This window comes from Pleurodeles waltl, chromosome 6 (assembly GCF_031143425.1).
Source record: "Pleurodeles waltl isolate 20211129_DDA chromosome 6, aPleWal1.hap1.20221129, whole genome shotgun sequence".
NCBI lineage: Eukaryota > Metazoa > Chordata > Amphibia > Caudata > Salamandridae > Pleurodeles > Pleurodeles waltl.
In genome coordinates this window covers 1522934037-1523006125 of record NC_090445.1, presented here as the reverse complement: position 1 = coordinate 1523006125, position 72089 = coordinate 1522934037, and positions in this window count along the sequence as shown.

Genomic DNA, 72089 nt, shown 5'->3' with positions numbered 1-72089 from the left:
GATACAATGAATGACTGAAATGGTTCGTTCTTAGACCTGTTGGGAAAGAAAAATCAAGCACAGGAAGACGGCTGTGTGCACTTCATGAATGAAACATTTGGGATTTCCAGAGGTAGACGGATTAACCAATAAAGAAAAACCTTAGTCTAAACAATGTATGAAATTAGGAGCACTAGATTAAGGTACACAAAAACCTTGAGAGATATCCCTGTGAATAGATGGCGATAACCCTTGTTTCTTGAGCCCAATTTAGAGGTTAGTGACGCCTTATATCAGTAGGAGCACAAACCCTGTGTGCGATTCCTATTTCATAATTTCCCTACATGGTAAATTAATGGGTGGGTGCTAGTATGACTGAAGAAGTTAAAGTTTTTCAGATTATGTTTGTACGAGAGAGTATACATGGCAGGAGTTCTTTTGTTGCACTTGAGGGACGTATAGAGAATAAGGTTGTATTTAGTCCAGTATCAATAAAATCACAGGTGATGTGAGGAAAGCTTGCAATTTGTCTAAACATTGAAAACTGGCATGCTAGTATTCCAACCCATCCTTCTGACTGGGTCTAATCTCAGGTAACACAATGGGCAAAAGAATAATGGGCTAGAATGCCTCACCGAGCGATTGTCAGGTGTTAGACTTATTGCAAGCATTCCTCCCATCACTTTTTGTGTTTGATTTATTCAATCCAATAACCGGTACCTCTTCTATCAAGAGTTGATTTCATGCCTGTCTTTGATTCTCTGCAGCACTTCGCTGCCTTTCTGGCTGTTTGTACTATACAAATATCACATACATATATACACACATTTAATAACGGAGAGTTTGTGCTTGAATACACCGAATGAGGCCTTACATAATTTTATGCCCTTGAGAAACAAAGGAAATGTGCATAACTGTAAACTGATTTTGGACATGGATATATATAGATGTATATATATATATATATATATATATATTTATATATATATATATATATATATAAATACATATATAAAATACAACTGAGGCTACTTGTTTTAGGAAGTATGACTTTAAGGAGGAAGTTGAATATGCCAAATAAAGTTTGTTTTCAAAAGATAAAATAAATGTTTATTTAATATTTGGATGTTTAAATTATTTATTGTCGATCCAAGCACAATTTTCGTTGAAACCGTTACTTTGCTTTCTCTCTATGCCTCTGCATAATCTTCTTCAGGCTTTACCCTTGTGAATGAAAGAGTCCGTCTGTAAGCTACTGACACTACACCTGTAATCAGCCGAAGAACTTAATGCCATTTTGTATGAAGCATTACCCTTAAGCATATGCTACTATTTATATTCTTTTGATGTAAGACAATTTGTTGTGCGAAGTTCTAAGCACAAGTGTTTTAAAAGGGGTGTCTCAACCTGACTTAACCGCATTTTAGATTTAAACTGTAATTTGGTGTATTTTGTTCATAACTTCTAAAAGTATGTTGAGTTTGCTAAACACAATGGGGCAAATTCAAGGTAGGTTTAACGGAGTGAATCTAATCACATGTAGACCTACTCCTAAACCTAGGTGTAAATCTATACTCTCTTGCTATTCACCAATTCTGAGTGGAGATTTACACCTAGGTATAGACTTCCACACATGAGGGAGCGGAGCTTCTCACAGCCTGTTTTACAACCTTAATATTACTATTATTCGTAACTTTCTGGCTGTTTCGGGAGATCACAAGCAGGGCAGAGATTTTGGTATAGGAAAATATAAAGAAAATAAGTAAAGTTTATAATTTTTAAATAAAATGATTTACTGCAAATTTTCAATTTAAATTATTAACAAAAAAATAATAATAACGTAGAACTAGTAAAATAAAGAGTTATAATATATTACCTCAAAGGTAATTTTTTTTTAATTTTACAATAATTTGATCCCCTTCGCTGCCAGGCCTTTTCCCCCTCAGGTGCCAAGCCTTTTTTTGGCTATTTGGGGCAGTTCGCGCTTAGGCCCTCATAACATTTTGTCCACATAAGCTACCCACGTCAAATTTGCGTACTTTTTTCTAACATCCTAGGGATTCTAGAGGCACCCAAACTTGTGGGTTCCCCTGAAGGAGACGAAGAAATTAGCAAAAATACAACGAAAAATGTATTTAAAAAAAAAAAAATGGGAAAAAAGGGCTGCAGAAGAAGGCTTGTGTTTTATGCCCAGAAAATGGCATCAACAAAGGATTTGCGGTGCTAAAATCACAATCTTCCCAGTTTTCAGGAACAGGCAGACTTGAATCACAAAACCCAATTTTTTCAACACAATTTTGGCATTTTACTGGGACATACCCCATTTTTACTATTTTTTGTGCTTTCAGCCTCCTTCCAGTTAGTGACAGAAATAGGTGTGAAACCAATGCTGAACCCGAGAAAGCTTAACATTTCTGGAAATGAGACAATTCTGAATGCAGCAAGGGGTAATTTGTGTAGATCCCACAAGTGTTTCCTACAAAAAATAAAAATAAATAAAATTGAGGTAAAAAACAGCCATTTTTCTCCACGTTTTACCCTAACTTTCTTCTGTGATTTTTGAAAGCAATATACCTTTACGTCTGCTGGACTCTTCCGGTTGCGGTGATAGGTTTTGTAGGTTCATTAAGAACCCTAGGAACCCAGAGCCAATAAATGAGCTGCACCTTGCAATGGGTTTTGATTCTATACCGGGTATACAGCAATTTATTTGCTGAAATATAAAAAGTGAAAAATAGGTATCAAGAAAACCTTTGTATTTCCAAAATGGAAACACGATAAGGTGATGAGAAGCAGAGGTTATTTGCACATCTCTGCATGTTGGGGTGCCCATACTAGCATGTGAATTACAGGGCATTTCTCAAATAGACGTCTTTTTTACACACTGTCTTACATTTAGAAGGAAAAAAATGTGGAGAAAGACAAGGGGCAATAACACTTGTTTTGCTATTCTGTGTTCCCACAAGTCTCCCGATACAAATGGTACCTCACTTGCGTGGGTAGTCCTTAATGCTCGCGAAAGGAAGCACAATATGGACACATCACATTTTTACATTGAAATCTGACATGTTTGCCTAGCTGTGGATTTTGGCCTCTAGCTCAGCCGGCACCGAGGGAAACATACCAAGCCTGTGCATTTTTGAAACCTAGACACCTAGGGGAATCCAAGATGGGGTGACTTGTGGGGCTCTCACCAGGTTCTGTTACCAGATTCCTTTGCAAACCTCAAAATTTGGCCCAAAAAAATACTTTTTCTTCTCATTTCGGTGACAGAAAGTTCTGGAATCTGAGAGGAGCCACAAATTTCTTGCACCCTGCATTCCCCCAAGTCTCCCGATAAAAATGGTGCCTCACTTGTGTGGGTAGGCCTAGCGCCTGAACAGGAAATGCCCCATAACACAACGTGGACACATCACATTTTCCCAAAGAAAACAGAGCTGTTTTTTGCAAAGTGCTTAGCTGTGGATTTTGGCCTCTAGCTCAGCGGGCACCTACGAAAACCTAGCTAACCTGCGCATTTTTTAAAACTAGACACCAAGGGGAATCCAAGATGGGGTGACTTGTGGGGCTCTCACCAGGTTCTGTTACCCAGAATCCTTTCCAAACCTCAAAATTTGGCCAAAAAACACTTTTTCCTCTCATTTCGGTGACAGAAAGTTCTGGAATCTGAGAGGAGCAAATAATGTCCTCTCACCCATCGTTCTCCCAAGACTCCCGATAAAAATGGTACCTCACTTGTGTGGTTGGTCCTAGTGCTCGTGAAAGGAAATGCCCCAAAACACTATCTGGACACATCAATATGATCAAATTCAAATCTATCTGTTTTTGCGGGGGGCACCTGTGGTTTTGGTCCTGGGCTCAGCAGCCATCTAGAGAAACCTACCAAACCCAGACATTTCTGAAAAATAGACACCCCAAGGAGTCCAGGGAGGTGTGACTTGCGTGGATCCCCCAATGTTTTCTTACTCAGAATCCTCAACAAATCTCAAATTTAGCTAACAAAAAATCACTTTTTTCCCACATTTCTATTTGGGATCACCGCACCAGGACAAATTTCCTACCACTCAACGTTCCCCACAGTCTCCTGGTAAAAATGATACCTCACTTGTGTAGGTGGGCCAAGTGCCTGTGACAGGGAAGAGCCAAAAACATGTCAAAATTGAGGGGGAACCAAAGCGGGTCCAAAAGGGCAGTTTGAAAAAAATCATTTTTAGGTTGACAAGTGCAGCAGAATCTTTATCAGTATAGATGAGACAATGTTGGGTGGTAGGTATTTTGTGGATTCCTGCAGATTCCGGAAGGTTCCATCACAAAAATGTGGGAAAAATGTGTGATTGCCAGCAAAGTTGGAGGTTTGCAGGGCATTGCGGGTAAGAAAATGGTGCAGGGTGCATGTGAAGCACACCACCCTGGAATCAACAAGATGTTTAGTTTTCAGATGTGTGTCGGTCTTGTGGATTTTTCTACATGGCAGTGTCCCAAAGTCAAAAAAGTGCAACCCTCACCATTCCAAGTGGGACGATTTTGAGAGTTTCCAAGCTCTCATGACCCAAATGTAAAACCAAAACCCAAAATAATCAAATGTTATCTTGCTTGCCGTGGGATAAGATGTTTTAGTGTGTGGGGGGAACGCTGAAAGACTGTTACCCCCTTCAGTTGTGGGGGGGCATAACCTGGCCCATACTGGTTGGTAGCCACCACCTTCACTATTGTGTTTTTTTTTTTTTTAATACCATGGCATCTAGTGGGGGTAATTGCCGCATCTGCCCACTGATGGGCAGAACAACTTTGGCCCCATTTATTTGGCCATACCCCCACCCTCTTATTTTGAAGAAAAAAAATCTTCCCTGATCTCTGGTGGGCTTTCTGCCCCCGTTGGGGGCAGATTGGCCTTCCAAAAATAGGCTGATCTGCCCCCAAGGGGGGCAGATCTGGCCAATAGTAATGTGACCCTTGCCCAAGGGGCTGCTACCCCAAACAAAACACACACATACACCAATCCCTGGTGTCTAGTGGTTTCTGCCCCCTTGGGTGCAGATTGGCCTAACAAAAATAGGCCGATCTGCCCCTAAGGGGGGCAGAAATTGCCTAAAAACAATTTGCCCCCCAGGGGAGCGACCCTTGCCTTAGGGGTTGCTCCCCATACATAAAAACATAAAGTAAATTAAAAAAATATATATATATATATCTATATATATCCCTGGTGTCTAGAGGTTTCTGCCCCCCCCCCGAGGCAGATCGGCCTAATTATATTAGGCCGATCTGCCTCCAGGAGGGCATAAAAGGCCTAAACATATTTTGCTCCCCCCCCCCCCCGGGGAGCTGCCCTTTCCCAAGGGGCCTCCCCTTATGCGTTAGTATAGTAAAAAAAAATGGTGTCTAGTGGCTTCTGCTCCCGGAGGTGGCAGAAATGGCCTAAAAATAATTTCCCCCCCGTGGAGCGACCCTTGCCTAGGGAGTCGCTCCCCACTTATATAAACAATTTTTTATTCCTTGTGTCTAGGGGTTTTCTGCCACCCTTGGGGGCAGATTGGACTAATTATATTGGGCCGACCTGCCCCCAGGGGGGGTAGAAATGGCCTAAAAATAATTTGCCCCCACCCCAGGGAGTGGCCCTTGCCCAAGGGGCCGCTCCCCTTATGTGTCAGTATAATAAAATTAAAAAACTCCCTGGTGTCTAGTGGTTTCTGCTTCCCCGGAGGCAGATCTGGCCCCCAGGGAGCAACCCTTGCCTAAGGGGTCGCTCCCTACACATAAAAGAAAAAAAAACCTAAAAAATTATCCTGGTGTCTAGGGGTTTTCTGCCCCCCCGGGGGAAGATCAGCCTAATTATATTAGGCCGATCTGCCCCGAGGTGGGCAGAAATGGCCTAAACGTTATTTGGCCCAATGCTGAGAAAGACATGGAAGGAGAGGAAAGGCCTTTCCTCTCCTTTCATGCCTTTCTCGGCCCCTCCAGTGATCGGAAGAGAAATGCAAAAGCATTTTTCTTTCGATCCCACGCGGAGGGGTAGGGCTCTGATGAGGTCAGTGTGTGATTGCGCACGCTGATGTCATCAGACGCCAGGAAGGTGGGGGGGAATTAGGCTGAGATGTGCCGCCAAGGACGTAACCAATACATCTGTAGTGTACAAAGGGTTAAATATCTTAATTTAACTTTTAATCATTAATTTTAGACAACTTAAAAATAAAATCACCCACTTCCAATATCAATTTATTTCCTTTAATTTGTAATAAGCATGATTAAATGGTAGGTTTTTAATTAATTTGAAATATTTTTATACATTATATTGTTTTTAATTTATGTTTAGTTCTTAGAATGAGCTATTTATAACATTTACAAAAAAAATTAATCAAAAATTATACATACCGTTGCTCACAAAAATTTAAATTTAGAATTTGTTTCGTTAATGTAATATTAATTCTGATGGGATGTTAGTTGAATTCCCTCCTTCTGTGGGAGTGTGCTGTAATATCCATGGTTGACCATGCATGTTGCTAGAATTACTTCAAGGCTGGGCAGGAGTACATTTAAGTGCGTTTTGACACGACGAGGGCTGTTGGAAATTTACAAGTATATTTTGTGACCTGCAATGGTGGTATTGTTTAGTGGGTGCGTGGTAGCATTAGCATGATCCTTATCTAGAGACCTCCTTAAATATCCTTTGGTCTCTGATTTCGTACAAATCCATCACCATTTTCACACCACTAACCCTTTTCCCCTCACAAATTTACTACTAAGGCCTTAAGATCTTAGCTCTGTAAAACAAATATATAGCAGTTCAAAGTAAACTCTCCTGCATAAAATAAACAAATGAAATAAAACATATGCATTTTTAAAAACAGATGTTGCCAATTATCATACTGCAAACACATGGAAAATTATGTTTGAAGAAAAACCTCACCTCTGTGCTTTAGTAAATTGCAACGCCTTAGATGTGATGCTAGTAAAAACAAATACAATGCTAAGGAATAATTTATGTCAATACCCTAGTTCATATACAATAGATGGTCTACATGAAGAAATACACATGAACAAAACAACTATCGTTTTTTTTAATCTTACTTTTTACATTTGATCCTTCCAGTACACACTATGGAAACCATGAAATCATGACAGTTTATGGTCTAAATAAGTTGGCTTACTAGTATTGATTTATGTTTTTTGTGGCACTATACATTCTCCTCTTCCAACAACCACATAATTTATCAAGCAATACAAAGATAAATGTTTAATGTTCCTATCATGTCAGCACCCTGTTTAAAATATAGTACATTAAATTATATTTATCTGTGTTAGCAACTGTTGTGTTATTAAATAGTTGTGCATTTAAGAGGCTCTTAATGTCAGCATTGTCAGATATTGTGATGTCATCAGGATTAAGGTAATAACTTTAGAACTCAATTTCCTCACCATATAGATTGACAACAGTCCTTTATAGAAGGGAAAAGGTTCTCTCCTCTAAAAACATGCCATTGTTCCAGGCCTTCAAAATAGAAATGTGATGAGATTTTATATGTCAATGTTTCTTTTTTCCAAACCATCTCAGTTTGGACTTGTAAGGAATCAACAAGTTTGTCTGTCTGATTCACTTCAAAATTGAGACATTACTGAACGTAATTCCTCTCATTGCTCAAGAAGATTACGTGGTAACACTAGAGCTGTAAGGAAGCTTCTATCCATATACTGATACATCAGGCATATCAATATCTTAGGTTTGCAGTGAAAGAAAAATATTTCAATTAAGAGGTTCCCCTTCGGACTTTCTGCAGCACCAAATGTATTCACAAAGATACTGGCTCCTGTAGTAGTTTTTCTGCATTTAGAGGGAATTCAAATATTCACTTAATTGGATTGGTCAATTTTTACCTCCACTTTTTTAAGGACAATCTTGTCACTCAAAAAAGTCTGCTGCGACTGATAGAACTGGGTTTTCGGCTAAAATGGAAAAAAGTGAAGATAATCCCTTCAAATAATTCAAAGGAGCTCTATTCTGAACCAACTTGGGATCTGTCTTCCTGTGGGAAGACATGTGAATTGCACTAGAGATGCAACTAAAAAAATGTACTAGCTCATCCAGCGCATCTGAAAGACATTGGTTGAGGGTTCAGGTTCTTATAGTGGGCACAACTGCAGAAGTCCCCTAGGCTTGAGGACATGTGAAACCAAACCATCTCCTGTTTTATCGGATTTTGTAGTCTCAGAATTACAAGACCTTAGTCCCTGTAACAGCATCTGCTTCCAAATTCAGCTCATTTACAGAAGGGTGTATCCACAAATCCCTCAGATCCAGGTACAACCACAGATGCAGGTCTCTGGGGATGGGGATAACTAAGTCATGAATTACAAGGAATGAAGTCTCTTCTGGCGCATCTTCATTCTTCACATAAAAGGAAGCTCTAGCAATCCTAGAATCTCTTCTATAATTTGTCACTTTGCTTTAGAACAAAGAAGTGGTAGTAATGACAGACAACCAGGGATGCAGTACCTACACTAATAAGGAAGAAACTACAGAATGTCCTCTTTTAGATCAAGTGGCAAGGAGGATTGGTCTTTGAGCACAAGATCATCTTTTTTATTTCGGCAGTAAACACCTTGTCAATAACTTGTCCAAGGGATCTATTTTTTAGTTGACCTCCCATTCCTTTTATCCTCAGGGTGCTGATGAAGATGCTGTAGGAGGTAGCAATATTGATACTAACTGCCCCCTATGGGCCTCACAGACTTTGGCTTCCCAGATATTCTCAAGCTCTATATCCTCGGCTTCATCTCACACCTTGGAAGCTGAATGCATTGGTTTACAATTGCAGAGCTGTTCTTCAGAGGTCGCTAAAGTCATTGAGCAGTCTTGGAATTCATCAGCGACCAACAATAAACATTTGAACTCTTTCTAAAAAATGGTGTCAAGGAAAGGGTGTTTCTCTCGTATCTTGTAACCCTTTGTTATTCTTCATTTGATTGAAGAAAGTTTGCTTAAGGGTTTGGAGGCTGCTTGTCTTAATATTCAGTGGGCAGCACTTAGAGGGTTTAGGGAAACCTGATATCGCTGCTGATGTGGCTATACTTGCAAGCCACATTCTTAAAACGTTTGAGAACTAAAGTCCTGATTTGTTCACACTCTCATCTCTTCTTGGGATGGGCCTTCAGTGTTAAAGGAGTTACAAGAGCCTGATCTCGACTTCCTGGATCTGTTCCGTTGTCTTGACTTCCTGCTAAAATTTCTTTTTAGTAGCTATCACATCTGACTGTAGGTTAGAAGAACTAAGGATTTTTGTTCTTGTGATGCTTTATTTGTTTCTTTTACAGGTTCTTCTAAAATAAATACCTGTATTTCCTTGGGTCTTAAAAAAACTTGAAAGTATTAAGTGAGATTCAGCTAGAGACATTGCACATCAAACCCAATCTAAGTTAGCAAGCCGGTGCTATACTTTTTGCCGCAAAACGGCATTTGTGCAGTTTTGCGGCAAAAAGTATCAATCTGGGCCATAGTATTCTCCACTTTCTAGGAGGCACTTGGCATACATGTGATTCCTCGAAAACCCGTTTTAAAATTTGTGGCTCTGTCACTTACTGATCTCATGTTAATGACTGTGAAAAAATGCATTAGCTCAGAATGGAAATCCGCAGAACGTTTATTATTCCGCACCTGGAAGCCATGGTATATCTATCTAACATACACTCCCCAACCCATACACTGACTACAAGAGAAATCATGTTGTGTAACACACATCTAGTAAATTAGATGACTATCTTCAGAAGATAGATCTTCTGTAGATTCTCAGCTCCATTGATAAGCTCTAACACTTTTGACACTCCCAACTCTGTAGCCCAATCTGTTGCCTGTCCTGACCCGGTCATGCATCAAACGTTAGTGTCCTAGTAAGCTATTAAGCCTACTCTGCTCAGCTCTTTCTCTACTCCCATCCACTTCTATGCCCTGGACATGCCTAGTCTTATCAATATTTATTATTACGCTGACTCTTGCTGTTATTGACCTCAATTCTTAAATTACACCAGTAAAATGAACGCTAAATGTAATGTATTTCCACTTTTGGAGCACATGATTATACCATGTCATCATGAAGTCTTACCCATTCTTACTCGGCTGATCAGCTCTATACATCAATTAATAATGGCTTTGCTTTTATTATAAGGGCTCCCTTGGAGCCTTGCGAACTTTTATCTCAAGAATCCGTTTATCTTGTTTGCGGGTGTTTTCTTTGTTAGTTTACTTCTGAATAACTTTCCAAAAACAAAATACAACTTCTTTGGACGAAAGAAAATAGTTGTCAAAAATGGGATTGCAATATTTTGACCAATATATCATAGATTTCCCTACTCTTGAAATCGCCAAAACTACCAAAGGAATCTGATTTACGGTCAAAATTATGCACCCTTCTTTCCAGCAACCGAATATGGATCAAATAGTTCTTTTCCACTGTTTCCACTGAAGATTCGCTCTCCATCTTGACTGGGAATTAAAAGAGACTGAGACACGTTTGCCACAACCATGTGACCGGTGAACCAAATACAACAAGCTATAATAACAATTTTCAACTACATGACAAAATTAAATAAAAACACTCATAAGCAGTGTCTACTCCAAGCAAGCAGCTAAAACCAACCAAAAACCAGCGGCTGTGATATATCAGGATACAATGCAGGAAAAACTCCTTTCAATTGTCACACCCAGAGAAATTATAAATGCTTTTTCTATATTTACATAATGCATATTTACCAACTACTTTTGATGCCCATAATCACCAGTTTTATTTGCCATCGTCACATTGAATTCTTTATAAAATACGTCTTTCAACTTCAACTTTATATTATTTAGGATACTGTTTTAAAACTTTCCGACTCGTGGCTTTGCTAAAGTAACACCTGGTCAATTAAATGCCTGTGATGTTGCGTGACATTCCACCTCTGTTGAAATTAGAATGTCCCCTGCATGGTGTACTGTTGTGTTCCCCTGCCCTGAGTACGCCAATGAGTGCATCTTGCATCCCGGTTTTTGATTCTGGCCAGTGAATTCCTGGACATGTCCTATGACATCAAAGGACAGCTCAAATGTCCCATCATTGACAGACAGTAGACTACCATCCCTGTTGTTATGTTAGGACGTAGAGAGGTGGTGGCATACCATACTTTGTGAATCCATAGTTGTGGCCAGACCATTATATCTGTGTCACTGATGGGGAGGTCTACTAGACAACTCGTTTAAAATCCCTTCTACATGGTTACCTGACTCCTAGAGCTAACATAAACAGTGTATGATGTGCCTATTTGTCTTTATATCTTGCCTGGTAAATGCATAGTCTGTGTGAAGCAGAGCAATGGAGGCCTGGGGATCCACTTTTGATACATGTGGACTGATTTTCTCCACAAGATGGAGATGATGTTCTTTTCCCAGGCAGCAGAAATGAATTGCTGAAATTCCTGCACCTTTAAGTAGTAAATCTAGATATGAAGTGAGGGAAGAAAAGAAATTTAATATTCCGGTGGTCCGTTTGGGCCAGGGGCTGCTAATTAGATATCCTAAAACACTGTTATTTGGTCAAAGGCAGGGGTAAAGGGTGGTAATGCAGACTGTACTGCAGACTTTCTCCAAGTCAATGAAGTAAAAAGTTCAGCAGGGCTCAGGTTTGAGGCCTACATTGTTGAATGTATAAATAGCTTATTTAGCTCAACGTATTCAGCCGTTTGGCCTAAAAATGGTGTCAAATACTGATGACACTCAACTTCTGTTCCTCCTTCTTGGGGGAAAACTGCAAACTTCAGAACACATAAATATTTCTGGATAAAAGTTGTGGAGTGGATGAAAAGCAGTTGCCTAACCTGAATTCAGCTAAGACAGAACTACTGCTCTTCTGCTGCTCTCCCTCAATTTGGTCCAGTGCATGGTGGCGACAGTCTTCCTTCTATTCATGTGGAGGAGGTCTGGAATCTAGGGGTCAAATTTGGTAAGGAGCTGTCATTTGCTCCACAAAGTGAAAGAGTTACAGGTGTCTGTTCTGCCCTCCTAAAAAGTCTAAAATTATTTTTAAAGCAAGTTCCTGAATCCACAAGGAAAACCGTGGTTCATGCTATTATTACCTCACAGCTCAATTTAGCCATCATCCTTTATCTCAGTCTCCCAGAATAGCTTTATCTCGGTCTCCCAGAATAGCTTCTGAGTTGGCTACATCTGATATAAAATGCTGCAGCTAGGCTTTTGTTAGGAATTCCCAGGCAGGAATCTGTCTCAGAACATTTGAGACTTTTACATTGGTTTTCAATACGACTGGTATTCAATATAAATGTGCTTTCATCACTTTAAGAGCGATCCACAGCAGCAGTCCACATTATTTGACAGAAGCAAAGTGTACCATCCCACCAGATATCTCTGATCTGCAAACAAGTTTCTACTAGCAACCCCAAGAATTTGATTTGTTCGTTTAGGTGTCCGATTCTTTTCGTCTTGGGCCCCAGGGCTCTGGAATACCTTGCCGTTACAAATTTGAGAATCACCGAACAAATTAATCCTTAAGAAACATCTGAAAACCTAGCTGCTTCAGTCAGTTTAGTCAGCGCTGTTTATGAATCCTCCTTCAAATCTGGTAGTGCCTGGACATGTTAGACACAGCTGTGCACTTTATAATATTTCATTCATTCGTTCCTTCATTCATTTATAGTGCAAGATGACAGGTGAGGGCAACGTTTATAAAGATAAAGATAAATCTTACAGTTTGAATGATGACAGTCGGGTGCAGAAATTTCACACCTCTTTTTGTCTCTGCTGTATGAAGCAACTCTCTATGCAAAAGCTGTGTCTGGAGAGCAGCCTGGAGAAGACACTTGAAAGGATAGCCATCACAAACCGGTTCTGAAACTGCAGACAGTGGGTACACATCCCCAGTGTGCTACCAAAACTTAATGTTCCAGCTCCAATTTCTCTGTGACCAAGGAAGGGAATGCTCTGCAGAGTACTGCAGTACAGCCAGAGATAGTGTCTGCCTGACGGTCAACTTTGTGGAAGTGGGGGATATCACCTGATTCTACCCTTGCTGTACAATGAACTGTGTGCCTGAACAGAATCGCCTAGAAATCCGCATGCATGCCAAAAGAGCGAGCGAGTCTGCCAACCCTGCAGAAGGAGTGACTGATGAGGAACATGGGGTGCAGGATGACCCCCAATTTGATGGAGCTTCCAGAATAGGAGGAATGCAGAGACCAAGTTGTGTACCTCGGTGTCAGTACCCTACGGTCACCCCAACAACAGTTCCTGGGGGGAATCATGATGACTAGACTTGTCACAAAACTCTGCCAGGACTATGAGAAAGAGTCCAGCAAAGCCTGTACTAAGCCATAGTGCCCAGAAGAACCAAAATGTACTTACCCGTAGCGCACAGAAAAGGCATGGCCAGTTCTAAGCCGCTGTGCCCAGGTGAAACATGGCCTGATCTAAGCTCCATTACCCAGAAGAAGTTAGGTCACCGTGCACCTTATTGCCCAGAAGGGATCAAAAGTGCAAGGCCACACCATCAGTTATGATCAGTTTCTGCATGGTTGCTAAGAGATGATCCTTCAGCACCTGCTCACATTTTCAATGGGTGATCCTGTCTTCTGCAAAGAACACCACCACTGTGTGCAAGACTATCACTTACAGTCCTCCGAAAGTTGCAGTAGCAGCCCTGAGGAGCACGTAGTCAACAAGGAGACCCTGACAGAGCTGCTAGTTTGTGCACCTTGCCTCCCAGAAGCAGGAAGGAGTGGGCACCAAGAGATGAACCCGGACGGCTGGTGGAACAGATTGACCCATCAAGAGGGCCAAGAATTGAGAAACTTGACTGTAAGAGACTGAACACAACTTAAAATAGGTCAGTGATTTGCATTTGAGTCATAATAATGCCATTGTCCTAATCCCAGGGAAGAACTAACTAGACCATAGGACTGGAAGAACCAGGGAGAGATAGAGGGTTGAGGCATAGCCCGATCAGAGCACACAGAACACAAATTTACCTTGCATACATTATGTGTATGCAAGGTACCTTGCATACATTATGTGTAACATATATAGTTTTAGTATGTATTAAATTACTTTTCTGTCTTGAAAGTAAAGCATTGTATCTGACAGTCAGTTAATGTTACTGTGTGATTGTTGAGTCCTGTGTTTGCACACCCCCACTCTACCTCCCTGAGACGCCTGCTCAACATCCCTACCACTAAGAGTCAAGTACACAAGGGGTCGTACTTGTGTATAGATCCATTATAGGAAAAACCTCTGAAATCAAAAGGCAAATGACATCAATCCCAGTCATTGAGATCCAGTAGCTTGTTTGCCCCCTAGTCCCCTAAACAGGGTCTGACAACGTATTTCTTCTTTCTCCACATGGTGGCGCTAGTCTATCAGATGAATGCTTGATGACGTCACTCAGCATTGCTTCGCACAGTAAAGATTACAAAAGCTGCATAGCTGAGTGCGACAAATACTCTCCCATCTGACATGGTCCTACACTGAGAAGGACAATACCAGAGTCGGCAGTCACCCAAGCATTCCTAGGGCATGGATTGCTATGGATTTGGACCCCGAACCGTCAGCGCAGGGAGTGCGGACGCTTACCTGTGTGTGGCAAGGGCCCCGGTTTACTAGGTCTCACTGACCACGGATCCTGTGGCAGCTGTGGCCGGATCGGCTCCAGCAGTCTGGCAGTGAGGACGTGCCTGGTGCGGTGGGCAGTGAAGGTTCGGCTGCGAGGAGAGAAGGACTTTGCCAACCCTGAGGCAGCTACTACCTCACATAAGTGAGAAGGTGAGCTGCAACGTGGTGAGCCTGGGCCAGCATGTGGTGTTTGGGAGTGCCCTCCCGGGTCGAATTATTGACCCTAGCCCCACAGGACAGCCAGGCCGAGAGTGGGGACAGCAATTTTTTGTGGGTGCCAACCTCATCGGACGAGGAGCAGACCCAGCACTTATCAGAGTGCAAAGGGCCTCAGGCTTGGTAGGATGAAAAATGGAGTGAGCGCATTTCTGCTGTGGGGCCCTCCCTTCCTATATACCACCAGCAAGTAAAGAGGACCTGCAATAAGAGAATGGCTTAACCTACCTGATAAGGCCCATACGTTGTGGAGGGTGAACTCTCAGCACTACAGGTACATAGGTGACATGGGCATCGCCCAGTCCTGAGAACGAGCCCACCGACATGAGCTGCTGAGCACAGTGAGATATTACAGAGGTACTCACACATTTGGTGCTTGGGATTAAGGCGACCGAAGGTGGACTATGGAGATTGGTGGAGGCTGCTTGGGCATGAGGTTCTGCATCCTGGTTCCCAATGAGGGATCTGTTGTGCTTCCAAATGGGTCCCACAACAGACAATCCTGTGGAAGTGGTCGACCAAGGCGCTCTCAGTAGGACAGAGGAGCAACTATGGTGCACAATAAGGGACGGAAGGTACCGGCCCCACATAGTCTTGAGAAATATGCCTTACCCACTGCAGAGATGAGAGAAGGAAGGCCGCTGGCTGACCAAACTAGAGGACAGTCAAATGGGATGCCTGAGCACCCCATGAGAGATCTCCTATTGGCTGTAAGAAACACTAAAACAGTGCTGGGGCAGAAAATCGATATGGTGGCAGTGGACCTTACCCTACTGTAAAAGGACCTTTAGAAGATGGCAACCAGAATGGGAGCAGTAGAGAGGATGGTGGAGGATCATGAAAGGGTCATCCGTCAATTGCAGGATAAGGTGCAACACCTATGAGAGACCACTTTCCAATTCTATGTATGGGCAGAAGATGTAGAAGTCCAGTTGAGTAGAAAAAACCTCCAGTTGGAGTACCAGAGAAAGTGCAGGGCACATATGTGGAAGACTTTGTTGAGAAGTTGTTCAGATCATATCTTCAACTGCTGCAGCGGTTACCTCACTTTGCAGTGGAGAGAGCACATAGGGTTCCTGAGGAGTCACTGTGTCCGGGGGCACGGGCACAATTTAGCATTGCAAAACTCTAGAACTATAGAGATTGCAAGGCATCCTACGAGCCTCCACAGCAAGTGCCCCTCTTCATGTAAACAATACCATGGTCATGGTATTTTCTGATTTCACTCAGAGGGTTCAGGCCCAGCGCAGAACTTTTGACAAGTCGAAGGCCGAATTGCAAAAAAGGGGTCTACAGTATATGCAAAATTTCCAGCAAAATTAACTGTACTGTCTGAGGGGAAATCCTGGTTTTTCCACACATGAGCGAGGTGTGGGACTGGCTGGAAGTATGGAGACCAGTGGCCAAAGGGATGCAGAGGCACCGGGGCCCCCCTGCCGAGACAAGCAGGGAGACAACAGGTCCCGGACACAGATATCCTGGATGGACAGCTACAGACAAACGGGGTAAAGGCCCGGGAGGATGACCAGCAGATGGGCATGTAAGACTCTAAGCCAGCTGGGAACAAAGGGGAGGACTCGTTGCATCTGGGGGAACACGTTGGAGGCACACAGCCCTAGCACACTTACTTACATGAAGGTGGGTGGGGTGCACAACGTTCTTGTTAGATTAGGGTGTAGGTATGGGATTAGGAAGACAGACATATCAAGCATTGGGGATGTGGCTAGTTTTGAATCCACCACATGAGGTAGTAGGGTGGGTGGAGTTGGGAGTAAGGGGGAGTTCAAATGAACACCAGAGGAGAGACTGACAGCGGCATGAGGTAGTGAGGAATCGGCTTAGGTGGGGTGACAACCATGACAGATAGACCGGTTAACGGATTGAAAGAGGGCAGCCCTCTGGGATTATCCATTCTGTCCTGGAACAAGAATGGGTTGGGACACAAAGTCAAATAAGGGATGGCGCATAGCACCGACACATTCCGGATATTCTGTTCCTGCAGGAAACACACCTGAAGGGGAACAATTGCACATTTTTAGGTAAGGGCCGTTATAAAACTGTAGCCCACTCATGGTTTACATCAGACCCAAGGGGCGGGGTATCCTTATGCATAGATGTCTTCTATTGATGATAATGAAACATTGGACAGACTCAGATGGCTTTTGTGCAGCGCTTTTGAGGAAATGGAATGGGGAACTGATCCTGCTAGTGTCCTGGTATGTCCCCCCAGGTTCGCAGAACCGTGCATTGGAGAGGATGGAGCGATGGGTGGTCCAGGCACCGCCTGCAGTGCTGTTGATTGGTGGGGACCTCAACCTGACAATGGATGTCGACTTAGATTAACGGCCATGGACAGTAAGGGAAGGGCAGCTCGTAGCTTATACACTTTCACTTATGCATTGGGGCTTCAAAATTTGTGGAGGGATAGATACCCAGATGAGGGGCAATTCTCTTACCCTTCCCTTCAACACCATGGCAGGTTTGAGACTGTACTATTTCCTGGCCCCACACACACAAGCACATAGATATGGGACATTAAGGGGCATATTTATACTCCGTTTGCACTGACTTAGCGTCGAAATAAATGACGCTAATTCAGTGCAAACCTAACTCCATATTTATACTTTGGTGCTAGATCCGTCTAGTGCCAAAATAATGGAGTTAACATAATTTTCTGGATGTGGAAATCTACCTCGTGTCAATGAGATGTAAGGTAGGCTTTCCCGTGCAGAAAATGACGATATGCCCTTAAACAAACCATATTTATCCCCCTGTGCTAAATTCAAGCACAGGGGCCTTAAATAATGGTGTGGGCAGGCATTAGGGGACCTGTGGGCACCAGAGGGACACCACAGGATGGAGGACCCATCCCAGGTAGGTCCCGGTAAATATAATTGTTTTTCTTTTTTTCCCCGACTCAGGGGCCCCCTGCATGGCACTGGCCCCAATGGCTATGCCCAGGGGACATTTGTGGTGGCCATTGGGGTGGTGGACATGACTCCTGTCTTTACTAAGACAGGAGCCATGCAATGGGGGTTGTGCGCCAGGAAATTGTGTTTTTTGCCTCTAAACAGTGTAGGGCCATAATTCAGCAAACAACCTCCGGTTCCCTCTACGCCACCCCCACCCAGTTATGGTCATTTACAATGACGCTAACCGGGCATTACCGCCAACTAGCGCCATTCCATAATTATGGCACCCGACCATTGTCCAGGAATGGCACTAGCTGGCGCCTAAGTTCCTGCAGAGGGGAATTTCGGACCACTCACCACTGCATACAGGCCTACTATCCCAAGTCATTACGGGTCACCTGTCAGCGGCAGGGACACACAAGAGTGGAGGACACAACAAAGAATCATTTTGCAAGAAAAAAGGGCTCTATGGCATCTGACGAGCCAGTGACAAGGGGTACTTGATTTCTGGAATTTCAGAGATTAAGACAGAGGCTGCGAAAATATTAAAAGACATTGAGCACAACCTATTCTGCAGAGAGGAGGCTGGCCAGACGCTGGAGTTTGCACATTGCCTCTCAACCTTGAAGGAACAGTACAGACAGGTAGAGTAGGTAAGTAGGTAGGAGGAGTCAAGGACACAGCTGAAGGCCACACAACACAGGCTATCTGAAGTGGATAATAAGGCAGGAATACTCCTGGCATAATTGGCCCACCATGAGGCGACTCAGCGATGGTTGTTGGAGGTGGTCACGATGGAGGGACACATGGTTGATACAGCCCCTGCAATAAGCAGAAGAATTCATGGACCATTTAGAAGCCCTGTATTCCCTCAAGTGGTGCTATCACTAGGATGATTTCATAGGGTTTGTGGGTGGTCTCCCGGTCCGAGTCTTGCCGACAGATGATAGAGATACATTGAACATGGAGTTAGAGACTGTAGAAATCAATGAGGCCTTAAGAAACCCCAAGGGAGGAGGACTTCAGGCCCGAACGGTCTCCCGCAGAAATGTTTAAATGTGTGGGGAGCCAAGTGGGTGAACCGCTCCAGAAAATTTTTCAGGGGGCTCTGAAGTCTGGATCTTTGCCCCAGGATGCCCATATGGCCTATATTGCTCCAATATATAAATCCAGGAAGGATCCAGTGGATTCTGCCTCTTATCAACCCATCTCTCTCCTAAATATTGAGGCTAAATTATTGGCAAGAGTTCTGGCTGTCCGTCTGTATAAAGTATCCAATACATTGATACACAGGGACCAATCAAGATTCATGCCACTTTGAGCCACAAGACATAACCTACAACACCTCTTTGGGGTTCTTAAGATGGAGAGCTGTTTGAGGGAATTGGTGGTGCTCTTATCACTGGATGCCGAAAAGGGCATTTGACTCCCTGAAGTGGCCTTTTCTTCTGACAATACTGGAAAGATGAGTTTGGGAGGGTGAAGTCCTTCCTGGCCTGCGTCCGTTTACTATATATGGCCCCTATGGCTAGGGTGAGTGTTAATGGGACACGGTCTAGGGAGTTTCAGCTGGGGAGGGGCACCCCTGCTGCTCACGCTGGCCATGGAGCCACTTTCAGAGTGGGTTTGGGAGGACACAGTGCTGCAGGGTTTATGGTGGGACTCTGACTGGGAGGACCTCAACTGTTAGAGATTCATAGGGGCATATTTATACTTTTTGGTGCAAAACTGCACTAACGCAGTTTTGCATCAATCAATCAATCATTTGTAAAGCACGCTACTCACCCGCTAGGGTCTCAAGATGCTGAAGGGGGGGGAGATTGCTACTGCTTGAATAACCAGGTCTTGAGGCGTTTCCTGAAGGTCAGGAGGTCCTGGATCTGTCGTAGGTGGACGGCGAGGGAGTTCCAGGTCTTGGCGGTGAGGTGGGAAAAGGATCTGCTGCCACTGTAGTTCGGTGGATGCGAGGGACGTTGGCGAGGGCGAGGTTGGTGGAGCGGAATTGGCGGATGGGAGTGTGGAAGGTGAGTTGCTCGTTGAGGTAGGCAGGGCCAGCGTTGTGGAAAGCTTTGTGGGCATGGATGAGGAGCTTGAAGGTGATCCTCTTGTTGACGGGGAGCCAGTGTAGGTCTCTGAGGTGGGCTGAGATGTGGTTGCGGCGTGGGATGTCGAGGATGAGGCGTGCAGAGGCGTTCTGTATACGTTGCAGTTTCTTCTGGAGCTTGGCAGTGGTTCCAGCGTAGAGAGCGTTGCCTGCTGACGAGGGCGTGGGTGACCGTCCTTCTGGTTTCGGTGAGGATCCATCTGAAGATTTTGCAGAGGGTGTGGAGGGTGTGAAGCAGGAAGATAAGACGGCGTTGACTTGCTGGGTTATGGTGAGCAATGAGTCTAGGATGAAACCTAGATTGCGGGCGTGGTTGGTGCCCGTTGGTGCGGTTCCTAGGGTAGCTGGCCACCAGGAGTCGTCCCAGGCGGAGCGGTTGGAACCGAGGATGAGGATCTCTGTCTCGTCCGAGTTCAGTTTAAGGCGGCTCTTCTCCATCCAGTTGGCAATGGTATGTAGTCCGTCATGGAGGTTGGTTTTGGGGGTGGCGGGGTCCTTGGTGAGTGAGAGGATCAGCTGGGTGTTGTCGGCGTAGGAGACGATGTTGAGGTTGTGGGATCAGAGGATGTTGGCGAGCGGTGCCATGTAGATGTTAAAAAGAGTTGGGCTGAGAGAAGATCCTTGGGGAAAGATGCAGATGGTCTTGGTAGCTTCAGAAACGGAGGGAGGGAGGCGGACTCTCTGGGTTCTACCGGAGAGGAAGGAGGTGATCCAGTCCAGGGCCTTCTGGTGGATCCCTGCATCGTAGAGGCGAGTGCAGAGGGGGTGGTGACAGACGGTGTCAAAGGCAGCCGAGAAGTCCAGGAGGATGAGGGCAGCGGTTTTGCCTTTGTCAAGCATGGTCCTTATGTCGGCGGTTGCAGCGAAGAGGGCTGTCTCTGTGCTGTAGTTCCTAAAGAATCCAGATTGGGAGATGTCCAGAGTGTTGTTGTCCTCCAGGAAGAGGGTCAGTTGGCTATTGACGATCTTCTCGATGACCTTCGCTGGGAATGGAAGGAGTGAGATGAGCCGGTAGTTCTTGAGATCTCCGGGGTCTGCTTTGGGTTTCTTCAGCAGGGCGTTGTAGGAGGCTGGACAGGCTTGTAGTGAGTACCAAGGGGTACTTGCACCTTGCACCAGGCCCAGTTATCCCTTATTAGTGTATAGGGTGTCTAGCAGCTTAGGCTGATAGATAATGGTAGCTTAGCAGAGCAGCTTAGGCTGAACTAGGAGACGTGTGAAGCTACTACAGTACCACTTAGTGTCATATGCACAATATCATAAGAAAACACAATACACAGTTATACTAAAAATAAAGGTACTTTATTTTTATGACAATATGCCAAAGTATCTTAGAGTGTACCCTCAGTGAGAGGATAGGAAATATACACAAGATATATATACACAATAGCAAAAATATGCAGTATAGTCTTAGAAAACAGTGCAAACAATGTATAGTTACAATAGGATGCAATGGGGACACATAGGGATAGGGGCAACACAAACCATATACTCCAAAAGTGGAATGCGAACCACGAATGGACCCCAAACCTATGTGACCTTGTAGAGGGTCGCTGGGACTATTAGAAAATAGTGAGAGTTAGAAAAATGACCCTCCCCAAGACCCTGAAAAGTGAGTGCAAAGTGCACTAAAGTTCCCCTAAGGACAAAGAAGTCGTGTTAGAGGAATAATGCAGGAAAGACACAAACCAACAATGCAACAACGATGGATTTCCAATCTAGGGTACCTGTGGAACAAGGGGACCAAGTCCAAAAGTCACAAACAAGTCGGAGATGGGCATATGCCCAGGAAATGCCAGCTGTGGGTGCAAAGAAGCTTCTACTGGACAGAAGAAGCTGAGGTTTCTGCAGGAAAGAAAAGGGCTAGAGACTTCCCCTTTGGTGGACGGATTCATCTCGCCGTGGAGAGTCGTGCAGAAGTGTTTTCCCACCGAAAGAACGCCAACACGCCTTGCTAGCTGCAAATCGTGCGGTTAGCGTTTTTGGACGCTGCTGTGGCCCAGGAGGGACCAGGAGGTCGCAAATTGGACCAGGAGGTAGAGGGGACGTCGAGCAAGACAAGGAGCCCTCTTAGCAGCAGGTAGCACCCAGAGAAGTGCCAGAAACAGGCACTACGATGATGCATGAAACGGTGCTCACCCGAAGTTACACAAAGGAGTCCCACGTTGCCGGAGAACAACTTAGGAGGTTGTGCAATGCAGGTTAGAGTGCCGTGGACCCAGGCTGGACTGTGCACAAAGGATTTCCGCCGGAAGTGCACGGAGGCCGGAGTAGCTGCAAAAGTCACGGTTCCCAGCAATGCAGTCTAGCGAGGTGAGGCAAGGACTTACCTCCACCAAACTTGGACTGAAGAGTCACTGGACTGTGGGGGCCACTTGGACAGAGTTGCTGGATTCGAGGGACCTCGCTCGTCGTGCTGAGAGGAGACCCAAGGGACCGGTAATGCAGCTTTTTGGTGCCTGCGGTTGCAGGGGGAAGATTCCGTCGACCCACGGGAGATTTCTTCGGAGCTTCTAGTGCAGAGAGGAGGCAGACTACCCCCACAGCATGCACCACCAGGAAAACAGTCGAGAAGGCGGCAGGATCAGCGTTACAGAGTTGCAGTAGTCGTCTTTGCTACTTTGTTGCAGTGTTGCAGGCTTCCAGCGCGGTCAGCAGTCGATTCCTTGGCAGAAGGTGAAGAGAGAGATGCAGAGGAACTCGGATGAGCTCTTGCATTCGTTATCTAAAGTTTCCCCAGAGACAGAGACCCTAAATAGCCAGAAAAGAGGGTTTGGCTACCTAGGAGAGAGGATAGGCTAGCAACACCTGAAGGAGCCTATCAGAAGGAGTCTCTGACGTCACCTGGTGGCACTGGCCACTCAGAGCAGTCCAGTGTGCCAGCAGCACCTCTGTTTCCAAGATGGCAGAGGTCTGGAGCACACTGGAGGAGCTCTGGACACCTCCCAGGGGAGGTGCAGGTCAGGGGAGTGGTCACTCCCCTTTCCTTTGTCCAGTTTCGCGCCAGAGCAGGGCTAAGGGGTCCCCTGAACCGGTGTAGACTGGCTTATGCAGAATTGGGCACCTTTGTGCCCAAGAAAGCATTTCCAGAGGCTGGGGGAGGCTACTCCTCCCCTGCCTTCACACCATTTTCCAAAGGGAGAGGGTGTAATACCCTCTCTCAGAGGAAGTCCTTTGTTCTGCCATCCTGGGCCAGGCCTGGCTGGACCCCAGGAGGGCAGATGCCTGTCTGAGGGGTTGGCAGCAGCAGCAGCTGCAGTGAAACCCCGGGAAAGGCAGTTTGGCAGTACCAGGGTCTGTGCTACAGACCACTGGGATCATGGGATTGTGCCAACTATGCCAGGATGGTATAGAGGGGCAATTCCATGATCATAGACATATTACATGGCCATATTCGGAGTTACCATTGTGAAGCTACATATAGGTAGTGACCTATATGTAGTGCACGCGTGTAATGGTGTCCCCGCACTCACAAAGTCCGGGGAATTGGCCCTGAACAATGTGGGGGCACCTTGGCTAGTGCCAGGGTGCCCACACACTAAGTAACTTAGCACCCAACCTTTACCAGGTAAAGGTTAGACATATAGGTGACTTATAAGTTACTTAAGTGCAGTGTAAAATGGCTGTGAAATAACGTGGATGTTATTTCACTCAGGCTGCAGTGGCAGGCCTGTGTAAGAATTGTCAGAGCTCCCTATGGGTGGCAAAAGAAATGCTGCAGCCCATAGGGATCTCCTGGAACCCCAATACCCTGGGTACCTCAGTACCATATACGAGGGAATTATAAGGGTGTTCCAGTAAGCCAATGTAAATTGGTAAAATTGGTCACTAGCCTGTTAGTGACAATTTGTAAAGAAAGAGCATAACCACTGAGGTTCTGGTTAGCGGAGCCTCAGTGATACAGTTAGGCATCACACAGGGAACACATACCTTTAGGTCACAAACTTATGAGCACTGGGGTCCTGACTAGCAGGGTCCCAGTGACACATAACAAACATACTGAAAACATAGGGTTTTCACTATGAGCACTGGGCCCTGGCAAGCAGGATACCAGTGAGACAGTGAAAACACCCTGACATACACTCACAAACAGGCCCAAAGTGGGGGCAACAAGGCTAGAAAGAGGCTACTTTCTAACAGGCATTGACTTCGGCGTGTTTCCAACTCTCCGGGAAGGTGGCGGTCTCGAAGGTACTGTTGATGGTCATACGGAGTTGGGGTACGATGATGGGGCTTGCTTTTTTGAAGACTTGGTGGGGACAGGGGTCGGAGGGTGGTCCGGAGTGGATGGTGCTCATGGTTTTGATGGTGTCCTCATCGTTGATGTGGGTCCAGGCGAGCAGGAGGTTGGTGTGGTTGGGTGCGTTGGGGTTAGTGGTGTCCGCGGTGGTCGTGGGGGGTCGAGGAGTTGAAGCTGTCATGGATGACCATGATCTTGCAGTGGAAAAAGGTGGCGAGGGAGTCGCAGAGGTCTTGAGAAGGAGGGGGGTCAATAGAGCAGGACCTAGGGTTGGCAAGTTCTTTGACGATGCTGAAGAGCTCTTTGCTGTCGTGAGCGTTGTTGTCGATGCAATCCTTGTAGAAGGATCTCTTGGTGGTCCGGATGAGCTGGTGGTGCTTGCGGATGGCTATCTTGAGGGCGGCGTGATTGCTCTCTGTTTGTTCGTGGCACCACTTCTTCTCGATTTTCCGGCACTCCCGCTTGGAGGCATGAAGGTCGGTGGTGAACCAGATGGCCTTAGTGCTGGTGCGGTTGTTGGAGGATTTCCTGGGCGGAGCGAGGGTGTTGGCGCAGTCGTCTATCCATTGTCTGAGGTTGAGGGCGGCTGTGTTAGGGGTCGATGGTGCTAGGTGGCGGGGCGAGGGTGGAGATCAGCTGGTCTTCCGTGATCTTGTTCCAGCTGCGCCAGGGGATCTGTTGTGGGCGGTGGTGAGTGGCGGGTTTCAGGAACGTGAAGTGGACGCAGCGGTGGTCGGTCCAGTGGAGTTCAGTGGTATGGCTGAAGGTGACGTGGTTGCTGGCAGAGAAGACGGGGTCGAGCGTGTGGCCGGCGGAGTGGGTGGGCGTCGTGACAAGTTGTTTGAAACAGAGGTTGGCGAGGTTGGCGATCAGGGCGGTGGAGTTGCGGTCCTCGGCGTTATCGAGGTGAAAATTCAAGTCGCCAATAGAATGTAGTCTGTAGAGGCAAGGGCCTGGGTGCTGATTATGTCGGCGATGGAGTTACTGAACTGGGGGGCAGGGGGCCTGTAGACAAGGGTTCCTCTGAGGGTGGTGTTGGCGTTGATGTGAATCTGGAAGAGTAAGTGTTCGGCTGCATCAAGGGCGTCATCGGTGTTGGTCAAGATTCTGATGGTGTTCTTGTGGACTATGGCGATCCTTCCCCCCTGGTCTGTTGGTGCGGTCTCTGCTGGTGATCTTATAGCCTTCAGGGATGGCTATGGTGATGCCGGGTTCAGAGAAGGGGTTCATCCAGGTTTTGGTGAGGAAGGTGACGTCTGGGGAAGATGAGGTGAGTAGGTCCCGGAGTTCGACGACGTGCTTGTGGACAGAGCGGGTGTTCAGGAGGATGCATCTGAGGTGGTTGTGTGTGGTTCTGGCGTGGTGCTTGGCGGCTTGGGAGCAGGTGAAGCTGCAGATCCGACAGGAGAAGGGTCCGTGGGTTTGCCTCGGGGTGGCTTGGAAGCAGGCGTTGGAGCGGCCTGTGTTGAGGGCGTGCAGTTCGTCGGCATTGTAGCAGGTCGGGCGGCATGTGGAATGCGCGGGCCAGGGGGTCTGTCGCTGGGTGTGGTCCAGGCGCAGACGGGCTTGCCTCTGGTGAGCCAGCGGCCGACATTAAGAAGGGGAGGTGGGTGGGAGGAGCAGCTGGGAGGCAGGAGCGATGGGCGAATGGGGGTGCGAGAGGGGCAGGGCCGCGGGGGACGCAGCAGCGGGAAAGGGAAATGAGAGAGCAGCAGAAAAAGCTGAGAACACGTGAAAGTAAGTGAAAAAAAAGCAAAAAGGCACAACAACAAGGGGAAAGAGGCACAAAGCAGTATAAGGCACAAAAAACAAAGACAAATTACAGGACAGACACACAATACTTACGGCAACCCTAGACACCAGGGATGAGGCGCAGGCGGGTGCCTGCGGGTGGTGGAGGGCCTCGATCTAGCAGCAGCAGCGAGTGCGGGGTGGAGGGCACGGAGACAGTCAGGAGGAGCTGTGCGGCGTGGGAAGTGAAACCCTGAAAATCAGGTCAGGGGTCACTCTATCAAAATGTTTTGCACCGACTTGCACCATTCTTGAGCACCAGCCAGGCACCACATTTATGCAATGGTGCAAGCTGGCGCAAAATGTTGGCTAGCGTACAAAATAATTACGTTAGCCGGGTGGGGGTGGCGGTATGGGAGAAGGAGGTTTTGCACTAAAAAATGACGTTAGGCAGGTTAGAATGAAAAAAAAAATGAATAACCAGCCTAGCGTCATTTTCTGATGCGAAACCATCCATACTACATGACTCCTGTCTTAGAAAAGGCAGGAGTCATGCCCACCACCTCAATGGCCAGCACACGGGACCAGGGTTCCCTGGGCATGGCCACTGCACCCAGTGTCATGTAGGGGGGGCCATTTCAGGGCCCCCAGTGGTACTTTAAAAAAAAAAAAAAAAAAAAGAACTACTTACCTGTACTTACATATACTTACCTGGATGGGGTCCCCCATCCTCCGCTGTCCCTCTGGTGTGGGTGTACCTGGGGCCTGGAGAGGGCACCTGTGAGCTTATTCCATGGTGTTCCACCATGGAAATAGGCCCACAGGTCCTCTAACGCCTGCCCTGACCCAGGCGTTAAATAATGGTGCAAAGCAGGCTCTGCACCATTATTTGACCCCTCTCCCCCCCTCCCTCCGTGCGTGATTTTAGCACAGGGGGGATAAATATGGGGCTAAGGCCATAGAGTAATTTTTTGCACTGGAACGCCTACCTTGCATCTCATTGACACAAGGTAGGTTTCCATGTCCAAAAATGACTAACTCCATAACTTTTGGCGCTAGACAGGTTTAGCACCAAAGTATAAACATGGAGTTCGTTTTGCACCAAATTTGCGTAAAAAAATGACAGTATAAATATGCCCCTTAATCTCTTTGTGAGATTTCGGGCATATCAATTGTCACAAATGAGAGGCATTCTTCCCTACAGGGTGGCGCCCACCAGAGAACTTGAACTGCCCCATACCGTGGGTTGACACAGTTTTAAGTACCTAGGCATGTTCATCCCTAAAGACGCTGGCATTTTCTATGCTCGGAATCTAGGGAATATCCTGGGCCAATATCAGGAGGACATAGCTAGATGGTGAGAGCTGCCGTTGTCCCTGATGAAATCATTTATTTGCCCCAATTTCTTTATATTCTGCAGAATACCCATTGTGTGGTTCCTCAATACCTTTTTCCAGGCAGTACAGTCACAAGGACACTGCTGTGGGAAGGAGGTTCCTCCAGAATAGCATTGGAGACCTTAATGCGTGGGCTCTATGATAGGGGCATAGGCCTTAGGAATTGGAGGCTTTACTACTGGGCGGCGCAGCTGCTCATCATTACTGAATGGTCCTTTGTGGACTGGCATGCTCCAGCCTTTACAGCAGACAGGAGAATGCTACCAGATAGGGGGTACTTGAGGGCTCTATACAGAAAAAGGGAGAGATTAATAGGGATGGAAATCATAGAACAGTGGTGCGAACCTGGCAGATGGTGACCAAAGCGATAGGATTGGCGGGGAAAGTTACCATTGAAACACCATTGTGGGATGCTGCCTCACTGGCGGAGGTGCGTGACTTGGGGGTTACCGGCAGTGGGATCTGTCAGAGATTCAGTTATTTGCAGGTTGCACATGCATTGACTAAATGTCTTGGTCATCTGGACACAATAGAGGAAGAATTTACCATAGAATTTAGAGTGCTGGTGGCACCACTCCACCGTCACACAATATTTTTGAACTATGCCACTCTGGTCAGGAACTGCAGGGCACCACTACATAAGCTGAAGGCCAGTTGGGAGAGAGACATGGGTCACTTAGAAGACAGGGACTGTGAGGTTGCCTCCAAGTACCCAAGGGAAGTGGTGATACAAGCAGGTTTCCACCTGGTAGAGCGCAAAATACTGCACAGGGTGTACTATACAAAGACACGGTTCTGTGCCATGGGTAGGATCCCTGATGACAGATGCCAGAGGGTGTGTGGAATGACGGGGACTTTGGTACAAACCCTGTGAGAATGTCAGAAATTGGGACCTTATTGGCAGACGATTCAGAAGCATATGGAGCAAGTCCTTTTAAGTCCGGTGGTCCTCTCTGCTCAGCTAGTGTCTGGTATATGAGGAGAACAAACATTACAGAGATACTAGCTCCTGTTCAGTAATGTTGTGCTGATGGTAGCCAGGAGGGACATTGTACAGGCATGGAGGTTTGACACTGTGCAGAGTGCAACTCAGGGGCTCAGAATATGATCTGGTGCATGTTGGCAGAACAAGTGGTGTACCAGGTACGAGGATGTCCAAGAAGGCTTGGGGCCAGTAGAAGGAAGGTGGTGGGGGGTACCTGGGTGGCGTCACACAGGGTTACAGCGATGGCAACCGGAAATGGATGGGTGGCGCCCAGATACACTGGAATTGTTGGCTCCTCACCAGACTCGTGTTTCCGTCTCTGGACTCAATTATGCTACTATTTTTCTGTATTGCAAGGATTATTGGCACTGTGCTGTCTCTTTCTAAAACTGGAAAATAATTGAATTATTTTTTTTTTTTTAAATGATACTGCGGATACCCTAAAGATCGAAAACACCGAAGGAGATTAATGCAAGCGCATTCCCACTATTGTAAAAACGAGGTGATTTCCTTATAATGGAATGCACAAGTTATCTTTTAACATCTCAGTAGCTGTGTACCAAGTTTACATGGGGAGGATTATGATAACCATCTAAAAACCTCAATCCTAAAGTAAAGGTACACGTATAACTAAACAGGCAGTACATTATTTGGACGATTGCAGATGTTGGCTGTCCCTCGCACAGCTGAAGTAACTCATTTCCAAATAACAAGTAAAGGAAGGGCTTGATCCAAGAAGAGGGCTAATCTGGTCTTAATAAAGTTGAAGACCAAATGACATGTTAGCTAGCCAGTCTGGTGCAACTGACACGTCAGAAAATAGGCACATTCTAAATTTTGAGAAAGCTAACATGTCAGACCTCTCAAAGTGACAAACCATTCCTAACAAGGCCAGATTGCAACAAATGCCCTCACTAAACGTCTTCTGCTAGCAGGAAAAATATAATCACAATAGTTAAATTCCAACTCGCCTGAATCTCAGTATATTCTGACAATGAATCCACCTCATATATACGCATTGGTCACCCGTAAATTGCAGGTTGGCCTCAAACGCAAAATTTCCAGTGGTACAAAAAAAAAAGCCTCCCTATTTCTACTGCTTGAGACACTCCCAAATCAAGCTGACCCTTTCTTGCTATCCCAATTGAACTTGTCACTCTGAGGTTATCGCCAGGCACCTTAACATTAAGATCACTTTCCTGTCGCCTCTGGGGCCCTGATTCCCTTACTGAAGCACTATTCATAGTCTGTGCCTTGGCACTTAACTGCCTTGAACCCAGGGGAACCATTGCAGACTAGCTTCCTGTTTGTTGAAAATCACTTAATTCCTCTCATTCCCTCTGTTGTTTTTAGACTACAGCAGCTCTCTACACCGTCTACCATAGTCTTAGTAAAGGTGTGCTATTTTTATTTTTAGCGCTAAATAACTCCAGTTATCTAACACACGTATTCACGTTTTAAGTAAGTTTAAGTTTCTTTTAGCAGTAAAAACATCCCTCGGATTACTACAATTGTACTTGATAATATCGTTGAAGGTAAATACAGGGTGGGAGGACCCCTCAAGCTGCCATCACATTCTTGTCTAATAGGTAATCCCTCATGACCAAACCAAAAAAATGAAAACAATCTAGGTAAAACCACCCCTCTGACCAATTCAAAATTAGACTTTTGCAGTCTCCTAAATGCAGAGATCACAGTCAGTCAAATCACACCCCTCCTAATAGTTCAAAAGGTAGTGAAAGGGTAGTGGTCATGCTAATGGCAAATCTGAGCATGAGAGATGGCATCTGTCTAGAATGAAGATCCCCGCACTGATGGTCTGCCAAAGACAGAATTCTGTTAAAACTAGATTGTTGAATCTGTAGCTCTATGATTGTACCAACAAACTGGTGCCTCCGTAGTTCACCAATTCAATTGTTCGATATCATCCCACCTCAGAGCCTGGAAGCCAATACAGAAGCAATATATGCCCCTCATATCAAACTAACTCAAACATAAAGGAGATAACACCCACACACCCTTAGAACTTCCTTTTTGGAATTGCAACCTTGACAATTACGGTTCTTGAACAATGATACAACCTTTATTAAAGAAGTTAAAGGCACATCTTTTTGGAAGTAACTGCTGCACAGGCCCCACATCAAAATACCAACCCTTCCTAGTATTTACACTGCAAGCTCTACGGTCAGTTCATTAATTAGTTTATTTTATAAATATTTCCATTCGTTGGTCTGTCTACCCAACCAAACTAACCACCCCAAGCTCATGTACTGCAACTTGAAACAATTCCAATGCACTGTTTGCCATAAATATTCTTCTGTATACCAAACTCCTCTGTGACTTCAATGGAAGGAAGAGCTGCAGACTTTTGTGTTCCCTTATTTTCCTGTCTGAACTCAGATTATAAATACGGTCCCTCTGCACTGAACCCAGTTTTACCACAGTAATTTCCACTCCAAGACTCCTTACTTTGTTTACCAGTCTCCAGTGTGGAGCAATCAAGCAGATTCTTTGAGTGTTCTTGCTTGCAACTAATTACCAATTCCCCCAAAACTAAATGTACTCTCTGGCAACCTACTGCTGGAGAAACTCCACCATCCGTCCATCCTCTTACGCATGGAAGATATTTACTAGGGTGTTTGTGCTTTGACTGATAGTTCATTATGGCGCAACGGGACATTGTGCATCTCGTGCGCGTACCCAATGCAACCCTTAATACCCCCATAGTTCACAAGTGTATTCTACACTTCTTTACTTTAAGAAATGTCTCAATACAGCATTCTGGTACCCGTATGAGAGCGTGATTGGTCCTGTGATTGGTCCTGTAAGCAAACACATAACTAAAATAACCCGAATAAAAAAAAGAGAAGCTGGAGCGACCAGGGAAAGAAATGCGATGAAACTGATTTTTCTGTGAACTATTTTAGCATTGCGCGAATTTAAACATGCCTCAGTAATTAGAATCAGATATGCCTCCCTCCCACAGCCCGCAGCATCTGCTTGAACAACATTATAGCAACATCCTGCCTTTCAGCTTGCCAGATCTACCCAGACGCTGTTCACATGCCATCAAAAAACCTTCAGAAACATCCAGGAGTCAGCTTTTTTGTACAACACAGAGCTTTTTTCCCCCAGTCTTTTGGCTAGTTTAAAATTCTGATATTCGCCTCAGCAAAATGAAATCCTCTTTGCATGAGGATGCTCACTTTGACCAGACAATAAAGTGAATTTGCATTTTTGCAACCATGGTTGGCTAGGTTCAGTTTAAGTTTGTATCTTAGGTGTATATAGAGTGATAATGTCCTTGGACATCTGGTCAACAAGGTGGAGAAGAAGCAGGGAGATGTAAATGCAGGAATAATGAAGAGAGGTGGAGGAGGTGGCATAACTGAACTCAAACCCTGCTAATGTGAGAAGTCACAAGACAAACAGGATATTTCGAAATGGACGAGATTTGATTTTTCCTAAAGCAAATGTGTCATTTGTTTGCAGCAATGTTCATTCTCCTATGTTTGCCTCACTTCTGTTTCCAACCAGAGGTGTTTTTTGACAAGGAAGGGAGGGAAACTGTCTGGGATGAGTCAGATCACAAAGACACATGTAAACTGAGTTCTGAGTATTTACGTACTGAACACATTACGACTCTGTAACAGTGCAAGAGACTGATCACCACTGAAAGTGTGTAGTATTGCCCATGCAGCTGTAGAACATATACACGTTATCTAGCAATGGAAATTGTTACATTAGGGAGAGTTAGGGTTGTGCGAGTCAAAGCCCTACTACGTACTTGGCAGGTTCATGTCAAGAAAAAAAAACTCTGATGTTGCCAGAGGTGTGGGTGAGCATGATGCCCTAGGAGAGATGGATTTGCCTAGACATGGATTATGTGATCACTGTCTCACTGGAACTATGCTATACCCGGCTGATGAGCCCTAGTAAGTGTGAATTGTGTCTTGAGTTGCTTGTGTTTTGCCTCGGGTAGGATGCGGCCTGGCAGTTTGGGCTGTACTGTTCTTATTGGAGCAGGGTCAAGACTTATTTCCATATGGCAGACTCCAAACTGAGGTGGCATGTTGGGCAAAAAAAGGATGGACTGGGATTCAGCCCAAAGTAATTACCAGTGGCTGAGATTAAGTCATGCATTCAATCCATCACTTTTTCTATACTTCAGTGTGACATCTAAAGTAGGACCGGTATACCTAGACGTGGATCATGTGCACACTGCTACTGGAACCAACCTATACCCAGCTGATGAGCACTAATAGGGGTGAATCCGGTGTTGGGTTGCTTGTGTTTCAGTTCAGGAAGGACCAGGCCTGGCAGTTTGGGCTGGACTGTTCCTACTGGAACAGGGTCAAGGCTGATTTGCATACGGCTGGGTCCAAACTGAGGTGGCATCATGAGCAAAATAACGATAAACTGGGATGTGACCTTGAGTAATTGCCGGTAGCTAAGATTAGTACAAGCATTCAATCCACTGAGAGAGCGTTGGGCCCATCATCTGGGCGACCTCGAGGATGATGATTGGCAGGAGGCCACAGTCTCCCCTAAGGAGGTAGCCACATGCTGAGGTTTTCGACTAGCTCTGTTAAAAATCCTCCATTGTACATATTATACCCTGACCACCGTATTCCAGATGGGTAAAATCACAAATTTGTAGAAGGGGTTGGGGGCAGAGGAATACTTTCTTCCATACGATTTGGGAATGTTCCAAAATACAAAGCTTCTCGGAAGCGATGAACAGGGTGTTTGGGATGGCCCACACTATGACAGCAAAATTGTGCCTCTTGAATGTATGTGAGGGAATAGACTTGAAACATATCTGCTTAACACTGGAGTTGATTATTGCTAAACAAAACATTGCCAGACTGTGGGGGATCGCAACAAGCGGCCCAATTAGACAACTGAGAAAGTGACATGGATTGGTGCATTTTGGCCAAAAAGGTCATCTATGAGGGCTGGGGCTGCCAACAAAAATGGAACAAGATTTGAGGACACTGAAATAACTATAGAGGGAAAATTTCTCATGACCCAGACCCGGTGGCTGCAGGTAATCTGGGAGGCGTAGGACACTCCCTGTGCAATGGTGGGACTGAGGCAAAAAGAGAGAAGGTTGGGGACAGATGGGGTTTCGAACTATACCAACATGTGATGTCTTGTTTTCTTGGTGGTGCTCTAATTTGCATTGTTTTTGTTATTTTTGTTGCTGGAACTAATAAAAAGATTTATATAAAAAGAAGCATCCCATCCATCACTTTTTGCACACTTTAGCCTGATGTTCTAAGTGGGACAAGTAGGCCCAGACGTGGGTCTTGTGCACACTCTGCCATTGGCGCTAAGCTATACCTGACTAATGAGCACTAATCAATCAGGGCTAAAACAGTCTTGTGTTGCTGTGTTTTGATTCATGGAGGACCTGGCCCGGAGGTCCAGGCTGGACTGTTCCTACTGGAGCAGAGTCAAGACTAATTGGCATATGGCTAAGTCCAAACTGAGGTGACATGGTGTGAAAAATAACATTGGACTGGGATGCAGCCACCTGTGGCTGAGACTAACTCAAGCATTCCATTAATCACTTTTTCTATACTTCTGAATTAATCATAGACATTGTTAATTATGTAAAGCCCTATTCAAGTTTGTTATTCTTTTATCCACTATGTCACTCTAGACAAAGACTGGCCATATGCAAATCACACTTAGCCCTCCTTCAGAAGGAAACTTCCAGCACACTCTACTAGGCCAGGCACCTTTGAATGAGAACACAGAACCAGACCCGCATCTGCACATACCTGTCACACTTGGGGAATTGTACTGTGGAAATCAAAAAGGTGATGGATGAAATGCTGAATTAATCTTAACCACTGGTGATTACTTGGGGCTGCATTCCAGATTATCATTTTTTTGCCCACGATGCAACTGTAAACGGAGTCCGGAACAGAAGACAGCAATTTAATACAGATAAGATGGTAGGGGTTTGATAAAAAGCCATGTAAAATGTGCAATAACAGTTTAAATTAGGTATACGATAATTAGTATTAGGTTGAACACAGACAATTATATTCTAAGCAAACAACAGTCGTAAAATGTATCTCTTTTCTTCAGATACTGTATAATATTGTTCATACTAAAGCTTAGATTACATGGAGGGAAGTATACGTTTTGTGTAACAATATACACTTTTCCCTGGGTTTTCTGTTATGTGGAGATAAAATTAATTACTATTAAAAACTGGTGGAAACTGATTTGTGGAATGTTGTTAGGGGAAATGGGCCCTACTCTGCAGTAAGAGCATAACTAATTAAGCTTAAAGTACAATCATCCAAACTGTTTTGCATAAAGAAAAGAAGTATACATCTGTGAGGTTATGTGAGCCATTTACAGTTTTACTGAAAGAAAAGGTACATTTCTCTGTCTTTCAAATGCTGAATCATCAAAAGACATTTTGTAAATTAAAAAGAAAAAGTATATGGATTGCAGCATACAAGAAAACACTGCTTCAAACTCACTAACAATGTGAGAACCTAGTCTAGGTACCATCAAAGGACCTGAATAAAGGACATTTAGCTAGTAGACCTTACAAAAATGTTAAACAGAGAACCCTGTGCATGTGTCAAATGCAGGCCAGATAATCCCTAACTACGCCAACATGTAGTTTTGGTTTCCACCAGACACAGAAAAAGTGGATTGACAGTCACGCCATCAAAGCCATCAACATCATCTAAGTACCTGAATAAATCACACTGGTAAGGACACATTGGGCTGCCAACAGTACTCACATCATTTCCATCAGACGGCCAAACGAGGGTCTGGCTAGCTTTTTAAGGTGTTGCCCTGCAAGGTTAGAGTTTGGAAGTTGGGGATGAAATGGTCAACCCATTCTGGGTAAGAAAATTCTCCACCAGTGGAATAGGTATAAATAAAAGCAATGCAGACGTAGTTGATCCGTGTACCTTGACCTTCCGTCCCAGTACAGGCCGACTGGAATGACATGAGCTCTCTCAAAAGTAATGTTCTGGATCACCTTCAGAAGAAGAGGACTGGGGTACACTGAATAAGTGGAAGATCCAGTTGAGACAATGCAGTCCCTAGTATCCCCCTCCTTGGGTCTCAAGAGAGGAAAACAGAAGGCATTTCTTGTTTTCTCTGCTAATAAACTCATTGAGTTAACATGCCTCAAAACGGGAACAACCAGCCTGTCACTTCTAAGCACAGTTCCATTTTCTAATTGGAACAAAATAGCCTGCTGCCTGTCACCCAATCTACCAGCTCCACAGATTCTCTGAATAGGTGTTTTGAGCGTACTCCATTCTTTTGATCGGAAAAAACATTACAAATGTGTTGACCATCAATATATGTACTACGCACCTGTGGAGTCAACACTGAGCCCTAGCCAGATTAACTCAGTTTTAAGACACTGTTGTGGAGAGGATTCCAGAGGGGCTCAAAAGGCACTGACTGTCAAGATTCTCTGCATAAGGCCCCAGTCCTATGGAGGTGCATCCATGACATTTGTTATATGATGTCAAGTAGGCTTGAGAGGGTGGCTTACCTAAGGATTTGCTGGATCGATCCACTTCTACTGATTGGATCAATGGTTACTGAGGGAACAGCAATTTTCACAAGTGCCTGTAAAAGGGGTTCTATTGGCTGTGGAGGCACCATGTCAACATTCTTTTTCTCAGACATGCATGGGAGTTACAAAGATACAAAGGGGGTTATTCTAACTTTGGAGGAGGTGTTAATCCGTCCCAAAAGTGACGGAAAAGTGACGGATTTACCACCAGCCGTATTACGAGTCCATTATATCCTATGGAACTCGTAATACGGCTGGTGGTATATCCGTCACTTTACCGTCACTTTTGGGACGGATTAACACTCCTCCAAAGTTAGAATAACCCCCAAAATGTCATAAGCTCTAGGATGTGTAAAGCTCTTCTTGCAGTCTGACGAGATATGGCTGGTAAATTTCAAGACCATTTTGTTTATCCTGAATAACTTCTCCAGGAGTTGATATGCCCAATGATGGATCAGGTCTACAATCGGTGTTTCCTAGGCACAGTGACAAGATTTCTTTTCAATCAAAAATAATCATAGCATATTCAAAATAATTATTGTAGCAAAGAGATTCTGCTTCAAATGAGGAGGAGAGGTGCCTCAGGTTGCTCTCCATCATTGTCCAAAGATAAATGAACTGTTCTTAGCAGTGCAGGCGTGACACTGCCTGAACTATATGAAGTGTGTGGGGGGTGAGACCAGTCCAAGGGGAAAGGCAGCAAATTGGTGTTTGTCTCTTTAACAATTGTTTCACACTTCCTGACCTGAATAGAATTCATGATCCTGGAGATTTAGAAAACAAAATATTTACGGCAGTACCTGTTGATTCATCAGCCTCTTTTTTCTGACAAACTTGAGTAGTTGCCTCAGATCTAAAGCAGAGCACAAACATATTTTTGGGGGAATAAGGAAGTACATGGTATAATGCACCTTCCCAAACTCCGCCAGGGAAAACAGCACTATTGGCTCTGCACTAAAAGATAAAGATATTTGTGTGGTGGAAGATTTGTATGCGGAGGGGTCAGGAGGTTTCTCTAAGAAGGGAATAGAATAATCATCTTTCAGAAAGTGAAGGGGAATATGATGTAAGCTAGCAGCTTCTTTTCACCCTGGTCTGCCGTCCACGGTCTCGCTGTATCAGCTGCAGCACTGTTGAGCCTTTGTTGTTAGGACTTGTAACCTGCGTCAAGACAATCTTGACGTTTTGCGAATTAGCTCATGGTTCAGACCATGAAAGGATTTGACTCCCAGGCTTTTGCTGACCGGAGAGCCTAATCATGGAACAGAGTCGCTGAAATGGGAAAACAGTTAATGTTGTGTCTGAGAGCTGGAGGCTATTTTACCTCTCTCCTCCCATTATCTATGACCTGTACACTGGTGATCATCTGAGGAAACACAGAGACACGGAACCATGGAGCAGCAGAGTTACCACAAAGCTTCATAAGAAGGCTGCTGCCGGGTAGCCATCGGCAAATACTGGTGTGAAAACTCCTCTCAGCCATCTTCCTGTTGAACGTCTTTGAGAGCTGAGGAACCATACAAGACAAGGTAAGGAGCAAAGGTTGAGCAGTGTGAAACGTAGGTGAGAAGCTCCTTCTGTTGTTATAGTTGTGCCTTCCATGTGTTATCTGGGCTTTGAGGGGTATTAAGAGAAGTGAAGTGCTTTAGCTTCTGCTTTTACGCATAAACCCAACATAACCTTAAGATGAAGCTCATAATTGGTTGTGTGAGCTGGCAGTCAGCGGAAAGAAGCTCAATGTAATTTAAGTCAGCAATCTTAAATCAGCTTACTACTTTGGGTACAAACGGGAGGAAGGGGAAAAGAAACAAATCCACAAGAAAAGCATATCCTAAGGAGAGCAATTTGACTATCCAGCTCACAGGATGAAGAAACAAGAGGTGTCAAAAGACATGGTTAAGGACAAGTCAGTTAAAGACCCTTCAAAAAGCAGGACATATGGAAGCACTCAAACAGTTCCATTTAAGAGATTGTCAGAGGTTTTACCAATGCTACAGCTGCTCATGGGATCAGTCTGTGGCAAGTATGAACAAAGAAGCCCAGCTGCAGTAAAATGCCCTAGGTCTGTGGTAGGAAGTACAGCAGAGTTGATGCAAGGAGAAAGAGAAGAAATTAGGTGACTTTTAAGATAATACATCTCAGAACAGCAACAAAAGTGTACTAGGAAAACCAGGCAAGGATCTGAAGAATGTGGCCAATGGGGATGGACCTCTAAACACATCAGCACATATCATAAGATCCTCACAATACCCAACATTCAACCCCCTCTAAAGGGTTAAAAACACTGTCAATGCACATCTTCAACGAAGGAGAAAGAGCTGCAGCATGGAAGGGAGATAGACAAAAGGTATTTAACTGGACAAACTTGCTTGGGTCAAGTGTACCATAAATCTGAGCTCACACACCATCATTACAACATCTGGTTCTCCCTTTCAAGTTTCTGCCAAATATTTGTGTGAGCCAGAGGAGGACAGTTTACAAAAGGCTGCACGTCTGAGCTATCTCCAACATAACTCTACAATTAGTATAAACCTTGCTTCAGCAGCTGACAGAAGGTAAAGATTTAAAAACAGCTCAGTTTGCTATTGCACTGAAAACTAAAACTAAATTAGATATCAGAGAAGCGAAGCTGCGTGGCCTGAATTAAAGATGCAAAGAGATAGGAGAGCGGGTCTCCACTACAGAAGACATACTGAAGTCTCAGCAAAATTCTCTACCTCGGGTTCAGAAAAACATTAACGTGAATGAACAGTTTGAAGATAAAGAAAACCATTCACAAAGGTCAAATCTAAGACTTATTGGCAGTCCTGAGAATTTTGAGGATAAAAAAAGATGTAATAGAGGGGATAACTAAGTTTATTTCTTCTCATGCATTGCAAGAGCCACACACAGATCTCAAAATTGCTAAGGCACACAGAATCCCCTTTAATAAAACAAGGGAAAGAGTCAAACAAAAAACAATGGTCCTCTATTTTCAGGACTTTAGGATAAAGGGAAGCATTTTACAAAAGGCAGTTCAACTTAATTATATTAACACTGCCGATTTTTTGGTTAAAATATTTTCTGAAGTTTCCTCTGAGACTTTGAGGCAGTGCTGGGAATTCAGTCAAACTGCACACAAACTCCATACTGTTGGTGCTCATTCACAGATCCTACATTCAGTGAAATTAAAGGTATTATGGCCTTAACAATGCCATATCCTTTCAGAACTTAATGAAGCCGACAGCTTACAGTTCTTTATACTGCACACTTTCTAAAATGATCCTTGAGTGATCAGTAAAGTGACTGCTATAGACTGCTTTTTTTTTTTTTTTAGTGGGTGGTGTAAGAGGGCTTCCGATACCCAAGGTCAAAGTAATCACACACCACATAAATGTGCACTACTGCATCTAGCATGAGGGGGCTAGGTGTGGTAACAGGGGATTTACAGGGGGCACAAGAGCAGCAGAGGTTCAGAAGGGACATTTAAGGATGGGTACAGGTTGGATACAGGGCACAATAAAAGGTGGAGTGTTAGACCTGTCAGACTTATGGTCATCTTCCCCCAAAAGTGTAATTCGTCCTCCTCATGTTTTCGATAAATTTGTTGTTGTCTTTGTTTATTACTCCCAGAAAGGGAGACAAAGGGGAATATGTGTTGGCAGATGGGCCATCTTTGACTTGATAGTGGCAGAGCTGTCACCTGCCACTCTTGCACACCACACAGCCACTGTACCAGCACTCTGAAAGTTTTTTACACAAGTATTTTGTGCCCGCAGGCAAGCTAGGGCCACGGCAGGGAGGAAGAAAATTCCAGACACCACTGTAGGGGGAAGACCCTAGAAGCTTCTCCCACTTCAAAGCTTGCACCAAGTATAAATATTGGACCCTCAAACCCAACACTTCAATACACCCTCTGGTCCTGTGGAAGACTCAGAAGAAGGAAGGATGTACTTCTCTGCTGCAAAAGGAACTGCTACACTACTGCCTGCGTGAGGACTGGAACTGAATCTTGAACCCAAGAACACCAGAGTGACTCCAATGGTTAGCTGGCTGGCCTCCTGATCACCGCCTCAGGATGAGAAAAGGCTCCAACCACCTTGAAGCCTGCACCCAGACTCTGCCTTCTGTGAGGGCCCCCCCTCCCAAGTGATGCCCTTCTAGTCCTGAACCCTTGGAAGTGGGCCTGAAGGTGCTTTGCCAACCCAGTTGTGGTACTAGCAAAACCAACGCAGCAAGACGCACCGTCCAGCAGCTCATCTGAACCATTGTTGCACAACGCATTTCAATGCAGGACCTCACATGCCAGCCTCGCTGCTCACTCTGAACCGCTGCTGTGCAACGCATCCTTGACCCAGGCCATTGCAGGCCCGCAACTTATAGGAACTGCAGTTCCGCGACTCATTCTCGACGTGGGACCTCACAAAGCTCCGCAACCAGGATTTAAGATACTTTGTTCAGTGGGCCTATCTTGGTCCCTATATCTGGCCTGTGATCCATCCTGGCCGGCCTGAGCTTGTGACTTTGTCCCAGTTCAGCGCAACCAAATAACCACAGTTTGCACTTTGTGCCTTTAGGCACTATTTTCACCCAAACCTTTAAAATTGCACATCTCCGGATCTACTAACTAGACTTTTGTCATTTTGGTGTCAAATAATTAATTATATTTGACTCTATTTTTTACATTGTTGTGGGACGTTTGCTTGTTTCACCCTGACAAGAACTTAGGTTGCTGCTTGAGTAGGTTTTCACCCCCTCAACCAGTAGCCCAGTTTCCTAAAGGAAGCATGAGGCCATAGTAGACAGGAAAGGGGCGGTAGAAGACACAAAGGTGGACGCAGGACTGGGAATCGAGTTGGATAGAATTAAAAAAAATTAAAGGCGTTCTTTAATCGGGACAAGAAAAAAGCACTACCAAGAGAACGAAGAAGCATCAGAGGAGAAGCTGGCATAAGGGAGACTGAACGACTTCCATTAGGGATGTTTGGGTGAGGAAGATTAGACAAAAAGTTATCAATGGTGGGAGAAATGCTAACAGTTTAATGTATATACACACTGTGATGAAGTGCAGGGGACAAACAGACAAATGTAGAAAGGTATGAGGATTCATATATGGGTAACTACTAAAGGATGGATAAATTAGTAATTACAAGCCTTAAGGTGAATGGCCTGAACAATAAATGCAAAAGAGATGCTATTTTTGCATGGCAAAAATACTTTCATCCACTTATTCTCTCACAAGAAGCTCACTATCAGAATGGAACAAAGCAGAATAGGATTAAATATTCATGGGTGGGTAATTGCATATGCAACCCATGGAGGGACTCTAATAATTTTAAACAAGAACACCAGCTTTAAATGCTTAACCATTATTAGCGAGGGAATGCCATTGGATTGAGGATCAAGGTTTAATTTTGCTTCTTATTACGACCTGATTACTGGCAAAGCTAAGCCAAAAACAAAATTAGGATGGGAGCTCTGTAATCTATAAGGGGAGGCCATTTTAGAAGGGGGCTCATTTTCTTCAACCCTAAGCGAATACAGCAGAAAGGAAATAAAGCAATAATCTTTAAGGACCTGTGGACTCTCTTGGGAGTTTGGGACATATGGAGAAAGAAAAACCCCACCACCAGGTCATATAGTTTTATTTTTTAGAAACACTTCCGCTCAGCATCAAGGATAGATCTGTTTCTGGTGTACCGATCCTTTCAGATTTAGAGATTGACCAAAGCATTAATGGGTTATAGTTGAGGATAACTTAAGAATGCTCAATTATGAAATCTCTAATTATTTGAAACGAAACACAGGTTCAGTAACCATATACACGGTATGCTAGACCTTTAAGACTACAAAAAGGGGAGTGCTTATTTGAGTAAGTACATAAGAGCAAAAAAGAAAGTGATGAGACATATGTGCTGAAAAGAAAGAGATGAGTTACAATCTTTTTCAGGTGGGGCTAGGCATCATACGTCTAACAGCGATATCAGATATATCCTATCTGTCTCTTAAGAACTGGCAGGGGATGAGGAATAAGATATGGGATTTCTAGCTTCAACGTGACATTGTTAATAATCAGACATTTGAACGGCTGGTCTATACGAAGGGGTTGTTTTGGCCTGGAGCTTGAAAGGCAAAAACTACTAGAATCTAATTTCCTGTATTAAAGACGCTGATTCAACCACTTTGATTGAGGATATAGAAGGAATTCAGAACATGTTTATTGTATTATACCACATTATATCACAAACATCAGATTGGTAGACTGCTACCTGAGCAGCATCAAGAGCAGTTTACACAGGTGTTAAAACTTCCAGCCTTGACTTCCGAGGCTGTAGACCCCTCAATTATCCATTATCAGAAATAGATGTTTGTGAGGTAATAACACAGCTGTTGGGTTGCAAAACTCCCAGCAAGATGGCTTTTATTTTGAATTTTGTAAAACATTTTCATCCTCACTAGTCAAACCTCTATCTATTATTTTCAGTTTTGTACTAGAAGTGGGGTCATCCCCAATACATTTTGAAAGGACGCCTCCTAGGTCGATAATGCTACTCAATTCGGACTACAAGATTTTCACTTAAATCTTGGCAAATGGTATAAATATAGTTACCACTACATCATTCTGGATGACTAAACTATGGCTTATATCTGGGAGGAATTTATGTGCAAATACTCACTTTATTTATGAATATATTGACACAATCACTAATGACTCAGTCCTGGCAGCAATCATTTTACTTAAAGTGGAAAAAACTTTTGACTTCGTGAGTTGGACATTTTTGCTTTGTAAACTGGAAAAAAATCCTGTTTCCTCCCTAAGTAAGAAGAGCAATATCCTCTTTATATGAAGGGGCATAAGTGATAGTCAATAGATTATCTGCTGGGCATATAAATCTTCAGATGAGCACCTGCCAAGGTTGCCCCCTATGTCCCTTCCTTTTTGCTTTTTTATTGAGCCACTAGCTTACCTCATTCACCAGAATAATACTATGTCTGAGTACTATATGGAACCTCCCAAAATGAATCTTAATGCACATGACATTGCATTACTTTTATACCCCAGTGAAATTAATATAAATTCCATCTGGGAATCAAGTAAAACTTACACTTCGCTAAGGGGCTATAAAATTTATGAAATCAAGACTGAAAAATTGCTATGTTGAAATTTTGCCACCAGTACTAAAGGAGACTTATAAAACAGAGCCTAAAAGATACCTTGGTGATTTTATTCTGAACAACCGGGCGGCCTGTTCTCTAATAACTACACCCCCTTTATGTTAAAACATTAAACCTCCTGCATGTTTGGAAAATCCTGCTTCTCTCAATTATAAGACAGGTAGCTTTAATCAATATGTCAAATCTTCCTTTAGTTTTATTCAGATTTTTATTATCTCACGTAGGCTAGACACTACTTTCTTCAAGAAATTAGAAAGTATACTTACCTCTTATCTGGATTGAGAAAAGCCCCAAAGAGAAACTTAAAAGTCTTGAAATTAAGCAAAGAAGGTGGTGGACTGGGCCTTCCAGACTTTCATTTATATTATTTGGTATATTTCGTATTCCAGATACGCCATATCTCTAGGACTTTGTCCTGCTTCGATAATTCATTATTGATAAGGATGCTTAGTAAATTTGATATGCCTATCTTTCTTGGTTTATTAAAAGTCTAAAGGCCCCTAAAAAAAATTAGGTAGAAGTTCCGAAATTAAATTTCGTCTTTGAAGACCAACATTTTTACTAAGTATGATATCCTCCAGATTCATACTGAGATCCCTCTATCAAGTTGCAGCTAATTATCATCAAGCCTTACAGTGACCATGGTCAGAAAATGGTAAATAAAATTGGTGACATTTATGATGGTCCCTGACAAAATAATTTTTGGCTGGGAATCAATATAATCTTTTATGTGCTCAAACAAACTCTGCTTTTCTATGTATATCCAGAGATTGATTTTTTAATTCTCACCTAGTAGTTCAAATGTATTACAGAGGATATAGTGAATTCTTCATTAAGCTTCTGGAACAGGAAGCTGCACCCTAATGCAGACTCCCTGATCTTTCGGATGAGTTCCAAATGGGAATGGCCGACCTGTTTACAATTAAATTATTCAGAGTGAGAAAGTTATTTTAGGTTAGTTTGCAGGGGAAGAGAGAATTTCCATTGAATGGTCTTCAAACGGTTGGATGTTATGTTATACACCTCATGTTTTAACTAAAATGTTTCCTTCTTCACCAAAGGCTTGTCCCAAAGGCCACCAAGACAGAGACTGGGAGCACAGTTTGTTTCATGCAGATTTTTGGCAGTATTCTGGGCTAGACGTTTCAAGACAGTTAGCTACAATATTAAAAACGTAACTGAGTTATTCCCCAAAATTGCTATACTTGGCGTGTTGGAATCCTCGACCTCCAAAGATACCACTGCCAGGAACTTCACCTCCACAGCAATGCTATTAGCTCTCTTAATGATAAAGGCTCTCTGGAAATCTCCACTAACCCCAACCTTTGAAAAATGGTCAATCAAGATGAAGAAAATCAATCAGCAAACATTCTGGTACCATGCTAGGATAAAATATCTTAGAATATACTTAAAAAATGGGTGATCTGGGCTTAACAGAATTAATTCAAAAGCCTCGGATTTGCTATTTAGTACATCAGTTAATGAGGTTATTAGGATGGTTAAAGTTAGATGTATACATGCACCGTTACTTTAGTAGGGACAGTAGATCTGAAAGACTATATATATGAATTGGGATTAAGGTTTAGGGAAGAGAGAAGCCGGGCCCTTTTTTGTATATAATCTGCTATGTATTTCGACATTAGGAAATTATGATTTCATGTTTCATTTTGTTAATCTTTTCTTGCAACGAGAATGTGCTTTTCCAATAAAAAAAAGAAAGGACGTGAAGGGCTTGTGGTCTGAAGTTATCTCTGCCTGTTTCCAAAAGCTTACCACCCCTTCATCCCACTGCACATCCCAATTCCTGTTAAATCAAGACTTCAAAGAGGTTTTGGTTGTGTTGGTGCCAATAATGAAGGGGAAAATACTGCTTGCGTTCTTGTTGCTGGTGAGGTGGCAATCGTTTTGCGAGTAGCTGATTTTAGCCTTTAAAGTTACTGTGTTGTTGATTAAATCACTGAGGATGAGACAGCCCAGGCCAAAGGGCATGGCTTGAATCAACTTCTCTAGGAATTAATTTTCCTTTTTTGTCTAACAGGCATTGCCCACTAAGCGATATAGTAAGAATAATGGCCTGCACTTACCTTAACAAACTTTGGTGTGCACCTAGGTGTATCTGCGAAGTACCACATACAATAGACCTGGCCACCAGCACTAGTGTGTCATTCAAGTTTGCAAAGGTTGCTTAGTTGCTCTTATGCCATATTGTACAAGCTCTTAAAATGATTTGGTTTAGCAAAGGCAGCCATCTCTCACAATACAAGAAAACCTCTTGGCGAAATGGAAAGTGTCATTAGACACTTTCAGAGCTAAGCAGTCTGAGACAAAGTTTTTTTTCACCTCCTTTTTTTGGATTGCCTTGCAGGTGCAATGACGAGCATGGTGGTTTGCTTGGATTAAAAAGAAGAAGCCTAAACTACTAGGACCTCAAGTGTGGACTCGGTCAAGAGGTGGTCTCTATCCAAAGGGGACCTTCTATACTTGCAGGAGGCTCGATGTGGAGCTGTAATAAAGATGTGGCTTCTCTCGCACACCATCGGAGTCTCACTGCAAAGACGAATCATAGATACTGTTTACTTTTCATGTAATATCCATATATTCATATAAAAAAGAGAAAACATTTGTTATTCTGCATGGAGTAGCATTACTCGTACTGTCAACTTCCATCTTGATCATGGCAGTAAAGTGTAACAGCTCAGCTGAGGGAATCCCTTCAGGAAATAAATACTTTACCTCAGAACAGTATGCAGCCCACTATCATATGGTATGCATCTCAGGCAATATACAGTAAATAGCGTATTACTTGGGGGGACAAGTGTTCCCCTCACAATCATTCTCATAATCATCTTGCTGTGTCTATGCTGGGAAGCTAATATCGTATAACCTGGATCGAAAGACACCACAGAACACCTAGACAGATCATGTTCTAGTGAAACGTAACTAAGAAAATTCTAAATTCTCTCCGCAGATAGGCCTTAGCCACTAGTCTTGCAGACTGCTATATTGCTTCAGTTTTCCCTCATCAGAACAGGCACTAAGGGTTTGAAATTTTTTGCCAAAGAGCCATAAGTTGCAGGAATGCGGGTGGGTAGTGTCAGCAGAGAGACAGCAGCTTTGATGTTGGATTTGTAAAGGCTGACACTGATGTTGAGACTGAAGCAGATGACAGCACAACAAGTTCATAGGAGGGGAAAGAGCCTGCTCCCACCATAGTAGATCCTATAGTGTTATCAGACTGTGGGTAGTAAACCTAGGCCTCATGGTCTTCTAGAAATCCCACATTTGCCCCGTACTTGCAGTATTTTGTGCACCATTGGGATAGATTCAGAAGAAAAGGACTTATTATTATTTGATAGCATATCTATAATGCACAATCTGTCCTTAATATGGAATTGCAAAATGCTCCTTTATTCATTTGTGCATCCTCTGAGACGACTGAAGAATAAGGCGCATTCTCATGTTTCTTCTGGGGATGGGGAAAATAGCAGTATAGCTATAGAAATGATCCTTGAGCGATTCCTCCAGCTTGTAAAGAGTCTTGAACAACTTATTTGCTGTGAACATCAACAGATTCACCTCTCTTTCTCTCTCACTCTTCTCCTCTCCAACTGCCCCTGGGTGGATAAGAATGCATAGGAGGAGTCTTTGCTAGGGTGAATCTCGGATGTTTGTTTTCAACAAGATCATTGAATGGGAAAGTGATCAAAGGAGATACTCCCTTTAAACATAAAGAAAAACAAAAAACACCAGAAAAGTACAATACGACTCAGGATCCAGTGTTTGTGCTGACACAGGGAGAAAACCCAAAGAAACAATGCAATCCCGCTTCTGTGGTGCTGTAGATAAACAACTGACATTTTTAATGTTGTTATAACTACCCAAACACTACTGAGCACCACCTGGTGCCAGTGACTCTATGACTCCATTCTGACCACCGTATTACAAGTTCCATAGGCAATTGTAATAAGGTGGACAGGATATCTATCACGTTTGTGATGGAGTAACCCCCTTCACCAAACTCTAAATCAGGCCATTTTTTTAGCAGGGGACTGCAGGTTAAACTTCCGGAAGCACTGGCCCATGGTAGATGGTAAGAGTGCGAGGTGAGAAGGAGGACTGCAGATTCTGTTGTGCAAGGTTAAGAGACCCTAATGGACAGGCCAAAGCTTTTGTCTTACTTGATCACATATTTAGCTGGGCTTAATGAGACATAACTGAGAAAGCTCACACCTCTTTGTATCTCTGTTGTGAGTGCTATAGCCTGGAGACCATACTGCTGTGATGGGCTTCCCTACACAAAGACTGTCCAGAGAGCAGCCTGGAATATGTTAACTCTACAAACATCCCCACAAGGAAAACGGCAAAGAAACGTTAGCACCCGGGTCGATGGGGGAGTGGGGTCTGTTAAAACCACTGGAAAACACAAGAAAATATCACAGCACATTAGTGACAAGCAACAAAGATTTACTGCTCTGCAAAGATGTATTGTAACCATGTTGTAGATGATGGAAACCACAAGCAGCAGTGTAACTAAAATGCAAATGGATGTATGCTTTCATTAATTTGAAATTAGGTGTACTTTCTCCCCATGATGCAAAATTCACTTGATAATGGCTTTTAAGTGTTCGATAGGCAGGACATAAAGGTTGCTAAGTGGAGCTCTAGACCTGTGCAGATCCTCTGCTGTTTGCAGCTGCTAGGAGGTGGCACTTTGGTCTATGTTATCCTTCTTCTACATGCCTCTGTCAACCCAGTACTATCACACTGTGCACCCTGGAGACCTTTTGCTCAAACTCAGTGCCGTAGCATCAGCCCCTTTAGCCCATGTGATGGAGTTGGGGTGGGGAGCTTCAGGGGGCCCCCTTAGTCTAGTACACTGAGCAAAGTGGTAGGTGTTGGGCCGGGGCCATTCATGTACTTTGCACTGCTCAAACTGTACTATTCGATGACAATTCACCAGCACACACATATGATTGGCACGCAGGAAGTGTTTTTTTCCTTAAATTAGGCCCTAGATGATGATGGCTAACTCCCTGTATCCCCCTCCCAAAGCCACTCCTTTAGCCCCACTGAGATCCGGAACTGTAGAGCATCTACATCACCTGCAGAGGTCCTAGAAGCTGCAGTAACTGGGCAGAGCACAGCCTCACACACTTGTCTTGGTGGTCTCTGCACTTGATCTCAATGGAAACCAATTTGCAAGATGGTGAACGCGCAGGCTGTACCCCCGGATCTGTACGAGTGACCGAGCAGTGTAGTGTGGACTTGGTACGGTGTGGCATGACCCCGAGGAGCGCCGCTGTGTGTGATGGGGGCCGGTGGTGTTATGGGAGCAACCCGGAATCTATGCAACCTGCTGGATACTTGCCGTAAGGAAGACGCAACCAGGGCGCAGACGCTGGATGTCTCCGGGCAGGGTTCTTCTCATTCCCGGCATTTCCAGCCTATTCAAAACAAGATTGCTGCAGAGCAGCTCAAGAAGCTGTATCAGCCTGCACAGGAAACCACAGATCGTGAGAGCGGTCAGATGCAAGGCGGCGGTGAGCTCAGTGGGGTCGCGCAATATAGCAACCAAAGCACCCGAAGACATGGCACCAAAAAACATACATACTGATGGAGAAAAAACAGAAAAGGTTGACAGAGCAGCAGTCGGCGGCCGTCCGGCACTTGGAGCTCCGCAGAAGCAAATGGCGAAGCCGGACCAGAACGGTGGGGCCCCAACGGGTAAGCGGTCTCTAACAGGACTGACAAAATGAAACAATAAACTTGAGGGAAAATGAGCGTAGACAAGGGGGCGGGCCGCAACCAGCAATCACACAATTTTTCAGCAGCAGCAGTGGTCAGGCTAATGGACTTGCAGGGATATCTACTTTACCTGCATATTCGACAGTGAACACAAAGGCAGTGTCCAATCTGAACGCCCCTAAAGATGTCAGGCAAGAGACTGAAGTCAACATCAGTTACTTAGTAATACCTGAAAAATCTGATGAGGTGGAGTACGCTGCCCCTGTCGGTATAAAGTTGAGCTGGCTAAACCTGGCAAATACAGGGGCAATGAGCCCTGGGGATTCCGTGTTGGCAGATGTAATGCAATCAGGGGTGGAGACTAAAACCGCTGAACAAAGCATTCTGGGGGGAAAGGGTGATGACCGCTCATAGTTCGGACAGTTTGGCTAACATTCAGTCATATAGCAATAATGGCTCAGAAATATTAAAAAAGAGGAGTCAAGCAATACATGACAGAAACAACGCCAGGCCACTTGGACTAGCACCGCAGTCTGGAGGAAGCTGCACAACTAATAAAAACGGGTTGGAGCCGTGCATCGACGGGAGCCTCACCATAGAAGCACTGGATGATAAAGTAGAAAATGATGGATGGAACGGAAGACACTCAGATTGGTCTTGTGAAGGAGGTGATACGTTTATTCTCTTACAGAAGACTCCGAGGCCGCAGCAGCTATCCTAATCAAAGTAAGGACAAGGTTAGTCTCGCCTCCGACAGTGTCCACAGCACCAAGACACACGGGAAAACAGCAGCAACAACAGTGCAAAAGGACCAGGGTGAGGGCTAACTCACTAACTGGGAAACAGGCACCTGGTCGCCGGGAAGCAAACCTGAGATGGGATTACTCAGGCATAAGACTTTTAACTCAGGAAGGGGGGCCCAAAACTCTGTCTTTTTCAAATAGTACCGGAGAAGGGACAAGGAAAGCAGCCTCATGGAAAATATAGAAATCCAGATAAGTCAATGCTGCACTTAATCTATGGTACAATAAAGGAGCTTCAAACTGAAACCCAGACGGAGAGCTGAACGTCCAGGGTGGCCACCAAACAGCTTCAGGCTACGTGTGGAAGGCTGCTAAGATTGTGGGGAGATAGAAGAAAAAGTGAACTCAACTGAAGCAAGAACCCACCCGATTGAGGTAGACGTCCAGGCATTAAAAGAGCAGGCAGTGGCACAGGGAGGTAAATTTTCCGATGATATGTGGAAGATAGAAGACTTTGAGAATCACCAGAGAAGGAACAATCTGCTTTTTTCTGGGGTTAAAGGAAGGGGCAGAAGGCAATTACATTAGAGCATTCATGATTAACCTCTTGAAGAAAGCCTTCCCCGAGCTTGCGAGTTGGGACTGGGAGATGGAAGTGTAGAGAGTGCATCGATTCCCTCTAACTAGGGTGCAGGGGAAATATCATGGTTCTGAAGCAAAATATCTAAGAGCAATTTTGGTCTTCTTTGGCTATTTCCTGCTAAGACGAGCCATCTTCGAAAAAGCTTGGCCCGACACTCCAAGGTTTGAATGATTTGAATCTGTCGAAGCCTGACTAATGATCAACATTAGAGAAGAAGCTGAGCAATTACAGATAGTCACTGCGGATGATAAACTGGTTAAATACCTCAGGGGTTAACTCTCCGAGGGTCACACAGTAAAATGACCTTGAGACTGACAAGATGTTCTGTATCAACAATACTGTTTTACTGGTCTGCTCCTGACACAGCAGGGGAAGTAAGATGGTGAAATGGGAATCGTGGGCCATTTAATTGCTGTGACTCACAGGGCTATATTTTCCTTGAAGCACTGTACTAAATTGGCCGATTGTTTAGGATAGGTCATGGGCACAGTTTCTGACGGGGGCACTTAGGGAGCTACCATTCAGAACACTGGGGGTCTGACTGCTTCTAATGGTAAGGGGGTGTAGAGTGTAGGGGTGGTAGGGTCAGTACAAGGGCAAGGGCTGGGGGTGGTACCAGGGCGGTAGGGATTGATGGAACGGTGGGTGTTTCCAGGGGGTGTAGCCAAAAAATATGCTTGAGAAATGGATGATGCAGCGGTCACTGTGGGAAAGGAAGGACAGAGGCTTTTTCAATTAAAACATCGGCCAATAAAAAAGACAAAGGTGCAAGGTATGGGGGATGGCCACCGGGATTAAATATGATGTTTGATGATCTCAGGTTGTTCCTCCTCACTGCAGTAAAAGCTCAAATCTTCGAAAAATGGCTCAACTTCCAATAGCCTCTATTGATATCTGCAGGTTAAATAATGACAAGAAAAGGTGGAAATTAGCTGTAGATATGAGAACTTCAGGGGCTGACATATATTGCTTGCAGGAGACATGTAGAATACTGTAATTAACATATATTTGTCAACACCAGGGCAGTGCACGCTCTATTGGCGACTAGAATGCAAAAACCCAGCACTCACAAAACAACGTAATTTATGCATTGTGCTGATATGTTGTTGTTTAACCTTTTGCATTGCAGAGTTTAATCCTGAAGACTTATTTTTAATGTGTTTACAAATACTGTTCATTTGCAATGTACTGCTGCAGGCTTTCAGAGTGTGTTAGGGTGTGGTCCTTTTCCAGGGCCTTCCAGAGACTTTCCTTGCAGAATGCCTGGGTGTGGTTGTGGGCTGGGCCAAGACTCTATAAAAGAGAGCCAGCCCAGCTCCAAGTGCTCACTATTCAGAGGTCCCGGTGCAGAGCAGCAGCTACTTCCTGAGCTACTGTCCCGGTGGCCTATTAGGTCTTCCAGTCCTCTACCCTTCATTTCTTCATTGGCGATCCTTGATCTGGGCGGTAAGACGGTGGTTGGGCTGGCCTCCCGACACCGTTATCGAGAACTTTCATATTCTTGGCCTAATTCTTTAATGATGAACAGGTTACTTTGCGCGCTACCATTTCTTGACATTTATATGGTGGCTTAAGAATCGTCAAGATGCGCGATTCGTTTCCTGATGCTTTAACCTTGTTATCCATTACGCTGTACCATTTCTTGACATTTACATGGTGGCTTAAGAATCGGCAAAAGACGTGCGATTCGTTTCATGGTGTTTTAATCTTGATATTCATTGCGCGCTGTTATTTCTTGGTATTTACATCGTGGCTTACGAATCGGCAAGACGCACGATTCGTTTAATGGTGATTTAACCTTGATATTCATTGCGTGCTACCATTTCTTGACATTTTACATGGTGGCACTCGAATCGGCAAGACGCATGATTCTCTCCTCGAGCTTAATTCATGTTGTTCATTGTATGCCACTATCCTAAGACATTTATTATGTAATATTCGAGTTGACAAGTTGTGTGATTTGTTTCCTGAATCCATATTGTGTTATTCATGGTGCACAATCCTTTTATGGTGTTTACTATATGTATAAAAATCTGCAATATGCGCAATTTGTGTTGAAACATTTTAAGAGAACACAGAAGGCCAGAGTTTCTAGATGCAATATTGTATGGTCCTAGTATGCATTCTCAAAAAAGGATTCATATGACTGGTTTTGAACTTATTCAGAATGTTTTCCTGATTGTCATGTAAAGGAAAGTACTTGAATTTGAAAGTTTAATTTAATCCATCTTGATTCCCTTACAGGTATCTGTCCATCTTGAAACTTAGTCATTTTAAGCCTATTTCTTAGGTTGTTCATGTTTTCAGAATGACTAGGCTTAGAGTCATCGTCTAGTATTGATTTAATGAGATATAATTTTCATATTGTGTTTTAACCTTTTTCTTACTACAGGTCTCCTTCCCAGCTGTTCCCTTCCTAATCCCCTCTTCCCCTCTTGAACTCTCTTAGCCTCTGTGATTTATCTATCAGAGTCTTGGAGCTGTTCAGTGGTGGACGTGTTGGTAACGTGCGCAGACCCCGAGGATCTGGTGACTCTGACAGAATAGTGAGCCCACAAATTATTATCCTCCTGGTTTGTAGATGTTCTCAGCATGGCCACGCTGGACAAGTTAGTCAAGGCTATCACCCAGCTCCAGGAAGAGGTGGTATCATCCAAAGAATTGACAACTAGCCTAGCTGAGAGAGTGAGTCAGTTACAAGATAAGGTAGAGAAGAAGGAACATAGTCCCACAGGTGTGTCTTGGCCAGGTACTTCTTCTCAGACTTCTGGAAGTAATCCGACAAGCATTTCCCTCAATGTCCCTTCCGCAATTCCTTTAGCTCCCCCAGAACGTTTCTCAGGTGACCCTTTGAAAGTGCAATCTTTCCTGGTTCAAGTGGAACTACACTTCACCTGTAGACCACATACTTTCCCAGATGCCCAGTCCAAAGTAGCTTTCTTGTTATCGTATCTGTCTGGGGATGCAGCTACCTGGGCAATTCCTCTTGTGCGTAAATATAGTCCCTTTTTGTACAACTGGAGAAATTTTGTTTGTGAGTTTGAGAGAGTTTTTGATCGTAGAACTGTAACACAGTCAGCAGATCGTGAATTATTAGATTTACACCAAGGGAATCAGGACTGTGTGTCGTATTTAGCCAACTTTAACCGGCTGGTTGCCGAGACATCCTGGCCTGAAGAAAATCAAGCAGTCTTGCTTTACAAGGGACTCAAAGAGGAACTAAAAGATATCTTAGCGCAAATAGACCCACATCCTACAGACTGTCAAGAATTAATAAACCTTGTCTTGAGGCTTGATCATCGTTTAACATAACGTAAAGGAATGCGCAAAAAAAGACTGAAAAATATTCATGGCGTGTTCATGATAACAGAGACTCAAGAACTCTGAAAGAAAGAACGCCTGAACCGATGGAAATTGGAACCATCAGAAGACCTTTGACCAAAGATGAAAAGGACCTACGCAAAAAAAAATGGGCAATGTCTTTATTGTTTGCGGAAGGGTCATTTTGCCAAAGATTGTCCAATCAAACCAAAGAGCAAGCAAGGTCCAGTTCAGAAGGTCGCAGCCAATGCACCAGTCGAGTTGGAAAACTAAAACACCCAAGATGCAGAGAAGGGTTGCTCTTGGGTGTCACAGTGGACCCTTCACAATCTAGACATCTTAAACTGTAAATAAGAGTTCAGGAGAAGAAAAAGATCTATTTCAAAAAAGTTCTAGTCGATTCTGGGGCTACTGGGAACTTTGTTGACGCCCAATTGGCTCGTGCATGGTGGATCCCATGTATTGAAAAGAAGACCCCAGAAATCATCCAGGCAGTCGATGGAAAACTCTTGACTGGAGGTCCAGTAACTCTTCAAACTATTCCCTTGTCGATAATTTGTGAAGATAAGAATCAAAGAAAGAAAGATAAAGAGAAAATCATCCTTGACGTGATCCATGCTCCCCAATATAGGATTATCCTTGGCTTGCCATGGTTAACTCATCACAAGCCAGAGATCAATTGGGCAGAACGAAAAATCATGTTCTCATCTGCGCTATGTAAAGAACAATGTCTCCAAAAGATTCAAATACCAAAAGTCTGCAACTCTTACATAGCTACTGCCGCGGAGAAAGAAATTCAGCTGCCCAAACAGTATTCATCTTACAAAGGTGTATTTGATGAGAAAGGAGCAGAGACCCTACCTCCTCATAGATCTTATGACTGTCAAATTGATCTAGCCCCAGGTGCGATACTTCCCAACTGTCATGTGTATGCCCTGTCAGAACATGAAAATCAACATTTACGAAAATACCTAGATCAATTTTTGGAGAATGGTTTAATTCGCCCCAGTAAGTCTCTTGCAGCTTCGCCTTTGTTTTTTGTTCCAAAAGCTAATGGAGAACTTCGAACTTGTATCGACCATAGGGGATTGAACAAAGTCACCATCAAGAATAAATATCCTTTACCCCTAATTCTGGTCTTATTGGAACAAGTAAAGAAAGCAAAAATCTACACGAAGCTTGACCTTCGAGGTGCTTGTCATTTGGTCAGAATGATAGAGGGTGACGAATGGAAAACAGCGTTCAAGACAAGATATGGCCTTTTTGAAAACACCGTCATGCCTTTTGGTCTGTGTAATGCTCCAGCAGCATTTCAATTTTTCTTGAATGGTGTTCTTAGAGAGTACCTCAACATATTTGCCATAGTATACATCGATGACATTTTGATCTACTCAGACAATGAAAACGAACATGTCCAACATGTCAAGAAAATTCTTGCAGCCCTTCGAAAACACCATTTATATTGAAAACTAACCAAGTGTGAGTTTCATGTTACCACAGTTGAGTTTTTAGGGGTTATTCTTACCCCTCAAGGTATAGTGATGGCCGAAAAGAAAGTAAAAGCTGTATCTGATTGGCCCACCCCAAAGACTGTTCGTGATGTACAATGTTTCCTGGGGTTTGCAAATTTTTACCGGAGGTTCATAAATCATTTCTCCCAGACAGTGGCTCCAATCACTAAGCTATTAAGAAAGAAAGAAAAGTTTGTATGGTCCTCAGAAGCTGACCAAGCCTTCTCTACTTTGAAGGAAGCTTTCTCCACTGCCCCAGTCTTGACTCATCCTGATGCGAATAGACCTTTCATAGTGGAAGCTGATGCTTCAGATGTAGCAATAGGAGCCGTCTTATCGCAACAAAATAAAGACACTGGTCAACTCTATCCTGTAGCTTATATGTCTCGGAAGTTGAACGAAGCCGAACAGAACTATGTCATTGCTGAAAAAGAGCTTCTGGTGATTCGTGACACCTTTAAAGAATGGAGACATCATTTGTTGGGTGCCAAATACACTGTCACAGTATATACTGATCATCGTAATCTTCAATTCAAGAGTTCCGCCAGACTTTTGACTCCTCGGCAATTACGCTGGATGCTGTTTTTTGCCGAATTTGATTTTGTAGTAACCTTCCGGCCTGGTAAAGATAATCGCAAAGCTGACGCCTTGTCCCGCCAAGAGTCTACCACGGTGCCTGCATTTCAAGCCTCCAGAGCTATCATTGCTCCTGACAAGGTTCTATGTATCATAAAAACTGAAGATTTATTTGAAGAAATTCGCAACTCTTTCACTGTTGAGAAATGGCAAACATGGGCCCAAGCAGACCCCAAAAGGTCAATCAAGCAAGGACTACCTTTTCACAATGCTCGTTTGTTCGTACCCACTACCAAACTTCGCAAGATAGTGTTTCATTGGTTGCATGTTATACCTACGGCAGGTCACCCAGGTAACTCCTAAAACTCTTGAACTGATCCAATGCTATTTTTGGTGGCCTACCATAACAAAAGATGTAAAAGCAATGGTAAACAACTGCGAAGTCTGTGCTCGCACTAAAACAAGTTATTCAAAACCAAAAGGGTTGTTACATCCACTTCCAACCCAAGTCGTCCATGGGAACACATTTCTTTAGACTTTATTACCAGTCTGCCAGTGGTTCAACAGCATTCAGTAATTCTGGTGGTAGTAGATAGTCTCAAGAAATATGGACATTTCATTGCCTGTAAGAAATTGCCCACTTCTAGTGAATTGGCAACTATTTTACTGAACAGAGTGGTTCGTTATCATGGACTGCCAAAAGTTATCCTCTCCGATCAGGGGTCGCAATTTGCCTCCAATTTCTGGAAGACATGGTGTAAAACACTCCAAGTGACATCTAGACTATCTACTAGTCACTATCCTCAAACAGATGGTCAAACGGAGAGACTAAATCAGACTTTGAAACAATACCTACGTGCCTATGCTGAAAAGGCACTTCATTCTTGGACATCTATGCTCTGGTTAGCTGAGTTAGCCTACAATAACTCATTCCACACTTCTATTGGCGTTACACCTTTTTTTGGTTTATTTGGCTATCATCCTGACACCTTGCCCATCACAATTCCTCAAGAAAGTTCTCTTACTCCAGCTGTGTCAGAAACCATTCAGCATTTGCATCAAACCCAGAAACTGATTCAACAGCATTTAGAAAAAGCCAAACAAAAATACAAAAGGCATTATGACAAGAAACATTGTGAGGGACTGCAATATCAACCAGGTGACTGTGATGCTATTGATGATGTTTGACCAATGACTTTGTGTTTCACCACTGCGCATATTAGTTGCTCAATGTTCACCAGTAGCACATTATATGTTTTGTTCAGCCTAGCCGCCTATTGGCTTTGAAAGGGCATTAGCCATTACCTTCTGTATCCAGTTTAGCCGCCTATTGGCTTTGACATTGCATTAGCCATTACATTCTGTATTCTGCCTATTGGCTTTGACATGCTGTATTCAGTTTAGCTGCCTATTGGCTTTGACATGATATTAGACATTGCATTTTGTATTCAGCTCAGCTGCCTATTGGCTTTGACATGATATTATATATTACATTTTGTATTCAGCTCAGCTGCCTATTGGCTTTGACATGACACTAGACATTATATTTGATATTTAGGTTAGCTGCCTATTGCCTTTAACGTGGAGTTAGACATTGCAGTTGAGAATCCAAGCTGTATTTTTCAAAGCTGGGTTTTTCCACAAGATGAACCAAGCTGTTTTCCTCACACAGTAGACTAGACATGATAAGAGAGAGTACATTTGGTGTTTTCCTTCATGCTCAAGCTTGGGAAGAGGAGCAGTCTAGGAGATCTGGCCAGTCTCCAAAGGCTTGCGTAGTTTTCTCGAGTCTGAGAGGAGGGGGCACGCTTTTGTAACGGATGGCTCGGGGCTTCAGAGAATTAGATTCTTTTCCGCCTGACTTCGGACTGGAACTTGGCGCCAGTTGCCAGTCTCCTGTGTGGGTAGATAATCTCTTTCTCGCAGTTTATCGGAGTCATCAACTTGCAGACCCCAGAAAGATGAAGCTGTAAACAGTTTCTCACACGGTGAAGTATTTGTTTTGCTTTGCATTAAATATCTTATCAATATCATATATATATATATAACCTGCTGTGTACATTGCAACTGAGATCTATTTTGTTTTAATGCTGTGACTACTTTTGTGCTTGAAATCTATTAATTCGTCTCTCACAAACTTGTGGGTGGGGAAGAATTAACAACAATAAAGGTCTTCTTTGAACTCAGAAGTGCATTCTTGATATGTTCTGTAAGCTTTGATTACGAGATAAGTAGGAAAGCAGAACAGTGACAAAGTGTGGCTTTCCACAAAACATATAGATTTAAAAAAGAATCACATGTTTAACCCCAAATTCATAGGTCCTTACACTGTCCTCCAGCAAATCAATCCGGTGACCTATAAACTACAATTGCCCAGATCCTTAAGGATTCATACAGTCTTCCACATTTCCCTCTTGAAGAAGGCAGTCCATAAGGTCCACCTTCATCCAGCTCCTGTTCTAGTACAAGGGGAAGAAGAATACGAAGTTAAGAAAGTGTTGGATTCTAAACTGAGAGGGCGTAATCTATGGTACTTAATCTCATGGAAAGGTTATGGTCCTAAAAGTAACTCATGGGTTTCCCCATCTGATGTTCATGCCCCAGTACTTGTGAGATGCTTTCATTGTCTTAATCAAGGCAAACCAGGCCGTAGAGCACGTCTGGGAGAGGGGAGTACTGTCAACACCAGGGCAGTGCACGTTCTATTGGCGACTAGAATGCAAAAACCCAGCACTCGCAAAACAACGTAATTTATGCATTGTGCTGATATGTTGTTGTTTAACCTTTTGCATTGCAGAGTTTAATCCTGAAGACTTATTTTTAATGTGCTTACAAATACTGTTCATTTGCAATGTATTGCTGCAGGCTTTCAGAGTGTGTTAGGGTGTGGTCCTTTTCCAGGGCCTTCCAGAGACTTTCCCTGCAGCATGCCTGGGTGTGGTTGTGGGCTGGGCCAAGACTCTATAAAAGGGAGCCAGCCCAGCTCCAAGTGCTCACTATTCAGAGGTCCCGGTGCAGAGCAGCAGCTACTTCCTGAGCTCCTGTCCCGGTGGCCTATTAGGTCTTCCAGGCCTCTGCCCTTAATTTCTTCATTGGTGATCCTTGTTCTGGGCGGTAAGACGGTGGTTGGGCTGGCCTCCCGACACCGTTATCGAGAACTTTCATATTCTTGGCCTAATTCTTTAATGATTAACAGATTACTTTGCGCGCTACCATTTCTTGACATTTATATGATGGCTTGTGAATCGGCAAGACGCGCGATTCGTTTCATGATGATTTGACTTTGTTATTCATTGCGGGCTGTTATTTCTTGACATTTGCATGGTGGCTTAAGAATCTGCAAGACCCGCAATTCGTTTCATGGTACTTTAACCTTGTTGTCCATTGCGCGCTACCATTTCTTGACATTTACATGGTGATTTACGAATCGGCAAGACGTGCGATTCTTTTCATGATGATTTAACTTTGTTGTTCATTGCCTGCTACCATTTCTTGACATTTACATGGTGGCTTAAGAATCGGCAAAAGAAGCGCGATTTGTTTCATGGTGCTTTAATCTTGTTATTCATTGCACGCTGTTATATCTTGGCATTTACATTGTGGCTTACGAATTGGCAAAACGTGCGATTCCTTTAATGGTGATTTAACCTTGATATTCATTGCGTGCTACCATTTCTTGACATTTTACATGGTGGCACTCGAATCGGCAAGACGCACGATTCTCTCCTCGAGTTTAATTCATGTTGCCCATTGTATGCCACTATTCTAAGACATTTATTATGTAATATTCGAGTTGACAAGTTGTGTGATTTGTTTCCTGAATCCATATTGTGTTATTCATGGTGCACAATCCTTTTATGGTGTTTACTATATATATAAAAATCTGCAATATGCGCAATTTGTGTTGAAACATTTTAAGAGAACACAGAAGGCCAGAGTTTCTAGATGCAATATTGTATGGTCCTAGTATGCATTCTCAAAAAAGGATTCATATGACTGGTTTAGAACTTATTCAGAATGTTTTCCTGATTCTCATGTAAAGGAAAGTACTTGAATTTGAAAGTTTCATTTAATTCATCTTGATTCCCTTACAGGTATCCAGCCATCTTGAAACTTAGTCATTTTAAGCCTAATTCTTAGGTTGTTCATGTTTTCAAATGACTAGGCTTAGAGTCATCGTCTAGTATTGATTTTGTGAGATATAATTTTCATATTGTGTGTTTTAACCTTTTTCTTACTACAGGTCTCCTTCCCAGCTGTTCCTTTCCTAATCCCCTCTTCCCCTCTTGAACTCTCTTAGCCTCTGTGATTTATCTATCAGAGTCTTGGAGCTGTTCAGTGGTGGACGTGTTGGGAACGTGCGCAGACCCCGAGGATCTGGTGACTCTGAAAATATTAGATACTCTTGGGATGTAAGTAGTGACATGTACCAAGCAGAATATGAAAACCAGAGGGGTTGCTATAATAACTCTTAGTAGGGACTGTGAGTTTATCAGACATAATGCAGATAAATATGATAGATGGGCTATAGTCGAGTGCTGCTTCAATACAGTAGGGATCACCTTGTGTTCAATCTACGACTCAGTGTTGGATGATCCAGCTGTGCTAGACTTCCTGGCAGTCGAACTTGCTGAGTGGCCTGCCCCTTACGTAGTGTGTGGGGATTTAAATGTTAATGTCTTTGGGGATAGCTTGTGGAAGATAACAGAAACCCCCTTAAGGGTTACACTGGCCGTAAACCAAGGGTTTTGAAAACGCTTTGTAGTCTGCAGAAAGAGATTGGCTTAGACGATGCGAGGCATACCCTGAATGCACTAGACCCTGGCTACGCGTATTACTCTGCCCCACATAGAAAATTAGCTCATTTAGATTACTTTCTAATATCACCGGAGTTGATAACTAGGTCATGGTTAGAACTATACCCATGTTTCATGTCAGATCATATCCCTTGTTATTAGAAATTCCTGCAAAGTGCTTTAGAAGTAGAAGTAGAAAACGGACTTTTGAGAGAGGACTTTTGAATGCCCTGTATACGTACACCATATGAACATATGGTTATGGGTTTTTTAGAAATAAATAGGGGCACTTCCCTAGAGGAAGTAGTTTGGGATGCTCTAAAGGCGGGGATCCAAGGTGAAACCCCTAAGTTTTAGGATAAGGAAGCAGAAGTATATTCAAGAACAGATCTACGAGCAATATTCAATACTCACATTGGTCTAAAGTCAGTTAGCAGATGCTATAGCTAGGGGCATGGAACCTGATGCTGTCCTACAGAAGGATGTAATTGCTAGAACTGCAATCATCAGGTCCTCCGCTAAAAAGACTGCAGAAAAATATCTTGCCATGTGCAGGGAATGCTATGAATATATCGAAAAGGTAGGTTGCCGACTTGCAGTACGAATTCGACAGAAGGTAGCAGCCAGAATAATTCAAGAAATAAGGGATACGGAGTGGGTGACAGCCATCCGTGATATACCTTCAGGGAAAGCTATTGTTACGGACATGATCCCTCTCAAATTCTATAAGATTTTTATGAGCGTTATGATGGCAGTCTTGGTAGAACTCTTTATTCAAATACAGCAATGCAGCAAACCCCCCGCTTTCTGTGCAACCACAAATATAGTGATATTTTTGATCAGTGGATGACTTGGAGCCATCTCAAACTGAATGCTTCCAAAACGGACATACTCACATGTAGTGCCTGCAAAAATTATGACCCACTGTGCACCTGGCCTGACGACCTCAAACCACCTCCTCAAGTATCCAAGGAAATTAAAAACCTTGGAATTACCATAGACTCCAAATTAACAATGATTCCCCGAGTGGACAAATTAGCACGATCAAGCTTCATTACCTCGAAGAGTCTGCGATGCATCTTCCCCCACATCAGATTTCCACACAAGGTGCAGGCTACTATCCAAACTTGATTATGCCGTTGGCCTCTACCATGGATCATCTCTATCTATTATGAAAAAACTACAATGTATTCAGAACTCAGCTGCCAGGCTACTATTATATGTAAAGCCACTAGCCGACATCTCCCCTGCCTTGAAAGCACTACACTGGTATATCGATCCCCTACTTCAACAGTTAAAAAGCAAGCCATTTAGGCGAGTGTCGTCTTTGATATACACAAGCCTGGAAAATACTTCCAGGGCATGTTAGTCTCTTCTACTGCATGATTTCACAGCCAAATCGCCAAAAATGACTAAACCCAGAGGCCGGGAAGGATAAGTTGGCTTAATTATACCAACAGCATCATGCCAATGGAGTGTGCTAAAAATAGCTTGTGAGATGCAAACGCCTGTCAGCTAAGTTTGCATTAAAATTCTCTGTGGCGAAAAGAAACAGGCAGATAAGCATAGTTTGTGGAGGAATCGGAAGCACTCCATATTGCTGCTTTTTATCCTGAGATTTATTGCTTTCTGCCCAAATGTGTCTTGCATTTCCTGCACTGCACATAAGTAAAAAAAAAATATATACTACACATTTTTTAAGTGTGGGCTGTATCTGATTAATCCAAGTGCCTAAACTTGCATTCCCTTCACGAGCAGTCCTTGTCTGTAACAACCTCACTGCCCCTTCAGTAAAAGCCCATATATACATTACAAGAGCTGCAATGTAATACACAGCCCCCAGAGGTCCAAGATAGCCAGCACAAACCACAGTTCTTCAAACCCATAGCCACAGGAAATATCACCCCCTCCCAAGAACTGTGCGACACTCTGGAAGAGTTCTTCCTCAACAAGATTTCAGCCATCTACGAGAACTTCAAACCCCAACCCCTGGCTGCCTATAGCATCGGCCTGCTCACACCCATGAACACAAACATCGAACACCTGCTCACCCATAGGGACCCTCTCACAACTCAAGCCACAATCTCTATCATGAAATCCGTAAATTCAGGCGCACCCATGGACCCCTGTCCCCACCACATCTTCAACCTCAGGAGCAAAATGATTGGTGGCGAGCATAAGAAAGTCCTGGATGTCTCCATCATCACAGCCTCCTTCCTGAGGACTGGAAACATGCTGAAGTGAGGCCCTTCCTGAAGAAACAATCTGCTAACCTAGCAGAACCAAAGAACTACCTACCCATCTGTCCACCCCCATTTCTCACAAAGGTTCTCAAAAAGGGAATCAACCAGCAACTCACTGAACACCTGGAAAACAAAAACCTCCTGGACCCCTCTGAATCTGGATTCCCTATGAACCACAGCACCTAGACAACCCAGATCGCAGCCACCTACATCATCAGGGCCGTTCCGAGCTGCAGCAAAACAGCAGCCCTCATCCTCTTGGACCAATCAGCTGCCTTTGACATCGTTTCCTACCGCACCTTGACCAACAAGACTCCACCAAATCGGAATCCAGGGAGGTGCCCTCAAATGGATTGCCTCATGCCTCACCAGAAAAAAAATCAAAGAATCTGTCTGCCACCGTTCACCTCAGAACCAAAAATCATCTGCACATCCCAAAAGGATCATCCCTCAGCCCCACCCTCTTCAATCATGTACATGACCTTCCCCCCCCCAGCCAACGCTGTCAGATCGCACAGACTCAACATCATCTCCTACGTGAAGACACCCAGCTCATCCTCTCGCTGTCAGAAGGCCCCTCCACCACCAGAGCCAACTTCCACAGACGTATTATGAACGCCGCCGACTGGATGAAGCAAAAATGTCTCGAGCTTAACAAAGACAAGATGGAAGGTCTCATCTTTGGGAACAACACCTCACCATGGAATGATGCTTGATGCCCTGCTAAACTCTACCTTTCCTCCAACAGCCAGATCATACCAGCAACCTCTGCATCATCTTGGACAGCAAGTTATCTATACAGAAACAGGCAAACACAGTCTCATCTGCCTGCTCCCACACCCTGTGCATGCCCTGAAAGATTTTAATGTGGCTTCCAAGCAACACCAGAAGGATCATCACTCAGGCCCTCGTCACCAGCAGGTTGGACTACAGGAACACCCTCTATATAGGAATCACTGCACGCCTTCTAAAGAGGCAGACCCACATAACGTTGCACCTCAAGAAGCTTCACTGGCTCCCGATCCAGAGGAGATGACAGTTCAGGATGTTGACCCACTTATACAAAGCCCTGCACAACAAAGAACCAGAATACATCAACAAACAAATGACTGACCAGACACCTTCGATCCTCCGCACTCTCCCTTGCAGATACCCTTTTGCTCCACTGAGCCAACTGCAGAAGTCACACCTTCTCTCACCTGCTGGCAAAAGCCTGGAACAACCTACTTCTGCACCTAAGGACCGTCTAATTGCTCCGGGACTTCAAGAAAGGACTCAAGACCTGGCTGTTTCAATGAACAGAACACAGCATAGCAGCTAGCAACTTCAGCACCTCAAGACCCTCATAGGGAATTTGCTTTATAAATCCTGATTGATTTACTGAAGATACCAGGCGATACTGGTCACAAGCAACACCCAGCACTTGGAGGTTACCTCGGCTCTGGTGAGCAGGATCAATAGTAGGTTGTTGTGATGCTGGACTAGCTTGAAGGCTTGGTTAACCAAACTAATCTTCCAATTTATTTTAAACCAACAGCATCACATCTCTTGTAGGTTTCCAGTAACTGACTCTAAACTTCTTACCGGGGCCACTGAATTATGTGATTCTGCAGCAGCTGACTTTTCACTTAACAATAGATTTAATGCATTAGTCACCTAATCCATTACCTGTTCATTACCGGCCGATATTAACAAAAATAATTGTTTCAAGGCAAATGGCATCAAAAGTTACTAAAAATGCAGCAAAGTGTGCTGGCACTTTGTGGAAGGCCCCTCGCAAAGGTTGCACAGTCAATTGTCAGTTGCTTATTGGTGCATTTAGATGGTAAACTAATACTAATGAGGTGAAATCTTTGCCTGGACAGTGTTAATATATGCAAAAACTCCAAAATAATGAGGTTGTAGTATAACAAAAATGTACTGCATAATTTGCCTTGTATAGGAGGTATTGATTCTCTTCCTAAGGTTAGGAACTTCGCCCAAACTATGCCGCATTAGATATTGGCAAACACATCCCAAACCAACTATGCCACATTACATATTGACAGGAATCAGTCATTACAACGCAACCGGTACCATGCATTTCAAATTTAATGCAGCCATTACAATGCGGGTGCCATTACCACGCATAACCTTTACCATGCAGGAAATTACATACCATATGCCTTTACCTGGAATGCCTTTGCAACGAATTTCGCTGTAAAGGCATGAATGGTAAAGGCATCTGTTTTAAATGTAAGTATTAGGTACGTGCATATATATTAGGGGTGAGGTTTAGGATGGGCATTTTTAGGGTGGCTTTGGGTTGCGTTGTAATTATATTAGGTATTTAGTGTTACTATATATGGCAATTTTTTTTTTTTTTTAAAGGTTTTACGGTGGACATTTTTAAGGTTTAGGGTGGGTACGGATTTTGGGTGGTAAGGGTAATTTTAGAATTTAGGCTGGGTATGGGTCTTTGGGTGGCAAGGGTAATTTTAGGGTGGATATGGTTTGTTTGGAGACAATGGTCATTTTAAGGTTTAGGGTGGGTATGGGATTTTGGATTTTAAGTTAATTTTAGTGTTTAGGGTGGGTACGTGGTTTTGGGTGGCAAAGGTAATTTTAAGGTTCGGGGTATGGGGTTTTGGGGGGCAATTTTAGGGTTTAGGGTGGGTATAGTTTTTTGGGTGGCAAGGGTAGTTACAGGGTTTAGGGTGGGAGTAGGTTTTTTGGTTGGCAAAGGTAATTTTAGAGTTTAGGATAGGTATGAGCTGAGGAGTTATGGCGGTTTAAGGACATTTATATATATATATATATATATATATATATATATATATATACATACATATATATATATACACACACACACACACATATATATACACACAAAAAAATGTTTTGTACCTACCTATACATTTTTTTTTTTTTTTACAAAGCATATATGACTTAACCAAGTATGTGTTTACCACATAAATGTAAGTATCTTACACGAAAATACGTGGCATTTAGTGCTGCAGATTCACATGCTGTGCATAGTCCGCCATCTAATGTTGGGCTCGGAGTGTTACAAGTTGTTTTTCTTCAAAGAAGCTTTTTCGAGTCACGAGATCGAGTTACTCCTCCTCCCGGTGATTGTGCGCATGGGCATAGAGTCCTTTGTTAGATTGTTTTCCTGCAGGAGGGTGAAGTAAGGAGTGAACAGTTGTATATGTACATATTTATAGTAAGCAAAGAAGATGTCCATGCAATGTATATACATATTTACATAAGAGTATCACAACAGCTATAGGCTTCCGGGGAGGAGGGCGGGCGCATGTGAATCTGCAGCACTACATGCCACAAACAGAAGTGCACTAGGTAAGTGACATTTTCCATTTGATGGCATGTGTAGCTCCAGATACACATGCTGTGCATAGAATGAAAAGCAGTCCCCTCCTATAATAAGCAGTAGCTAGCCTGTAGGAGTTGGAGTACTCTGAAATAGTGTTTTAAGCATTGCTTGACCAACATTTGCTTGTTGGCGAGACAACACGTCGACGCAATAGTGTTTTGTATATGTGTGTGGTGTAGACTATGTGGCTGCTTTGCATATGTCTGCCATTGGTATATATCCTAAGAATGTCATTGAAGCTCCTTTCTTCCTAGTAGAATGTGCTTTAGGAGTTACTAATAGTTGTCGTTTAGCTTTAAGATAACAAGTTTGAATACACTTTACTATCCATCTGGCCAATCCTTGTTTTGAAATAGGATTACCATTATGAGGCTGTTGGAAAGCCACAAAAAGTTGTTTAGTTTTTCTAAAATCTTTTATTCTGTCTATATAATAGATGAGAGCTCTTTTGAGATCAAGAGTGTGGACAGCTCTTTCAGCAACTGAATCTGGCTGTGGAAAGAAGACTTTCAATTCCACTGACTGACTGATGTGAAATGGTGAAACCACTTTGGGTGGAAATTTTGGATTTGTCCTAAGTACTATTTTGTGTTTGTGAATTTGGAAGAAAGGTTCTTCTAAAGTCAGTGCACTAACTCTCCTTAAGGAAGTAATTGCTACCAGGAAAGCAACATTCCATGAGAGAAATTGAGGAGCACAAAAAAAGCATGGGTTCAAATGGTGGACCCATAAGCCTTGTGAGCCCAATGTTAAGATTCCAGGCAGGAGCTGGTGGAGCTCTAGGTAGAATAACTCTTTTAAGGGCTTCCATAAAAGCTTTAATGACAGGAATTCTAAACAGAGAGGTATGCTGTCTGTTTTGGAGATAGGCTGATATTGCTGTTAAATGAATTTTAATAGATGAATATGCAAGATTTGCTTTTTGAAAGAAAAGCAAATAACATACAATTCCGTACCGATGCTTTAAGTAGATCAATCTTTTTGGGTTGCCAGTAATATAGAAAACGTTTCAATTTAGCTGTATAGAACTGCCTGGTTGTAGGTTTACGTGCTCCCTTTAGAATGTCAATACATTCTGATAGAAGCTGTAGATATCAAACTCTATGACCTCAGGAGCCAAATCGTCAGGTTGAGCATACTGGGATTGGGATGCCTGATTTGACCTTTGATTTGAGTCAATAGGTCTGTCTGTTTGGGAGCTTGTGTGGTACTACAGATAGATCCATTAGTGTTGTGTACCAGTGTTGATGTGCCCACGTGGGAGCTACGCGTATCATAGTGAGGGAAGTGTGACGGATCTTGTTGACCAGAAACAGCATTAGTGGGAGAGGGGAAAAAGCATAAGCAAATATCCCTAACCAACTGATCCAAAGAGCATTGCCTTTGGATCGAGGATGTGGTTACCTAGATGCAAAGTCTGGGCATTTTGCGTTTTCGCTTGTTGCAAAGAGGTCTATGTTTGGTGTTTCCCACATGTGAAAGTACTGTTGAATTATTTGTGGGTGAATCTCCCATTCGTGTATTTGTTGCTGCGTCCTTCTTGAGAGGCCTGCTAGTTGGTTGTGTATCCTTGGGATATACTCTGCCAATAGGTGAAGGCGATTGTGAATTGCCCACTTCTAAATTGACTGTGCTAGAAGGGACAATTGAGATGAGTGTGTGTCCCCTCTGTTTCTGCAGATAATACATTGTTGTCATGTTGTCTGTCTTTATTAACACTGTCTTGTGTGTGATCTATGGCTGGAATGCTTTGAGTGCTAAGAACATTGCCAGACATTCCAAGTGGTTTACGTGGTAAGTCTGCTGGATTGAGTCCCATTCTCCCTGTATTGTAAGATTGTCGAGATGGGCTCCCCAACCTATCATTGATGCATCTGTGGTGATTAAGGTCTGTGGCACAGGGTCTTGGAATGGCTGCCCCTTTGATAAGTTCGTGTGCTTCCACCATTGCAGAGAGTTGTAAGTGTGGCGATCCAACAACACTAGATCGTGAAGTTGACCCTGTGCCCAAGACCATTGCTTTGAGAGACACCATTGAAGGGGTCTCATATTTAAACGTGCATTGGGTACTATTGATATGCAGGATACCATAATTCCCAAGAGTTTCATGATAAATCTTACTGTGTAAGTTTGATTGTATTGGAGTTGCGATATGAGACTGTGGAACGCTTGAATTCTTTGTGGGTTTGGATAAGCTAATGCTGACTGAGCGTTCAGAATCGCTCCCAGATATGCTTGTATTTGGGCTGGGTGCAGGTGAGACTTCTGGTAATTTATTTTGAAACCTAGACTGTTTAGGATATTGATTGTGTATTGTGTGTGTCATTGACAAGTTTGAATGGTACTGGCTTTTATTAGCAAGGCATCTAGATAGGGAATTACATGTGTGCACTGGCTTCTGAGATATGCAGTAACCACTGCCAGGCAGTTGGTAAATTTTCTTGGTGCTGTTGTTACTCCAAAGGGTAGCACTTTGAATTGGTAGTGCGTGCCTGCTACTACAAACCTCAGGTACTTGCAGTGTGCTGGATGTATAGGAATAGGTAAGTAAGCATCTTTTAGATCTAATGCTGCCATGTAGTCTTGTTTTCGTAACAAAGGGATGACATCCTGAAGAGTGACCATATGGAAATGCTCTGAGAGAATATATTGATTTAAAGGTCTGAGATCGAGGATTGGTCTGAGAGTACCACCCTTTTTTGATATGAGGAAGTATAGAGAATATACTCCTGTTCCTTGTTGATTGATGGGTACTACCTCTATTGCACCTTAAGAGTAGAATAGATTCTCCAACTTGTTTTAACTGAACAATGTGTTCGGGAGAAAGCCTGTGTGAACGAGGAGGAATGTTTAGTGGAGTGGAGATGAGTTTTAGGCAATACCTATAGTGAATAATTGACAGTACCCATTGAACTGATGTAATTTGTTGCCAATAACAGTGGAAATATTGCAGTCTTCCTCCCATAGGAGATGTGTGCTGTGTGGGGATGGATAGAAGGTCACTGTTTTGATGAGGTGGAGGCACCTCTTGTGGCAGTGGATTTGCCCCTACTACTGAAATTGTGTCCCCTGGAATAATATTGTTGTCCGTTTTTGTTGGGACGTAGAGGCCTCTGATGTTTGGGGCTTAAAACCTCCTCTGAATTGAGGCTTTCGAAAAGTGCTTCAAAAAGGTGTTGTGTAAAGGGAACCCATGGCTTTTGTTGTATCGGAGTCCTTTTTTAATTTTTCAATGGTGGTATCCACCTCAGGTCCAAATAGTTGCTTTTTATTAAAAGACATATTAAGGACGCTTGCTGTAGTTCAGGTTTGAAACCGGAGGACCACAACCAAGCATGCCTTCTGATCATCACACTAGTATTAAATCGCCTAGCTGCAGTGTCAGCTGTGTCTAGTGCGGATTTAATCTGATTGGTGGCAATAGCTTGTCCTTCTGCCACTACCTGCTGTGCCCTTTTTTGATGTTCTGTTGGGAGACACTGAAGGAACTCCTGCATTTTATCCCAATGGGCCCTCTCATATCTGGTCAAAAGAGCTTGGGAGCTGGCAATCCTCAACTGATTTGCAGCTCGAGTTGCCACTCTTGTGTCTGCTGCATCAAATTTGCTGCTTTCTTTATCAGGGGGAAGAGTATCCCCTGTGGATTGACTGTTCACCCTTTTCCTAGCTGCACTGACCACAATGGAATCAGGTGGAAATTGCTGCGATATAAAAATTGGGTCTGATGGTGCAGCTTTTTTTTAATCTACCCTAGGTGTTAGTACCCTAGCCTTTGCCGGCTCTTTAAAAATGTTATCAGTGTGTTTTAACATGCCTGGTAACATTGGCCAACACTGGTGCTGCTTATGTGTAGAGTAAAGGGTGTTGAATAGGAAATTATCCTCTATGGGCTCAGAGTGCATCTGTACATTATGGTATGCGGCTGCTCTGGCAACGACCTGATTATAGGCCATGGTATCTTCTGGTGGAGATGGCCTTGTGGGATACAGATCAGGGTTGTTAGATGGGATTGGATCAGAATTGTACATATCCCACTGATCCATGTTACAAGGATTATCACCCATATAATCCCCGTGTGAGGAAACAGGAGATTGTGCTGAAAACTTGGTGGGTGAAGGTGGTGGAGTGTGAAGTGGTGGAGAAGTAGGAAGGAAAGGCAAATGTGGTGGAGAAGGCTGATGCACTGTCTTTGGCTTCTCCTTGTGTTTAAATATTTTCGCAAGCGAAGTGCCAAGTTCCAAACTTTCTTGGAATGACAGTTTCCTTTGGGTTATAGGAGAAGGAGAGGCAATAATTTTCCCTGCATCCTTTTGGATCTGTATTTTCCTCTGCTTATGGCCCATGACCTCAAGAATAGGTCTAATGTCCGTTGACTCCTCTGGAGATGGAACCTGTTTACTTCCCACAAATGAATGCTCCGAAAGCTTGGTGATAGACTGCTTTAAACGGGCCAAAAATGTGGTTTCTGAAGCAGATGGAAGTTTTTCGGCTCCGAAGAGGAGCCTGAATGTTTCTACTCCGAAGAGGAGCTGGGATGTTTCTGCTCTGAGGTGGGATGTAGCCGTTTCGGTTCTGACGTGGAAGCTTCCATCTTGCGACTCAATCCCGAAACAGGCGTGGCAGTCTGTTTGGTGAAGTGCGTTTTGGCCTCTTGCGGCGCCAAACCTGAGGGTCTGTTGACGAGATGTAGTTTTCGGGTCCAACCATGGCTGGCAAGCAGTGGTGGGCACAAGGCCTTCTCTAACTTTTTAAATCGTTTTTGGTCATGGAAGGGGCTGGTGTACTCACGTACTGCGCCACAGGAATAACTTGACTGTCCCCATCTGAGTCTTGGTCGGAGATTGAGTCTGCGATGGAGACTGCAGTTCGGGACTGTTCTTCACCGAAGATGTCGGGCGTTTGTTAAAGGAAAAGATAGAGAAGTTCAGATACTACCGAACCAAGATCTACCGGAGCGAGAGGGAACACGTCCGAACCCGACGGCGGAAAGAAAGCAATCTAACAAAGGACTCGATGCCCATGCACACTATCACTGAGAGGAGGAGTCACTCGATCTCATGACTCCAAAAAGCTTCTTCGAAGGAAAACAACTTGTAACACTCCGAGCCCAACACTAGATGGTGGACTATGTACAGCATGTGTATCTGCAGGTACACATGTCATTGAACATAAATATATATATATATATATATATATATATATATATATATATATATATATATATAGACACATACACAGTTTATACTTACCTGTAAAATACTTAAGTGAAACCTTTACCACGCATTTGCCTTTACCATTCATGCTTTTACAATGAAATTTGTTAAAAAGGCAACCAATACTGGCAAACACATGACTGACAAGACATTAATAGTTTTCAAAATGGCGCCCACTTAACAGACTGTAGATACTTTACTGTGTATGATGGTTTTAGCTCTCTTTCTATGGCTGGTATTTCAAATACCGTGCAGGGTTATTTCCTTTCAATTTTCTATATTATGACAGTACTAAAAGTGGCCTTGGGCACTCTTTACCGATCAATATTATGATGAACAATATAATGTCAATTATAAGATTCCCAATGCATAAATGATAAGCATTATCCAGATCTAGTGTGACATTTAAATATTTACAGGGTTTATTTTAAAGATGGTGACTGGCCCAGTTGACCAGAATACTTGGTATGATGAGGGGTCAGGTATGGTATTTATGAAAAAGATATAAACAATTCTGTTTGGAGCCAATGGATGATTTGGATGCCATAAGGTTATTGTGAAATGGATTCATTCTGGGTTTATAGTTCATTATGATGTCAACAATCTTTGTTGTAGGAAATTAAGAAGTAATTAAGTTGCAGATGTACAAAAAAAGATATCCTTCAGCACAAACGTATCATGCTGTATGTAACAGCCAATGCATGGAATTATGAAATGACTAATCAGGCCATGTAACTTTTTTAAATAAACCTTCAATATTTCTAAATGGAAGGAGTACCATTGATACAGTTGTCCAAGTGCAGCAATTTTCCAGATATGTGGAGATGTTCAAGTTTCCATCAATATTTTAAGAAATGCTTTATGATGTATAGATATCAAATCCTCAAGTAATTGTTTCATGACCTGGATTACAATACCTATGAGATTTAATTTGAGTCATTTTTCAAACTTGACATTTTAACGTCTTCCTTTTCTCTTTTCTTTAAAAACAC